The following is a 72,089-nucleotide window of genomic DNA, read 5'->3' as shown; positions in this document are numbered from 1 at the left end:
CCTAGCTTTCAGGAAACATTCCTCACACACAAAGAAAGATAATATGTTATGTGGTCATGGGTCCGCCAACGCTTACTTTCCATGTTAGAGCTCATTTTATTACTTCTCTTCAAATCACATTAATCATGGAATGGAAACACACAGCAACAGAACGTACCAGCGTGACTTCAAACATTTTGTTGCAGGAAATGTTCCAAATGCCCTCCGTTAGCGAGGATACATGCATCCACCATCCGTCGCATGGAATCCCTGATGCGCTGATGCAGCCCTGGAGAATGGCGAATTGTATCACAGCCGTCCACAATACGAGCACGAAGAGTCTCTACATTTGGTACCGGGGTTGCGTAGACAAGAGCTTTCAAATGCCCCCATAAATGAAAGTCAAGAGTGTTGAGGTCAGGAGAGCGTGGAGTCCATGGAATTGGTTCGCCTCTACCAATCCATCGGTCACCGAATCTGTTGTTGAGAAGCGTACGAACACTTCGACTGAAATGTGCAGGAGCTCCATCGTGCATGAACCACATGTTGTGTCGTACTTGTAAAGGCACATGTTCTAGCAGCACAGGTAGAGTATCCCGTATGAAATCATAATGACGTGCTCCATTGAGCTTAGGTGGAAGAACATGGGGCCCAATCAAGACATCACCAACAATACCTGTCCAAACGTTCTCAGAAAATATGTGTTTATGACGTGATTGCACAATTGCGTGCGGATTCTCGTCAGCCCACACATGTTGACTGTGAAAATTTACAATTTGACCAAGTTGGAATAAAGCCTCATCCTTAAAGAGAACATTTGCACTGAAATGAGGATTGACACGTTGTTGGATGAACCATTCGCTGAAGTGTACCCGTGGAGACCAATCAGCTGCTGATAGTACCTGCAGACGCTGTACATGGTACGGAAACAACTGGTTCACCCGTATCACTCTCCATACAGTGACGTGGTCAACGTTACCTTGTACAGCAGCAACTTCTCTGACGCTGACATTAGGGTTATCGTCAACTGCACGAAGAATTGCCTCGTCCATTGCAGGTGTCCTCGTCGTTCTATGTCTTCCCCAGTCGAGAGTCATAAGCTGGAATGTTCCGCGCTCCCTGAGACACCGATCAATTGCTTCGAACGTCTTCCTGTGGGGACACCTTCGTTCTGGAAATCTGTCTCGATACAAACGTACCGCGCCACGGCTATTGCCCCGTGCTAATCCATACAGCAAATGGGCATCTGCCAACTCCGCATTTGTAAACATTGCACTGACTACAAAACCACGTTCGTGATGAACACTAACCCGTTGATGCTACGTAGTGATGTGCTGGATGCTAGTACTGTAGAGCAATGAGTCGCATGCCAACACAAGCACCGAAGTCGACATTACCTTCCTTCAATTTGGCCAACTGGCGGTGAATCGAGGAAGTACAGTACATACTGACGAAACTAAAATGAGCTCTAACATGGAAATTAAGCGTTTCCGGACATATGTCCACATAACATCTTTTCTTTATTTGTGTGTGAGGAATGTTTCCTGAAAGTTTGGCCGTACCTTTTTGTAACACCCTGTATAACAGCGTAGAAAGTAGATATTATGTTGTGAGCCTGCTGATATATGAAATAACAGCAGTTCAAGCATGACACTTATAGAACTGTCCTTTAGTTGGACAGAGTTTTACCTCAAAACTTGCTATAGACAGTTGCAAGTCTGACTGTGCTATATTGAGCTATGTGCACATAGGTGTTATACTACAACACAGAAAAATTTACAACTGTGTGAGACAGAGCAATTGTCTCATTGATAGGAATATTTTACGAAAAACAACAAAAATGTGTACTACATATTATTTATGTTATGCTGGGAGCAACATGGGTGCTTTTTCTTCTTTTTCTTTTCTTATGGCTAGAATACACATGATCGAAAATATTACTACGAATAAAGGTCTCAGCGAAGCGACGCCTTGTTGTGAAAATCATTTCTGCATTGGGTAACTGTAGGAGAGCTGTTAAAGGTCTAACCTAGAAGTATCAACATTTTTGTGTAAAAATTCTCAGACATTAAAAAACATAAAGAGTACAATCATTTATGACAGAAAGTGGCACGAAAATTTTTCACTGAGTGACATGTGAATTAGTCGGTATATCAGAATGCCTATAATAATATTATGGATACGACTGGGTGGAGTATACTGTAACATGCTGATACGGCATGTCTGCCCGTATACAAACTGTATTTTTAACATAGCGTTTGACAGTCACAAATACAAAATAATGTGATAACAAGGCTATAGCCCTATCTTAGATTGGAGATCTATATTAATTATTTATCATACTGAAAGACTAGTAATGACTGGCTGAAAAAGAGAACTACCAGGGTAGGTTGTCATGAAGTCAGCAACAATAAGCACAGCTGTTAAACATGTGGTACTGTAGAAAGAAAGGAAACAGAGCTGCTAAAGTGAAACACAAAACATGCTAAAATAGTATAAACCTATGCACTTAGAACCATAGGTCACATTTGGAGGTATTTGTGACAAAATAACACAATTACAAATTGTCCTTTCCTTGGACACAGTTAGAACTCATAGCAATTTCTTTAGGTAGGTGCATCTAATATTCTGCTATGGAAGGTTGTACATTCGTAGGTGAGACCCTACGTTTTTCTACGCTTTGCCTACAACATCACAAACCTGGAGTACATATTATTTATGCCAAGTAGGCAGCAACAGGCCTACTTTTTAAAATAATCCTATAGAATAGTGAGAACTTTTTTAGGAATAAAATTCTCAGCAATGTGACTTAGAATGCCAAATTTTTGTGCAGTAGGTATTTTTTCATGTTGTAGTACAACACCTCTGTACACACGCCCCACATTGCAGAGTATGACTTGCGCCTGCCACCGAGCAAGAAGGCGCAGTGGTTAACACACTGGACTCGCATTAGGTAGGACGACGGTTCAATTACGCGCTCGGCCATCCTGATTTAGGTTTTGCGTGATTTCCTTACATCGATTCAGGTAAATGCCAGGATGGTTCCTTTGAATGGGCTCAGCCGACTTCCCTAATCCAATGAGGCCGATGACCTCGCTGTTTTGTCTCTCTCACCAAATCAACGGAACCCAACTTGCGCCTGTCTAGAACAAGTTTCCGATTAATTATAACCCGAAGCCCTCTTCCCCCTCTCTAGAAAAATGTAACTGTGAGCAGAGTAAATACCTTCATTTTCCTATCATTCATGCAGTAATAAGAACGTATAAAGAGGATTGTGAGAATAAAAAGCAGAGTAAATACCTTCATTTTCCTATCATTCATGCAGTAATAAGAACGTATAAAGAGGATTGTGAGAATGAAAAATGCGTTTCAGTTCTAAGTAAAGTACGGTTCTGTAATTGTTACTGTCCTTAAAGGCAACTCATTAAAGTAGTTAATTTTAAATGTGAAAAAAGAGTTATTTACGGTGTGTTACATGGCCCCGATGTAAGAGCCATCTAGTGGCTATTATACCCTAAACAAATGTTATCTCTGCAACACTAGGTGTAATTTGCATCGTCCGCTTACTTCGCTCAGTGTTACAGTGTTTGCTTTCCCTGCAGCGGGTTAGCGTTCAAATGCTGGCGGGGTTAAGGACTCTTTTAGCTCGTGGATTGGGCGTTGTGTGGTCTCTATCACCCATTCTACATCACCAACATGTAGGCCGCGCATTGTGGCGGCAGGTGAAATGACTTGCCAGCCAGCGGTCGAAGTTTCCCAGGTGGGGTCTCCTAGCGATCAATGCCACACGATCATTTCTCTTCATTTGTCAGTCGCACGTTATACGCCGTTTTAAGTAGATTTTCACTGTTACGTCCAGCTTCTGTAAATAGTTGCGGCACTGTGGACTGTTGTTTTGTGATGTAACGGGCACCGGTGAGCGAAATATATATACATACATGGAGATGGCATTTTGCACATGATACAATTGTTTTTAAATGTCTTAGCTATGACAAACTTTTATAATATGCTGGTTTTTATCCTCTTGACAACTTGTCGTGAGGTTCACTGTAAAATGAAAGCCTTTTACAACGAAGAGATTTTTAAGGTGTGTAAATGTACAGTTTGCGTTTCCGGTTTTTGTATTGCCAAATTAAAACTTCTATCTGAAATAATACGTTTTAACTTAAGTTATGAGATATATTCCATTCTTATAAATTTTTTTACAGTCCAGAAGATGACAGCAAAGTCTGTCGAAACCGGTTGCCTTAAATAAAGAAAAATTTAGTGCGATTTAGGCAGTGGAATGTTTTTAACAACTGTAGGAGTGGGGTACCTATTTGAGATGATACTCATCTTTCCTTTGAAACTTTTAGCAGCTGTATTACACTGTGAGGTACAACCTATACTCGCATTACCCCACAGAAACAATCAGCTTAAGTTTCTCAAAAAGATTAAGTACTTATTGCAGCAATAAACATGCCACAACCACCCGAATTTTCTTTATCCTTACTGTGCATCATTACGTTATTTGTAGAAATTTCAGCTGAACGTATCTCCAGTTTAGCTATCCATTAGTACGGATAAGGAGTCAGTGCTCTGTATGAGCGGGGGCTCTGTTTCTTTCCCAAAACAGCTATGACAATTTAGTACTGTGATGTTTCCTGTGTTTCAGCTGCACCATTTCAGACTGTACCCGGTTTTATCCCTTCCCTATACCTTTTACTTTAAAAATAAAGTCTCAAGATCCATTATGTTTTGGTTTCAGGTAATGCTAGGATGCCTGTGCTGTTGCCACTTTTGTGACCTTTTTGTCGTGGAATAGAATTTCCATAGTGTGCACAGACTGAAATCCGCCTTCTGACGCAATAACGGAGTATGCTTCTCTACACAAAGTCCTGTTCAGTGGACCGTCTGAAACAATGTTACATTACTAGCCGTTAGCTCGCCTGAAAGTATATTAACGCTAGGTTTTATTTTGCGTGGTTGGTTTCCGCTGCACTGTGAGACGGCAGTAGCTTGCAGGGAGGAGCGAAAGCAGCTGTGTGGAGATGGCTCAGGCAAGAAGCAGAGGTCAGCGTGATTTTCCCGTAGCGATGGAGCTGCAAGCAGCGTATTTGCCGAGTGAGCTACACGACCTACAGTGGTGGCTCCGGTAAATTTCAGTGTGGATACAAATGAGTAATATTTACTGAAAATAGAAAATACGACGAAAGAGAAATTTCTGCATTTACTTCAGCACATGTTAAATATGCCGAAGCAAAATCCAATGCAGTACGACTGGAAATGCCACAAAGGCTGTAATTACAATTGTGAAATAAATAATTTATGCAGTCAAAGGCGAATATGATATCCTTAAACAACTTCTACATAATTTGGGAGACAATCTGAGCAGCCGTCTTCGGTTGTTTGTAGACGGCGGTGTCGTTTGTCGACTAATAAAGTCATCAGAAGACCAAAACAAACTGCTAAACGATTTAGAAAAAATATGTGAATGCTGTGAATAGCGGCAGTTGACCCTAAATAACAATAAGCGTGAGGTCATCCGCATAAGTGGTAAAAGGGACTCGTTAAACTTCGGTTACACGACAAATCAATCTTATCTAAATGCCGTAAATTCAATTAATACCTAATAAATTACGAGCAACTTAAATTGGAAGGAACACATAGAAAATGTTGTGGGGAAGGCTAACCAAAGGCTGCGTTTTATTGGCAGGACACTCAGATAATGTAACAGACGCACTAAGGAGACTGCCCACACTACTCTTGTCCGTCCTCTTTTAGAATACTGCTGGGCGATGTGGGATTCTTACCAGATTGGACTGATGGAGTACATCGAAAATGTTCAAAGAAAGGCAGCACGTTTTGAAATATCACGAAATATAAGAGAGAGTGCCACAGGAATGATACAGGATTTGGGCTGGAAATCATTAAAAGAAAAGAGTTTTTCGTTGCAACGGAATCTTATCACGAAATTCCAAACACCAACTTTCTCCTCCGAATGCGAAAATATTTTGTTGACTCCGACCTACGTAGAGCGGAACGATCACCACTATAAAATAAGGGAAATCAGAGCTCGTAGGATAAGATACAGGTGTTCATTCTTTCCACGCGCTATACGAAATTGAAATAATAGGGAACTGTGAAGGTGGTTCGATTAACCCTTTGCCAGGCACTTAAATGTGATTTGCAGAGTATCCATTAGATGCAGACGTAGATTACAGTGAACCCCGAACATGAGCAGTTAAGCTTTCGCTTGACGCCACTAGATTTGTTTCAGTGCCGGACTGCAGCTCATGTCGAAATATCTCTTTTATCCTGCACACACTCGGCTCCAGGATCATGATTGGTTTTTATTGCTTGGGACATGTCCTAAAGAAATAACATCACACATTCAAATATATGCGCCTTGAGGACAAAATATCATAACTTCAAAGACAGATCAATGTGTCAACACAAGAGGACAGCATGAACACTGCTTCGTTATAGATGGCAAAAATGGCAACAATTAGTTGGATATTGTTCGAAAATTATGCCAGAAAATAAAAAATAAACCCAAAAATGTGTAAAGGACGATATAACGACAATTTACTGTTATAAATGGAACCAAACAGCCGCCAAAGAAAATATTATGAAGTAACAATTAGTGATGCAATAATGAAATCCACCACTTTATGTTTAAAAAATGGAACCGGATTCATAAAACCAAGAAGACTTTTACATGGTAAAAATAGCATATTTAACTTTGTCCTGTGCTGCATCAGACCAAAATGCAGATAAGAACAAGTCGCAAATCTTCTCACAAGAGCACAATTCTTCTCTAAGGTTTGCATGTACATGACCGGTTTATTTTCCAAATAAGTATACGCAACTTCCAACTCTTCATGAACAGGCCACGTTAGTGGGTGTGAGAAATCGAACTGTTATAAGTAGGCTTGAAAATGATTTGAAGCATTTCTGAACACTTGAAACTTTCTTACAGAGAAAAAACTATTACAGTCAGAACCAGACATGTTTGTAGTTTACATTCCCATAATTTAAATGATCACAATTGCAATGAGATCTCCTCTTTTTATAATGAGACAGGAGATCTGGCACATTTTCATCCATGAATCCACATCATCATCATCAGGAACATGACCTCCACTGCCACAATGACCTTCAGCAACATCTCGTAATATTTACTCAATCTTAGACACCGTCTCATTCATTTCCTATCCTAATTCCGTTATTCGCATATCAGTATCCATTTGACCTTCCTTAGATCTCAATAATGATCCCACTTCAATGATTCACCAACAGCCACATGTACAGTACCATTGGAAATCTCTTCTTCACAAACAAACAACTCTTCAACGTGAGAAGACATATCACCACACCTCTTAAAAGTTTCCTGAATTACTTCTAAATTTACTGTTACCTCTTTTTCTGATCTAATCGTCTATTTATAAAATTAATTTCCAATCTCTGTAGCAATCTAGTATGATTTTAAACTTGTCTTGCACTTCCGTAAGAACTTCCTGAATAAGCACCACCTCGCAGTTCTCTGTGAAATCAGTCTTACTCTTTTCACATTCTTACCATCAAGGTTGAAAATCATTTTGTAATTATCTATTAGATGCACTAACAACTTCCTGTAGGTTATTCTTACCTTTCTCGACAGTACCAAGTTTGTTTTAAACAGTGTATACTGTCTCATCAAACTTTGAATGAAAGTTCTCCTCTTTACTGCGTAGTAAGTCAAATTGCGCAATTAATTTCGGGTATTGAACTAACGTTCCGATGTTCAGTTTCGATAGAGCAAGCTGCAGAAATGTTTCCTGATATAACATGATTACTGACACAGTCAGGTGCCTGAACCACATGAAAGAATTTAGATCCTGGTTCGTGACAACACTAATGCCGCTAGATTTATATCGTTAACATCACTGCCTCCACTACTTCGTACCTGACTAGTCGATGTGCTGAATGAACCACTATTAGACACTCTCCCATCTCCTTGAATAGGAACATTGCACAAGATATCAGGCTCAGATGGTTCTATCAGCTGAGATTTCTTATTTCCCACTTGGCTCCCTCCCAAAGTACCATATGCCATGATCGCCAGAGATGAAAGAACAATATCAAGCTGAAACCTCAGTATACAAACCCTGCACTCCAATTGTAAGTCCTACTTCTATAAAAAAATTAGAAACCATGCAATAAATCTATATCAACTCTCTAAAAAGTACCTAATTATCAAGAAAAGGTTGACCACTGCTCACACTCCACAGAACAGCTCCAACATTGGGGATTCATACAAAGAAAACATAATATTCCACAGAACGACAGAAAGGAACATGATTGCTTTCAATGACTCATCAAATGCATCGTCTGAATGACCTCAAAAGCCCAGATAATATGATGAGTACTACAAGGTATCAGTCACACAAATATCTCTTCGTTTCAAGTAAACCTCTCTCATAGCCAAAGCGAAAATATAAACGAGGGGAAATACAGTTTCCTCAATCTCTTACCCCTTTTAATCATCCAAAGACGTTCCTCAACGAACCCTGTGACACTACTCCTTCACCAGGAAATATATGCAAAAAGGTGGGGTGAGGAGATTTTCTCAAATCTATATCTCAAGTTACCGAGACAGTTTTACCAAAACAATTTACACTGTTGGTTGTCTCATGCGATTCTGAACTTTGGAGAAGAACAAAAGAGTTCCTTTTATGCTTTCCCTTACTAGCATTTGATTCATGAAGATGCACAAAATAAATATGAATTTCACTAAAATACAGCTGTAATGGACCAACATTGACACATCAAAATACATATTGCATAGAGCATGGTACAGCAATGAAACTTATAAATAAACTTTTCAAGAGAAATCCAACTTTCAGACCACCAAAATGTTTTTACAGCACACTGCACCATATCTATCACTTTTTCATGATACGAAAATGGCGTAAATTCGTACTGTAATTATCTGACAGTCATCCCTGACTCATTAAATTTTCTATCCCCCACTCAGTATCAAAACAAGGTATGTTACCGCTGTAAATTTAAACTCGAACAAAAATATCTTAAATACACGAAAGTTCCAGAACTTTCCCCTGTGTCTCCATACTGTTGTGTTGTTGTGGTCTTCAGTCCTGAGATTGGTTTGATGCAGCTCTCCATGGCACTCTATCCTGTGGAAGCCTCTTCATCTCCCAGTATCTACTGCAACGTACATCCTTCTGAATCTGCTTAGTGTATTCGTCTCTTGGTCTCGCCCTACGATTTTTACCCTCCACACTGCCCTCCAATACTAAACTGGTGATCCCTTGATGCCTCAGAACTTTTTCTACCAACCGATCCCTTCTTCTAGTCAAGCTGTGCCACAAATTTCTCTTCTCCACAATCCTATTCAACACTTCCTCATTAGTTATGCGATCTACCCATCGAATCTTCAGCATTCTTCTGTAGCACCACATTTCGAAAGATTCTATTCTCCTCTTGTCCAAAATATTTATCGCCCATGTTTCACTTCCATACATGGCTACACTCCATACAAATACTTTCAGAAACGACTTCCTGACACTTAAATCTATACTCGATATTAACAAATTTCTCTTCTTCAGAAATGCTTTCCTTGCCATTGCCAGTCTACAATTTATATCCTACTTCGACTGTCATCAGTTATATTGCTCCCCAAATAGCAAAACTCCTTTCCTACCTTAAGTGTCTCATTTCCTAATCTAATACCCTCAAAATCACCCGACTTAATTCGACTACATTCCATTATCCTCGTTCTGCTTTTGCTGATGTTCATCTTATATCCTCCCTTCAAGACACCATCTATTCCGTTCAACTGCTCTTCCAAGTCCTTTGCTGTCTCTGACAGAATTATAATGTCATCGGCGAACCTCAAAGTTTTAATATCTTCTCCATGGATTTTAATACCTACTCCGAATTTTTCTTTTGTTTCCTTTACTGCTTGCTCAATATACAGATTGAATAACGTCGGGGAGAGGCTACAACCCTGTCTTACTCCCTTCCCAACCACTGCTTCCCTTTCATGTCCCTCGAGTCTTATAACTGACATCTGAATTCTGTACAAATTGTAAATAACATTTCGCTCCCTGTACTTTACCCCTGCCACCTTTAGGATTTGAAAGAGAGTATTCCAATCAACATTGTCAAAAGCTTTCTCTAAGTCTACAAATGCTAGAAACGTAGGTTTGCCTTTCCTTAATCTTTCTCCTAAGATAAGTCGTAAGGTCAGTATTGCCTCACGTGTTCCAGTATTTCTACGGAATCCAAACTGATCTTCCCCGAGATCGGCTTCTACTAGTTTTTCCATTCGTCTGTAAAGAATTCGTGTTAGTATTTTGCAGCTGTGGCTTATTAAACTGATTGTTCTGTAATTTTCACATCTGTCAACACCTGCTTTCTTTGGGATTGGAATTATTATATTCTTCTGGAAGTCCGAGGGTATTTCGCCTGTTTCATACATCTTGCTCATCAGATGGTAGAGTTTTGTCAGGACTGGCTCTCCCAAGGCCGTCAGTAGTTCCAATGGAATGTTGTCTACTCCGGGGGCCTTGTTTCGACTCAGGTCTTTCAGTGCTCTGTCAAACTCTTCACGCAATATCGTATCTCCCATTTCATCTTCATCTACATCCTCTTCCATTTCCATAATATTGTCCTCAAATACATCGCCCTTGTATAGACGCTCTATATACTTCTTCCACCTTTCTGCTTTCCCTTCTTTGCTTAGAACTGGGTTTCCATCTGAGCTCTTGATATTCATACAAGTGTTTCTCTTCTCTCCAAAGGTCTCTTTAATTTTCCTGTAGGCAGTATCTATCTTACCCCTAGTGAGATAAGCCTCTACTTCCTTACATTTGTCCTCTAGCCATCCCTGCTGAGCCATTTCGCACTTCCTGTCAATCTCATTTTTGAGACGTTTGTATTCCTTCTAGTCTGCTTCTTTTACTGCATTTTCATATTTTCTCCTTTCATCAATTAAATTCAATATTTCTTCTGTTACCCAAGGATTTCCACTAGCCCTCGTCTTTTTTCCTACTTGATCCTCTGCTGCCTTCAGTACTTCATCCCACAAAGCTACCCATTCTTCTTCTACTGTATGTCTTTCCCCCATTCCTGTCAATTGTTCCCTTATGCTCTCCCTGAAACTCTCTACAGCCTCTGGTTCTTTCAATTTATCCAGGTTCCATCTCCATAAATTCCCACCTTTTTGCAGTTTATTCAGTTTTAATCTACAGTTCATAACCAATAATAGATTGTGGTCAGAGTCCACATGTGCCTTGGAAATGTCTTACAATTTAAAACCTGATTCCTACATCTCTGTATTACCATTATATAATCTATCTGAAACCTGTCAGTATCTCCAGGCTTCTTCCAAGTATACAGTCTTCTTATACGATTCTTGAACCAAGTGTTAGCTATGATTAAGTTGTGCTCTGCGCAAAATTTTACCAGGCCGCCTCTTCTTTCGTTTCTTACCCCCAATCCATATTCACCTACTACGTTTTCGTCTCTCCCTTTTCCTATTGAGGAATTCTAGTCACCCATGACTATTAAATTTTCGTCTCCCTTCACTATCTGAATAATTTCCTTTATTTTATCATACATTTCTTTAATTTCTTCGTCATCTGCAGAGCTAGTTGGCATATAAACTTGTACTACTGTGGTAGGCGTGGGCTTCGTATCTATCTTGGCCACAATAATGCGTTCACTATGCTGTTTGTAGTAGCTTACCCGCATTCCTATTTTCCTATTCATTATTAAACCTACTCCTGCTTTACTCCTATTTGATTTAGTGTTGATAACCCTGTAGTCACCTGACCAGAAGTCTTCTTCCTCCTACCACCGAACTTCACTAATTCCCACAATATCTAACTTCAACCCATCCATTTCCCTTTTTAAATTTTCTAACCTACCTGCCCGATCAACGGATGTGACATTCCACGCTCCGATCCGTAGAATGCCAGTTTTCTTTCTCCTGATAACGACATCCTCTTGAGTAGTCCCCGCCCAGAGATCCGAATAGGGGAGTATTTTACCTCCGGAATATTTTACCCAAGAGGACGCCATCATCATTTAACCAAACAGTAAAGCTGCATGCCCTCGGGAAAAATTACGGCTGTAGTTTCCCCTTGCTTTCAGCCGTTCGCAGTACCAGCACAGCAAGGCCGTTTTGGTTAGTGTTACAAGACCAGATCAGTCAATCATCCAGACTGTTGCCCTTGCAACTACTGAAAAGACTGCTGCCCCTCTTCAGGAACCACACGTCTGTCTGGCCTCTCAACAGATACTCCTCCGTTGTGGTTGTACCTACGGTACGGCTATCTGTATTGCTGAGGCACGCAAGCCTCCCCACCAACGTCAAGGTCACTGGTTCATTGGGGGATCTCCATACTATACTGCTTCAATTCTCAGTATAATTTCTGATTTATATCACACATCAAATGAATTTTACCCCACAGCGCATCAGCAGAATAGCACCACCTAACCATAACCCCTAAAGTATACATGAAGTATCAGATAGTTACCCTCAATCAGTGTGACTGACTACGCTTCCCATAGCTTCATGCTAGATAAATCAAACCAATTACCACCTATAATATAATAAAAATATATAATAGTAACAAATGTTAAGATACATAGAAACAATGAGATTAATTTTTGGTGCTCGGACAAGCACAATAATGTGGGCTATGCCCGCAAATGGGTTCATATTAGTTCTGCATGGACGTAATTGTGTTTCTCTTGTTGTAGATACATGCTTACCAACTAATAATACTACGTCCGATCGCCGTATCCAGCTATTAGGCTAAATATTGCCCGTGTCCATGATATTGCAATCGGGTCTTCATTGCAATTCCAAAATACACAGGTTGTCTTCTTGGATATTAATGTATCACAAGACCACCTAGAATAATAACTCCTATAATGTTTGAGTTAGTAAAATAATACTGTATTCGTCCTTTGATGCAAATCAAAAATACAGACTTCTTACTCTCACAGCGAAAATGGCCGATTGCACTCTAAAATAAGGCGCGTCTACCTTCGTTCATTAACAGAGTGTGAGTCCTTCCTCTTACCGAGGAACAGGGAAAACATCTTATGTTTATAACATTTGAAAATCAAAAATACATGACGGTAGGTGTAGGCTCTAGGTTAGGCTATCGCTTCACCTTTTCTCTTTGCCTTTAAAGAAAATGAAAACATAAAAACCAGAAATGTAAAAGGTACGTCACACCACGAGGCATAGAAATACACTCCTGGAAATTGAAATAAGAACACCGTGAATTCATTGTCCCAGGAAGGGGAAACTTTATTGACACATTCCTGGGGTCAGATACATCACATGATCACACTGATAGAACCACAGGCACATAGACACAGGCAACAGAGCATGCACAATGTCGGCACTAGTACAGTGTATATCCACCTTTTGCAGCAATGCAGGCTGCTATTCTCCCGTGGAGACGATCGTAGAGATGCTGGATGTAGTCCTGTGGAACGGCTTGCCATGCCATTTCCACCTGGCGCCTCAGTTGGACCAGCGTCCGTGCTGGACGTGCAGACCGCGTGAGACGACGCTTCATCCAGTCCCAAACATGCTCAATGGGGGACAGATCCGGAGATCTTGCTGGCCAGGGTAGTTGACTTACACCTTCTAGAGCACGTTGGGTGGCACGGGATACATGCGGACGTGCATTGTCCTGTTGGAACAGCAAGTTCCCTTGCCGGTCTAGGAATGGTAGAACGATGGGTTCGATGACGGTTTGGATGTACCGTGCACTATTCAGTGTCCCCTCGACGATCACCAGTGGTGTACGGCCAGTGTAGGAGATCGCTCCCCACGCCATGATGCCGGGTGTTGGCCCTGTGTGCCTCGGTCGTATGCAGTCCTGATTGTGGCGCTCACCTGCACGGCGCCAAACACGCATACGACCATCATTGGCACCAAGGCAGATGTGACTCTCATCGCTGAAGACGACACGTCTCCATTCGTCCCTCCATTCACGCCTGTCGCGACACCACTGGAGGCGGGCTGCACGATGTTGGGGCGTGAGCGGAAGACGGCCTAACGGTGTGCGGGACCGTAGCCCAGCTTCATGGAGACGGTTGCGAATGGTCCTCGCCGATACCCCAGGAGCAACAGTGTCCCTAATTTGCTGGGAAGTGGCGGTGCGGTCCCCTACGGCACTGCGTAGGATCCTACGGTCTTGGCGTGCATCCGTGCGTCGCTGCGGTCCGGTCCCAGGTCGACGGGCACGTGCACCTTCCGCCGACCACTGGCGACAACATCGATGTACTGTGGAGACCTCACGCCCCACGTGTTGAGCAATTCGGCGGTACGTCCACCCGGCCTCCCGCATGCCCACTATACGCCCTCGCTCAAAGTCCGTCAACTGCACATACGGTTCACGTCCACGCTGTCGCGGCATGCTACCAGTGTTAAAGACTGCGATGGAGCTCCGTATGCCACCGCAAACTGGCTGACACTGACGGCGGCGGTGCACAAATGCTGCGCAGCTTGCGCCATTCGACGGCCAACACCGCGGTTCCTGGTGTGTCCGCTGTGCCGTGCGTGTGATCATTGCTTGTACAGCCCTCTCGCAGTGTCCGGAGCAAGTATGGTGGGTCTGACACACCGGTGTCAATGTGTTCTTTTTTCCATTTCCAGGAGTGTATATCTTCAGAAACATAATCACCGTAAGTAGATTTAAATATATGGCTTTCAATTCGTATTAAGTACACAGGTAATTATTGATCAGTATGTAGCAAAATATGAAAGTAAAAGTACAGTTACGTGTTCACATCTCAAGTAATGACATCACTTCAAAGATCAGTATCTGAAAAGAAATAAGGAGACGACAAGAACGAAATAATTATGTGAAAGTAATCCCAAATTGTAAGATTTATCTAAGAGGATTAAACATGAAAAATTCGAAGAGTCCAGTAAAGCTTGTTACCACCGGCTAATTTCATAAAATGTCTTGGCAGTGACATACGCCACTGCTGTCGTTTTGTTGACGCTGACCAGACGAAAGTTTAACTGTAAGAAATTGTAGTTAATTACTGGCAATGAAATTCATTGAAAAGAAAATGTTATAGGGGTTGTCCAATATAATAAGGTGTGTGTGGTAGTCTAACATTTACATCGATTAGAAGTAGGTTTATATTATAGAACTGTGTTTCTGTAATTAGGAAGTGTATATTCTTTGTTGATTAAGGTCATTGATGTGTTAGAGGAAATTTAAAGTATTGTAATGTGTATATGGAAGAAGATAAATAATGTATAAAATAATGAAGTTTTATAATATGTGTATATTTAGAAGAAAAACATCGTGTATTGTAAACTGGTTCATGCTGAGGGCACTTGTATTGTAAACTGGAATATATAACTATGGAAGTTCCTCCATAACGGAAGTGGCTCGGCGCGATGTAAAAGGTGGTTTTGGTCGTCGAACTTGGTGGCTACTTGGTGGGAACGGTATGCAGTCAGTGACTAACTGTTGCACGGTACACATCAACAGTGCCGAGGGAGGCAATTGGAAGCTGCATGGCAAGAAGTTTTGTGTCGGATGTGGATTTGGCTGTTGCATGGTACTCTCGGCAGTAAGGAATGGCTCCAACACATTAAAAATCCGTCGCCAAGAACAGATTGTATAGAGCATTCAATCATCAAGAGCCGTGAGTACAGTTAGCCCCCACGTCGCTTGCCACCATTACTTCACCACTGCTCCAACAACGTCATGCATACAGATATATATCAGAGCATGGGCCAGGTAGTTTGTGTGAGTGATCTTAATAACAATCCAAGTGCAATAAACCTGTGTTTAAAACCGTATCATCCATCCTGATCATGAACCTATGCAGGGTCCTCTCCTAAGTGTTAATAAAATCGAGTGACATGTTTCAAAAGAAATAGTGATTTAGTCGTGTTTGTCAAATGAGCAAGGGTTAGAAAAAATTGAAGTCAGTAAGAATTTTACTAAAGTACTATCAATTTATTGCAAAGTATCGCTTTGCAAAACGTCAGTGCCGCCTGTGTAAATGTTACTGTCTAAAACACCTGCTTCGAAGATGATGAAAAAGGCACATAAGTTAAAATTATTTGAAACATAATTTAGCCTTGATTACTATCATGACCGATTTATTTGGAGTTGATTGAGCTCAGTGTTGAGCAGTTTGCCTTGAAAAGTAAAAACATGAACAATTACAAGTGAAGCTAAGAATTAACTTCAGTTCAGCTAAATTGTACTGCTGAAATAATCACAGTAATTGAATAGTGATACTACACAAGTTTATGGTTCCCACTATATTCTTCACATATTAGAGAGATAATTTGAATGTTATTGCTACTAAGGAAATCTGATATATTTCTTTAAATGGGAGAGCAAACAGTGTAATTGAGATACTACTTGCTTTATGTTTTATTTTTATTACTGGTTGCTACATGTCAGTTAAATTAGAAGCCCCTCCAATTCCAACTTTAATTTGGTGCTTCCTGCGGTAACATCTCAGTACTGAGTCACGTAATTATCGTGATTGTAGCTATTATTATTACGAGTTGGGTACAATTTAGCTTTGTATGATTACTGGTTTGTGCATTTTTGGTAACTACTGCTACCCACAGCTCAGAGTGCGCTGTGTACGTTTGTATCCTGTATGCTATTCAAAGTAACTTCTGTAACTGATAGTAAATTTTCTGAAACTTATATTTCCCATTTAATGTACCTAATTTGGTTGGCTACCGTTCATTATTCATTCGTATATGAATTTTACTAATTTTCATTAAACCCCAAAGTTAAAGCCTGTTTAGATTTTTCCGTTAATTGTAATATATTCAAAACACCTTCATCCATTAGATTCACGCACGGTCAAATTTCCCTAATAATCTCGGAGGATAACACTAACTCGTGCACGGGAGGCTGGTGTTATAGTAATAATTAAGACCTCAGCTTTCACGCCATGCGGTAAGATTTCATCGAGAAAGTGAATAAGAATTGAATAAATGTTTTTTTTTCGGCTTATAGTGCCCAGCAGTGCTCATGAAGTTATTTTCTCAGTTTTGTGGCCTCTGAATTTATCAAAGTTGAGAAACCTATGAGTGTCCATTTTGCCGTTCGCAAGAATATTGTGGAATTCCTTAACGCACAATAAACTGTACAGAAATTTATCAAGTAGTCAAGAAGTAATTTAACCACTTCACCTAGCGTCTATACCACATATAACTGAAATGATCTCACCTAACTCTTTCATAGCCGTAGAACTGCACATCAGCACAGGTTGCGACCAGAGAAAGTGAGTCCTATTCTCAAGTCGGAGCACAAAATATCACTCATTCAAGTACGGCACCCAGAATGGAATGGTGAGAGCCATATCTAACCAAGACGGCCTCAGAGCCTGTAACTCTCGACCGCATCCCATTGGTTAAAGGACAAACTTTCCTGGCAAAGATACGAATGTTGTTCAGTGTCCATGCAAAGAGTTTGTAGAGAGAGCTTATTTCGATATGTCGGAACGGAGTTTAAGACAAACACGCAGAATGTTACAAAGCAAATGTCGCTGTCTTCGTAAAGCAAAATGTAGTGGGTAAAAATAAACTGCAGAACAGGCTATCTTCAGCAGTAGGTAGCTGCGTAATACCTCGAAGAGTCTTGCTCCTTTTTTGTAATTGTAGTAATCTTAATAGTAAGCATATCACTTACTTTACCAAGGAATACAAGGGTCTTGAAATTAGGCAACGCTTCCTGCAGATAAAGACTGTTAGCAGCAATTGATTTCGAACCAGGGGTGCAAACGACCTCATTTCTCTGTCATTTTATTCATAATCAGTTTCCATCTGTCAGATGTTAAACACGAAAAGGTTTTGTTTTCTTAGTGTTATTGGTAAAATGCAGTGATAAACATTGTTTCTTCAGGAGTTTCAATTCGGAAAGAATGACGTTTTGATTGTAGGAGAGATATCAGCGATTGTCCATTTTGTGGCACAGTCTCATAAAATATCAATCAGAATTTTTCATCTTACAAGACGGATCCGGTAGTTCACTCCAACCACTGAGAGAATGGTGCAAGAAAAAGGATGTTGGTGGATCTCCTAAATTCATATGATCTGATGCAGACTGTGCTTTTTTCCAACTAGGATGCAAGGGAACAGTAGCACAGCCTTAGACAATATATTTGTTCATTCTTCAGTACTAGATGGGCATTCTGTTAGTAAAAGCGTGAATGGCCTTTCAGACCACGATGCACAAATTTTACCACTAAAAGACATTTGTACTCAAAAAATGTCATATTTAAATACAAAATATGTAGGAAAGTTACTTCAAAAGGTACAGAGAGTTTTTTAAACCTTGCAAAGAAGCTAGAGTGGTAGGATGTTTGTAGTGCCGTCAACATAGATGATAAATACAGGGCTTTTCTTAACGCATTTCTCATGCTCTTTGAGAGTTGCTTTTCATTAGAATGTTCTAAACAGGGTACTAGCAGTAATAGGTAGCACGGGTGGCTGACTAGTGGGATAAGGATATCTTGTAGAACAAAGCAGGAGTTATATCAAAATGTTAGAAGTAGTCACAATCAAGCTACAGTAGCCCATTACAGATAGAATTGTAAGGTGCTTAAAATGTTATTAGGAAGGCAAAGAGTGTGTAGTATGCAAATAGAATAGCTAATTCACAGGATAAAATTAAAATCATATGGTCAGTTCTGAAGGAAGTGTCTGGTCAGCAGCACAAGGTCGACGATATAAATTCAGTTCGTAGTAAAAATATTTCTGTGACTGATAAATCAGATATATGTACACTATTTAACAATCATTTTCTGAGCATTGCTGGTGAATTAAATAAAAATTTAGTTTCTACAGGGAATCATATAACTTTCTTGGTAAATGCCTTTCCGAGATTGATGTCTGAAATACTCCTCTATGATAGAGACAAGAGGGAAATTGAGTCAATATTTAAATCACTGAAGACTAGGAACTCTCATGGTTATGATGGAGTGTCTAGCAGAATATTAAAGTACTGTGCTGCACATGTTAGCCCTGTATTTAGCCATATTTGTAATTTTTCCTTTAGGAATTGTCAGTCTCCTGAGAGATTTATGTACTCAGTAGTAAAGTCGGTCTATGAAAAGGGAGAAAGGGATAATGTAGATAATTTTAGACCTATTTCTATGCCATCAGTGTTTGCAAAAGTTGCTGAAAAGACTGTGTATGTAAGGATAATTAATTACTTTATTTCACACGATTTGCTATCAAATGTACAATTCGGCTTTTGCAGTCGTTTAACAACTGAAAATGCTATATTCTTTTTTCTCTGTGAGGCACTGGATGGGTTCAACAAAAGGTTTCGAGAGCTTGGCATATTTTTTGATTCAACTAAGGCATCTCATTGTGTTGATCACAAAATATTGCTTCAGAAGTCGGACCATTATGGAATATGGGGATTAGCTCACAACTGGTTCACCTCTTACTTTAGCATACAGGCAGCAAAAGGTCATTATTCACAATGTTGATAACGGCTGTGACATGGGGTCTGAGTGGGGTACTGTCAAGTGGGGGGTACCCCAGGGTTCAGTGTGGGGGCCACTCCTATTCCTTGTTTATATACATGCCCTCTAGTATTACTGGTAACTGTAAAATATTTTTGTTTGCTGATGACACTAGCATGTTAGTAAAGGATGTTGGGTGCAACATTGGCTCTGTTTCAAATAGTGCAGTACATGACCTAAGTTCATTGCTTGTAGAAAATAAACTAATGCAAAATCACAGAATGACTCAGTTTTTACAGTTTCTAACATACAATTCAACAAAACCTGTCGTTTTAATTCCACAGAACGGGCATGTGATTAGTGAAACTGATCAGTTAAAATTTCTAGGTGTTCAGATAGATAGTAAGCTGTTGTCGAAAGCCTACGTTCAGGATCTTGTTCAAAGACTTATTACTGACATTTTTACTATTCAAATGGTATCTGAAGTGAGTGACCGTTCGACACTAAAATTAGTCTACTTCGCTTATTTTCATTCATATGTCGTATCGTATTATATTTTGGGGTAATTCTTCCCATTCTAAAACGATATGTTTGTCTCAGAAACAGGTGGTTCGGGCAATAAGTGGTGCAAGATCACGAAACTCTTGTCGACCTCTGTTCACGAGTCTTGATATTTTGACATTGGCTTCTCAATATATATATATCCCTTACTGTCATTACTTGTTAACAATATTAGCTTATTCCTAAGAATAAACAGCTTTCATTCGGTTAACACTCGGCAGAAATCAAACCGGCATTGGGATCGGACTTCCGCAACTCTTGTGCAGGAAGGTGTGAAGTATACTGCTGCATCCATTTTCATTAAGCTAAAACTCGAATTCAAAAATATCAACAGTAACCCTCGCGCTTTCAAATCGAAACTGAAGAGTCGCCTCATGGGCCACTCCTTCTATTCTGTCGAGAAGTTCCTTGAAAAATTAAACTGATTCTTATTGTATAGTTGATCGTGTTTACTTAATCCTATGGACTGACTTTTTTGGGTTCATAAATATTTATTTTTATCTGTTATTAGTTTTACGTTGTAATTTCATGTACTGCTACGTTCCATGACCTTGGAGATTGGTTCGTCAATTTGGTCCTACGGAACTCAACGTGTAAATTACATTGGTAAGAAAGCAAAATACTGCGGATATTCCGAGCTGTGGCTGGCGTACCATAGACACAAAAGCGAAACTAATTTTACACGAGATAAACACAGAGACTACAGTAGATCGTTGTTTACAATTAGAAAATTAATGTTACCTTACAGATGCTCCGTGATTTGAAAATATGTTTAGTACACAGTTTACTTAGTCGTAAAGAATACCTGACGTTGCAAATTCATATTTATGAATTGGGATTTGACAAATTCATTTATTTCATTTGGAAATGATAGAATCGGTAGGAAAAGAAGAGAAACATCAGCAACAAATAACACGAAAATTATGAAAAGAAATGTCAACAATAAATAGCATCATGTATTTATAGAGCGTCATTGCGCTATTTGTATGTATATTAACATCTTGTAAGCCGGTATTACGTAGAGCCTAACTGGTATCACTTCTTTGTATTCGCATAACAAGATTAAACAGTGCACTAACTAATCACCGTTACACTGTATGTAGAAGGCGTAGTTACTATGTGTTCATTCTATCAATTACTGCAACTAATTAGTGCTACATCAACTCAACAGATTATCGGAAATAGCGTCTTGTTGCTCAGATCTATCAAAGTCTTAATCTATGTCCTATGATCACCTCCGAAAAATCACCTTTTTGTGGCAGATTATCGCAGTGTTTCATAGGGGAATGTCGACGTGGTATTACCAGAATCGTACAGAGAGGTGAACGACGGTGGAGCTACTTAACTACAGTGATGAAGCGTGGATAGAGGCACTGGAAGCGTTGCTTGGCCAAGTATTTCAGAAGAAGAAGAAAAACGAAATTCCTCAAGAAAAAATATTTCATTTGCTCTGGATACATTTTCAAAATTTAATCGCAGACATTGGCCACGCTGCAGACAGTCGGACACCTACCGAATCTCCAGTGGCCAGGGCCACTAGCTTATTCAGTACTAAACAATACTGAACATTTTCGCATTCACACATTCGTATACCTCGTAGGTTTGCGGAACCGGGATACGCGCTGAAGCTTTACATGGACAGACCAACCTAATCTTATGTAAATGTAGCTTCGCAAAAACGACGTAAAGGAAAACAATGCACACTAACCTAGTTTTTACTGTAAATAACTTCATACCTAAATAACCTATGTACATTAATTTTGTAAAATGTTATTATGATATCATAAATAACATTTCTGAGATATAGTGACAGTCAGCCTGTGGCTGATGTTACCGGTTATAATAGTTTTCTGTTTTTGCCATAGAAAGTAAGTGAAGAGCGTTCCTTCTCCGATGTCTCTCTATATCTTTTCTGTTAGCCTTTAGACTGACAGGCCGCACTATAGATGCATTCCTTGAGCGTCAGTAACTAATCTTTCATTTGTGTAGACAAATTTGGTGCCAGTGTGAAGTGTCAGCCTTCGAACCTATTGTAATTAAATTAATGTAAATCAGTTACATCTTGTGAGTTCTCTCTTTAACATGAAATGTTTTCTTGCTACAGCCAACGACCAATACGAGCTTAACGTATCGTTCCGTGGAGACGCAATGGCCGAGTACAATTAGTATTCTGCCATTCATTCATTTGCAATCTGCTACTGCGTCCCTGAGATTAACTGCCGATCATCGCGAAGCGTTTTGCAAATTTGAATTCAAGCTTACAACCTTAAACGATCTGGCCACAGCCTCCAAGCTACGAGTCCGTTAAGCACGTAAATAACGGATACCGGCAACGTAAAACTGCTGGTGGTATTAAAAGATTTAATCTTGTCTGAATTGTATAGCATTTTCCTAAAAGCTAATTTGGCCACTCCCAAAGATACACCCACCATCAACAATCGCCGTCTGCTCCATCTAATTTTAACAACTTTTTTTTACAGTGATTAATTTCCATTTCTACTTAAAATCAAATCTTGCATGTGCAGACGCGTCAGCTCACAACTGTTAAGAAGCGTGGAAGGACATAGTCACGTGAGATTTCTGTGGTCTGAGAAATAAAAGTTTTTGTTTTATTCATGTGGTGGTTTTAAACATAACTGTAAGTACGTTTCAATTCTAATAATTTGCGTATTTTCCATAAATCGACATTTTGCTGTAATAAATAGCGATTTCTTTTTGAAATTTTACGTTATTAGCAGAATCGTGTGAATTTCATACTTTATCCACTTTAGGCTGCATTTCACGCATTGTTGGCCACCTCTTAAAACTATTGGAAGCGTCTCAGTGGAGTGGATTGTAATATGTATGCTCACAGTGTAAACAATGAGTATCTGCGTAGATTGACAATGGAAAGATCACTTAAGAGCAGGTTTAGCTCTTTCAGTTATGAGGAAAAATTAAATACATTACTAATTATAACTGAAAAGCAGAAAAAACTTGATAATAATGACATCAGCATGCAAAACAAATGTGTTAAAACGTTTAAGGGCTTTTAAATAAAAAAAAGTACAATTCCACGGCTATGTGACTGTCATAGGTTTCGAAAATTGTTTCGTTGACCGTGCTTGTTCTTTCACAAGAAAAAAGCCCTTTTTGTTATGCAGGTTTTGACGGCTTGGGTAATTTCCATGAAGCTTAGGAAAGGCATCAAGGAATGCAAAATCACATTATTTGTATCAAACAGTTTACGCAGTTAGGAAAGACACGGACTGCATCTTGTTTAAGTGGGAAGTTCCGCCTCGCAATGAGGAATTACAGTGAAAACGTAAAAAGAAAATGGAGAATCTTTCTCAAATGGTAAAGGTAGGGTGCTTTTTTACAACAAAATCACTATTATCTATCACACTTATTTAGGTATGTGACAAAAACTGGAAGTAATTAAGAAAAATATTTGTTTTTCAGAGATGTCATTGCTGACAGAGCAGCAAGTCCTTTAGTACATTATGTGTTGGGTATCTTGAAGGAATGTAATTGTGAAAAAAAATGCTGCCGCACATATAAGTTGGTTCAGCTGTGATGTCAGGAGAACACAAGTGGTCTTCAGATGACAACAAGAGTAAAATACCCACAAGTTCTGTTTCCGCATTGTAATGCACGAACACTGAATTTAGTTTTGTTGCAAGTTGGGAGCGTTATTGATCAGAGTAAAGTATTATCTACGTCTCAGTTTGGTTGTAGTATTTTCTTCGCTAAATGTGCAAAGAGAGTGACTACTCTCCACTGTGAGAACAAGAAGTTTACAGATCGCATTATGCTAAAAGGTATTACAAACTGGGTACGATTACAAACAGGTATAGAAAACTTGTTAAACTCAGTGGTCAAAAATGTGATCTAGATATAATATATGGTGCTCTTGGTCTTCTCTCAACATTGCGTATGTTTGATTTCAACAGTTTCCTTAATATAGTATGCTGTATATTTCCTCAGAGTGACGTATGGTTTCAACTATTGCAAAAACAAGGTTTTTGATATTGAGTTCTCCGGTAAACCAGTGGAAAAATTGTCCGTGCATCTCATGAAACTCAGAGATGATTTTGAATCTATCTGGCATAAAATATTTGAGGTCTGAGGTAGTCCTGGCCCTAATAAAAGACTTAGATAGATACTATACCAGGGGAAAATATATCAACTGCCTATAAGAGATTGTTCTGGAAAAATATTGACTTCATGAAGAACAATATTGGTTCCAGATTTACTGACTTAGAAAATTTCTAATTTCTAATATTTTAAAACAAGATTTTGCAAAACGGTTTACAGAAGAATCAATTTCAGTTTTAAGCAGATCTTTGGAACATTCTTTGATTTTACAATCCTGAGAAGTGAATTGTGTGTGTTATTTAGAGACCATTAAATGCACAAGACATTGTTGTGAAGTTGCGCCAGTACTTGGCAGAAGCGGGATTAGTGCCTGTGTTTCCAGGAGTTCTTAAACTTGTCCTAGTAGTTTCCATAGCAACATCCAGTTCGTGTGAGTGGCCATTCTCAGTAATGAGGGTGATTGAATCCTATCTTAGAAATACCTCGCACTCAAGGTTAGGAAAGCCTTCTCTACTGGGTCTTCTCAGAAGCTCCCAACTCGCAGATTTTGTGTCAAATGCAATCCTTCTACCGTGATGTAACTGATTTCTTCGGGAGGAAAACCAGAAGGATTGATTCGATGTACAAAAAAATAAGTTATGAAATTGAATTTAGTCTTATTTATAAAAATATATTATTCGTTGTTTTCCCGTTAGAATTTAAATCTAGTTACTGGTTTCTGTTAAAGAGATTAACAAAAACTTATAGATACGACATTTGTTTAGTGAAAATTATTACTTGGAGCTCCCACCAAATTGAAAGCTACTCTTCGCCACTGATTAATTTTGTCTTCTAAAGTGGACGGAAGAAATAATAATGTTACATGCATTTCTCCTGCAATGAGGGAAGTTATTGTCATGGTCAGAAACGTGAAGGTTTCTCTAAATTTTCTATTTCACCGTTCATCAGGCAACGATACGGCCAAATGGAGATATTTTTTAATGGAAATCATAGAGCATTTTTTTTTTAAATTTGTTTGTCTTGGTTGCAGTAATTCAAGATCAGTCACTTGTTCCGTCGTCAAAATCGGAGTTTATCATTTGATCTTCGGCTTATTCCAACATCAGCGCGCCGAGACAAAAACTGCGTCTTAGAAAATGTAAACTTAATTTATTCACGCTTAGGATGATATTTTGAAGTGCAGTCTTGTTAATGAGCTGTTTTATTTCATCACCCGTTGTAGAGTGCAGAGAGAAGCTTTCATAGTGAAAAACATGCCAGACATTACTATGAATGAAGAGATGCTATTGACTGTGACTATCGAGTATTTTAGTGTTTAGCTGCAGCGTTAAAGTTACACATAATTTATATAATATTTGAATAAAATTAGAGGTATTAGTATTACTGCTATTTAAATACATTAATTTCTCCGAATTTTCCTTTTTTAACCTTACAGTAGCGGTAATAGTAAATATTATTTGTCAGGAACAGTAATGACAGTCCAGAAAGTCTCTAAACTTTTATGACACCTGACGTCGAGTGGTATGGAGTGCCGCGTAATGCAGAAAAGAAGAGTATTTGTTACCGCGTGCGGCAGAAATGGCTTTGGCCCAGTTCTGCCAGCGGCAGTATTTCGGTGTCGACTTGTTCACCCAATCTAACTTTGCACCGTGTTTCCCTTGGCGGCCCCAGGGAGGCGAAGTATCACAGCAGCAGTGTCGGCTCAATCAGAGGTCAGCACCGAAGCATTCGGCTCATGCCCGTAGAGCCCCCGTGGGGCCCCAACCGCGCCTCTCCTCTGCATGCCGCTGCGGTCCCTCAGAGCGGGGCTCTTGCAAAACAGCCGACTGCTGCGTGCGCCAGGGCGGAGGATGGGCTCTCAACGATCGTCCCACTACCTGCTGCACTTTTTACGATGTAAAAAGATACGATATTTTGCACATATGTGTAAACTACAGGGGAACACTTATATACACAGAATGAAACTAAAAGTGTTACACAAGAAAGCGTCTGTCCAGTATTAATCTAACTTTGTGGGTATGTTCATAACATAACTGGTACTATATATTTTTATACATCCAGTCCATCACATATATCAGTATGAGGTGTTACCCTTATGGACCTTACGACATTTTTTAACATAATAGTTTATTTAACGGACACCCACAGCGAAAATACTTCAAGTTAAATAACTTCACTGTGTTTAGACCTTTCGATTACGTTGCGGGGAGGGGGGGGGGTTCTTTTACATTTGGTATTCATCGGAAACCTGCCAAGGCAGACTTAATGATACATAGCCCATCCAAGCAAACCCTCCGTTACAGACAGACTGATTTCCGGCTAGTCTCTAGAGGTTATGTGTTTAACACTTCTTAGTCGGTGGAAGCACTGAACCGGGAATACATAGTTATCCAGACTGTGGCATTTACTAATGGATATCACAGTGACTTTGAACGGAATATTAACAGAAGCATAGTCTCCAATGAAAAACAGCCCACAGATGCACTAATTATGTTCATTGTAAACCTTGACCATGGTTTCTGCTATGGTAATATAGACCTCTTCATGAGTCCTAAGAAGTGATCAAATTAACATCTAGACCCGTAATACAATCTATACACCAAATTCTAAAATTACGTATGTGATAACATATTACTTACGTGTTTTTGTTGTTGTGGTCTTCAGTCCTGACACTGGTTTGATGCAGCTCTCCATGCTACTCTATCCTGTGCAAGCTTCTTCATCTCCCAGTAACTACTGCAACCTACATCCTTCTGAATCTCCTTAGTGTACTCATCTCTTGGTCTCCCTCTACGATTTTTACCCTCCACGCTGCCCTCCAATACTAAATTGGTGATCCCTTGATGCCTCAGAACATGTCCTACCGACCGATCCCTTCTTCTAGTCAAGTTCTGCCAAAAATTTCTCTTCTCGCCAATCCAATTCAATACCTCCTCATTAGTTATGTGATCTGCCCGTCTAATCTTCAGCATTCATCAGTAGCACCACATTTCAAAAGCTTCTATTCTCTTCTTGTCAAAACTGTTTATCGTCCACGTTCACTTCCATACATGGCTACACTCCCTACAAATACTTTCAGAAACGACTTCCTGACACTTAAGTCTATACTCGAAGTTCACAAACTTCTCTTCTTCATAAACGCTTTCCTTTCCACTTCCAGTCTATATTTTATATCCTCTCTGATTCGACCTTCCTCAGTTATTTTTCTTCCCAAATAGCAAAACTCACTTACAACTTTAAGCGTCTCATTTCCTAATCTAATTCCCTCAGCATCACCCAACTTAATTTGACTACATTCCATTATCCTCGTTTTGCTTTTGTTGATGTTCATCTTATACCCTCCTTTCAAGACACTATCCATTCCGTTCAACTGCTCTTTCAAGACCTTTGCTGTCTCTGACAGAATTACAATGTCATCGGCGAACCTCAAAGTTTTTATTTCTGCTCCATGGATTTTAGTACCTACTCCGAATTTTTCTTTTGTTTCCTTCACTACTTGCTCAATACACAGATTGAATAACATCGGGGAGAGGCTACAACCCAGTCTCACTCCCTTCCCAACCACTGCTTTCCTTTCGTGTCCCTCGACTCTTATACCTGCCATCTGGTTTCTGTACAAATTGTAAATAGCCTTTCGCTCCCTCTATTTTACCCCTGCTTCCTTCAGAATTTGAAACATAAGCTTTTAAAAATGAAAAAATGTCCTAACCCAGCTGCTGCGTCAAGATCAGTAAAATAAAAAACTTGAACAGACATAAGCCTGTTTCGATCATAAGTAAAACTACATATGGCACCGTATGTCCTCCGCCACTACATCTGTTATACTAGGAGCCCGGACGTTAAATGTGCTACATCCTGCGCGCCATAGGTGGTGCTCCCCACATTGAGCTACATAGAGCCGTTTATCAGGAAACTAGTTGATATCTACGACAAAATATTAATAACAAGCCTACAAGTGCGACTGAAGGACCATGTACTTATTACTACGACTGTCCAACTTTTAAATTGCTGTAGCATACGATCATTAAAGTGGTCAAACATTAACAAATTCATATGACAAAGTTTGCATCATTATTTAAAGCCACATTCACAAACGGGGCTATTATATGTAAGTATAACTCCAACTTACATTATACGCTATAACAGCTTACAAAGGTAATTCTACCAGCCGACCATTATCGTTGTACACAGGCACGCTACTAATGAATGACGATAGTTCTACGAATAGCAGTCTAGTGCTTTAGTGCGGTAACATGGCGCAAGTCAATGAAAGGCACATTAACATAACTGTCTCAACACAAACTACTGTTAACATAGTAACAGCTCACGGCTCTTTACGACAATTTCCTACAGGAGCATTGTCCTAAAACAGTAGTTTATCTCAAATAATCATATAATAATATGGTACAATCGAGTCACCACTAGTGCCTATCTGCTATGCCCAATACGGGCTGAAAACCTTCAAGGAAGCTGGAACTTTTCAAATAATACTGATCATTCAGCGAATTCCTATTGTCACACATTTTGTGCCTTACATCTTGCTCGGTACTCCCATCACTAAGCACACCAGGCTCATCTCTTTGATTGTAATGCCATGTTGTTTATGTAGTTCAAAATCATTGATTACCTTCTTCCATGTTCAAGATAGCAGTAACTTGAAACTGAGTCAACTGCCAGACTGTGAATTCCAAAAGTATTCTACCATAACTGCATCGCATAGTATATAACATTTGACTTCAAGGAACAAGTTTTGCATAAAATCAAATGAAATACAGTAAATAAACTCTTGTTCTGGACTCGACGACGGTTCAGTCCCGCATCTGGCCATCCTGATTTAGGTTTTCCGTGATTTCCGTAAATCTCTCCAGGCAAATGCCGAGATGTTGCCTCTGAAAGAGCACGGTCAACTTCCTTCCCCGTCCTTACCTAATCCGATGAGACAGACCGATGACCTCGCTGTCTGGTCTCCTCCCCCTCCCCCCCCCCCCCCAACAACCCAACCCAACCCAAACTCTTGTTTTGCTTTTAGAATATAGTTTCGTTCTATGCTTACAGAAACTTCTATCCTCTTCAAGTACAAGTATAATGATTTTTGCACTTCTGATTGACTCCTCTCAAAACCTCTTCACCCAGCTTTAACTTCACTGTCCATTGAATCACGTACAGTACATATATGAGACCTAGTGTATTATCAACTGTCCAGTAACTTTTACAAGTAAGACTTTCATGGTATTTATGAAAAAATTGCATCTGCGTATCGCTTGTAGTCAAACCTTCTGATATCTATTTTTTATTTGATTTATTACGCAGAGACTAGTGTGACTACCTTGCTTTGAAGGACTTTATTTGACATTCAGTCAACTGAACAATCGGCTCTAGTTTCTCGTTTCGTCTTGTTTTTGTGAAAAGCTCATTTATATTCTGGAGATTGCCCATACGTTACGGTAGCATTGTGAACTCTGTGCCGATCTGACGAAAGCTATTTTACAAATTGGAACATCCTTACCTTTAGAGCTCAACTTTTAGGAAAATGCAGCTGCATGATAACGATCTCCTTTGTCTGCAATCCTGGAACGCTTCTTCTGAATGTGTTGCTTAGTAATCAGTCCAGAAAGATGAGAATAGGAAACTTCTTGACTCGTCAGGCCTTTGTAGACTTAACAAGAGACTGTCCTTTCCGTAGAAGGGCAAGATTTTCAAATGGATTTTTGTTAAGAGCTGTATGGCTTTTGCCGAAACAAATTCCGACTTGAAATAGACGTGGTGACAGGGAAGAGCAAGGCAGTACTAGCTCAAAAAGTATGTTTTTGCACTGGCCCGATTTTTGTAATAATCCCCTTCCTTATACATTCCGTCCGTAAATTATGCTTCTACGGATTTCATACTTAACGGTCAATAGTAGCATACTTTGATATTGTAGGACCACGTAAGTTCTGCTCTAACTCACGCGTATGTATACTGTGCTCGCGCAAACAGCTTAAAATTTCATAAAATAAAAGTCTGATACATGACAGTGACTCAACCTGTCTGCCGTGATCGATAAACCACTATATAGGTCACGCAAGTTCACAGCTCTTCAACATTGTAAAAAAACGCATGAGTTTTCAGAAGTAAATTCTAGCGTTCCTTCTCCATGTAGATCGATAGCGCTAAACATATGGGCGTCGATAGCAATATGAAATGGGTCTCACTCGGTCACCATATTACTCTCAATATACTCTACGAAGCTACATAGACTTTCCAATCAAGCCGGCCGGTGTGGCCGAGAGGTTCTTGGCGCTTCAGTCTGGAATCGCGCGACCGCTACGGTGAGAGGCTCGAATCCTGCCTCGGGCATGGATGTGTGTGATGTCCTTAGGTTATTTACGTTTAAGTAGTTTTAAGTTCTAGGGGACTGATAACCTCAGATGATAAGTCCCATAGTGCTCATAGCCATTTGAACCAGTTTTTTCAATCAAACACGTTGAACATTCTCAGTTTCAATTATTATACCCATGTCACTATTCGGTGGTAAGGCTAACTTTACACATTTCGATAGGCCTGTGAAAACAGAATTATCCGTCTTCACCTACGAAAATGGCATGGTGCACGAATGGATAGCGCAAAGTAAAAGAAGGTTTACTGTTTCTGAATTCTGTCTGCTGGGTTAATACGAAAGCCGTATCTAGATTACTCTTAACATACAAGTAATTCATGAGTTTTAATTACAACTGAAGCATGTTAAAATGTTTGTGAAAATTTTGTTTTGCATAATAAACTAAAAGAAGTGTAAAAAAGAGTATACACAACTTTCCATCTGCAATGACGAAAAATCTGTCAGAATAATTTTCAATAATAATGAACAGACACGCGAAACAGTCATAGCCACGAAGAAGTTATCTCTTTTTATATTTATTTTCACGATTATTTTATTTTTAATTCTGTTGATTAAACAACGAATTCTTTTCCTGTTACTGTATTGATAGCCGGCCGGAGTGGCGGTGCGGTTCTAGGCGCTTCAGTTTGGAACCGCGTAACCGCTACGGTCGCAGGTTCGAATCCTGCCTCGGGCATGGATGTGTGTTATGTCCTTAAGTTAGTTATGTTTAAATAGTTCTACGTTCTAGGGGACTGATGACCTCAGATGATAAGTCCCATAGTGCTCAGAGCCATTTGAACCATTTTTTTTATTGTATTGATTGTGTTTCAGAAGAAAGAGTGTTCGCTGGTGAAGCTATGCAGACACACATGGATGTGTGTTATGTCCTTAAGTTAGTTAGGTTTAAATAGTTCTACGTTCTAGGGGACTGATGACATCAGATGTTAAGTCCCATAGTGCTCAGAGCCATTTGAACCATTTTTTTTATTGTATTGATTGTGTTTCAGAAGAAAGAGTGTTCGCTGGTGAAGCTATGCAGACTTGGAGAACCATAAATGGAAGAGGACGTCAACTTACGACTCCAAGTGTGGCGGATTTTTGTCATTCAAGAAATACGTTTTGTCTGTGGCCTCCACCGCAGCAAGTATATTAAAAGACAGGGGAAATCTGTCGATTCACTTGCGTCTGTCGAGATAGATATGCAAATGAAAACTGCTTGCTATTCAACGAATATAAGAAGACCTCCGCGTCGGAGAACAGGCGACGGATTAGTGTCACGACGGATTAGTGCCCTGTGTGATTTACGACATGTACCGATGCTGATGAGACACTGACTAGGGAGACCGCGATCCATTTTAACTTGTCGCAGCAGGGGCCGTTCGGTGTCCGACATCTGTGCGCCACGGCCTACTTCTGCTACGCGGCGCAGTGAGTTTCCGTCCACTTTGCTGCACCAGCGGACTGCTCGTGCCGACGAACGCTGTGCAATTATCCTCCGCTGGCTGCGGCGCTAATATCAAGGGGACGGCAGCTGACCCGGAATTTCATACGGGCTCCGGTACCGCGCGTAATGAGACGGCTGTGGCGGACGGTGACGTCGTGGGAGGCCATCCCTCGGACGCGACACGCGCGCCGCGCCACAGTCACCACCAGAAGCAGCAGCCGCCGCCGCCTCCCCCACCACCGGACGAACGTGTGTGTCACCGCGCTGCCCCGCTGATGAGCTTCCGGGAACCGCTCTGCGCCGCGCTACCTGAGTACCGCCCCGTGATGAGCGGCCAGGTGGAGGCGCTGCTCTGCTATATTCGCCGCTCCAATCTTCGTACGTTAACGGACTGAATTTCCCTACCCGGCAGAGGAATGAGATCTGACGCAAATGAGACCCGCTTTACGACTCCCTACCAGTCGTATTTTGGAACAAGGTAACACTGTTTGGAAAAGTTTCTGCAATTACCTCTCCCCTTCCACGAGATAAAGCAAAAGATATCAACATGTCACAGAGGTGGCACTGACGTCAACAAAATCTTCAACAAATAAGGCATACCAGCAGTCGCACTTTTTTCTAAAACACAGAGGGGTCCGAAAAAACGTATCCACTGTTTAAAAGTCCACAACTTGCAAACTAATTGACGGAGTTGTCTCATTTGTGGTGAAAGTTAGCTTAAAGTCCAACTGTAGGTGTTCGAAATGGTCACCATCAACATTCACACACAAACGATGCCACCGAACTGCAGCACGAATTATTGACTGCAAGGTGTTCAGTCGGATAATTGCACATAAATGTATGATGGATTCTCGAAGTTCATCCAATGTACGTTCTTCTGTCGATAAACGACGTCCTTCAAAGTTCCCCACAGGTAAAAGTCCAGAGGAGTTAGGTCTGGGGAATGTGGTGGATACTCCACAGCACCTCTGCGGCCTATCCATCTTCCTGTAGATTTTCGTCGAGATACGCACTAACGGAATGGACAGTGTCTTGAAAGGAGGTTATAAGATGAACATCAACAAAAGCAAAACTAGGATAATGGAATGTAGTCGAATTAAGTCGGGCGATGCTGAGGCAATTGGATTAGGAAATGAGACACTTAAAGTAGTAAAGGAGTTTTGCTATTTAGGGAGCAAAATAACTGATGATGGTCGAAGTAGAGAGGATATAAAATGTAGACTGGCAATGGCAAGGAAAGCGTTTCTGAAGAAGAGAAATTTGTTAACATCGAGTATAGATTTAAGTGTCATGAAGTCGTTTCCGAAAGTATTTGTATGGAGTGTAGCCATGTATGAAAGAGAAACATGGATGTTAAATAGTTTGGCGAAGAGGAGAATAGAAGCTTTTGAAATGTGATGCTACAGAAGAATGCTGAAGATTAGATGGGTAGATCACATAACTAATGAGGAGGTTTTGAATACAATTGGGAAAAAGAGGAGTTTGTGGTACAACTTGACAAGAAGAAGGGACGGGTTGGTAGGACGTGTTCTGAGGCATGAAGGGATCACAAATTTAGCATTGGAGGGCAGCGTGCAGGGTAAAAATAGTAAAAGGAGACCAAGAGATGAATACACTAAGCAGATTCAGAAGGATGTAGGTTGCAGTAAGTTCTGGGATATGAAGAAGCTTGCACAGGACAGAGTAGCATGGAGAGCTGCAGCAAACCAGTCTCAGGACTGAAGACAACAACAACGCACTAACACGATTTTGGTAGTGGGCTGGGGCACCATATTGTTGAAAGTACACTCTTCCGTCCCCATACTAGTCTCGGATGGCAGGTAAAATGGATGTCCGAAGCTTCTGAAGGTACACGTCACCGGTAACTGTGCCGTAAAAGAAGAATGGCCCAATCAAGCCCCGGTAAGACAACCCACACCGCACATTTACTCCTGACAAATTCACGGCTTTGTCTACATGGACGTTTGGATTTTCGGCGGCACAGTGGATGCAGTTATGGCGATTTACTGTACCATTGAGTTTGAACTGTGCCTCATCAGACCACACAATCATCTCTGCAAACTCTTCATCGTTGCGCACCATGTTAGTAAACTACTCCCAGTACGCCATTCTACTATCTGGGTCGTCCTCGTTCATTGCGTGTAACAGTCGTGGGATGTAGTACTTCCACTATGGTGTCTTCAAAATTCGCTCAGCACTTGAGCGACTCACTCTAGTTTCAATGGCACACTGCCTCACAGACTCTGTGGTGAGCAAGTGAATTGTTGTAACATACGACGGGAGTTAGATGGACTTGTTACTGTTATAAGTCGTCCAGATCGCTGTTTGCGTACATCTTTAACACAGCCTTCGGCTTCAAATTTGTTTCGAATGCGACGAATCGTTAAACGTGTCGGTGGCTCTGTTTGATGCTCATTTCGCCGTTGCCGTTGAACCTCATTAATGTTTTCGCACTTAAAATACCACTTCAAAACTGACTTCCTTTCATCGAATGTAAGCCTTGCGCCAGCCACGTTTACTCGAGTAACTAGGTGCAGCTAAGAACCAAACACTCACTATCTGGCGACTGTCATCTGACAAAACAAAACAACGTAATAAAACGCTTTTGTGGCGATTGCCGGAACTACAAACTATTACACTACTAAAGATGAGACAACTACATCAAATAGTTTGCCATTTATGGCCTTTTAAACAGTGGATACATTTTTTTACCCCTTTGTATATTAATAACACGACCAGGTTCGAGAAGATACAAATCTCATCTTCTGCCCCCTTTGCAAAATAGAGTTCTGCATAGGAGCGTGAAGATGACACAAATGCACCGTCGAAACTGGTTGCGTAAATAATATATTTAATAAAAAGTACGACTGCTGGTATCCCTTATTTCTACAAGTTTATGACCAGCCGCGCGCCCACATTCACTTCAATGATGAGTCATGTAAAACTCAACAAATTCTGTTTTTCTCTCGTTGACACAGAGTGAGAACAAAGGGGGTCGGCCAAACTTCCTAATCATTTACAGCTATATCCATACGCTGCAAACCACTGTTGATGTTCAGAGCTGACGGTTGCTCCAACTGTACCAAGTACTAGAACTTCTTTCCGTTTCATTCACTTAAGGAGCATGGAGGTAAAAAGCTTACACTAATTACATTCTGTAATTAGTGTAAGCTTTTTACCTTCTACCCACTGGAGGGGTGGGAGTTACAATGTATTCCTAGATTCCTCACTGAGAACTTTACAAGGAGGCTCTTACAAGATACATTAAATGTTTCCCGAATGAGAAACATCCCCCAGGCTGTGGCTAAGCCATGTCTCCGCAATATCCTTTCTTTCAGGAGTGCTAGTCCTGAAATGTTCGCAGGAGAGCTTCTGTAACGTTTGGAAGGTAGGAGACGAGGTATTTCCGGAAGTAAAGCAGTGAGGACGGGGCGTGAGCCCTGCTTGGGTAGCTCAGTTGCTAGAGCACTTGCCCGCGAAAGGAAAAGGTCCCAATTTCGAGTCTCGGTCCGGCACACAGTTTTAATCTGCCAAGAAGTTTTATATTAAATGTATTCGCAATTACGAATAAGGACAACCATCAACTGTAGAGCGGTCGCCTTAGCAATTGGCTATCCGTGCACTACTCACTGCCAGACCCAAACTCCTATATGTCGCCGACTACGTGCCTACGAACTGTACACGTACATCCGTTATGTATATTCCCGCACGTTGTACATGAAAATTGCTTTCCCGGCATCGGAAGATACATACGATATTGCGGTGCCTGTGTTGCTCTAATTACGATGCAAGGTTCCTTTGGACATGCATACTTGTCCTTATTCGCAATTGCGAATAAATTTCATGTATTTCATAAAACTCTAATCGCTGCGGTGCCTGTCCCTTCGGGCTTGCATGCATGTCTAAAAGGCATCGTAATCAGAAATAACTCAGACAATGGAATATCGTATTTTACAAGATCGTTAGGATCTATCTTCAAACGTCCCAAGTGCCGAACAAACATGTAACTATTCGTGCTGTAATCTCACTTGTTAATCTCATCAGGTGCCATAACCTTGAATAATTTTCTAATGTCGAAAGCACCAGTATCTTTCAAGCAATCGTTTTTTCTAGATCAATTCCATTTTCCTAGTCACCTACTAAAGAACAATTGTCTGCCAACTGCTTCACCTACTACTGAACTTATGTGATTGCTCCATGTTACATCCCTACAAAATGCTACACTGAGGCTTTTGTATCAGTTGTCTGAACACAACACGTTTTTTCGATTCGTCAAGTGCGTAAGTTTACTTTTTTGTACATCTAAAGCGAGTTACCACCCTTCGCCCTACTCTGACATCTTATCAAGACTTGACAAAGTATTCGATTAAGTTTTCTGAGTCAGAACTTCATTATAAATACCTGCGTCATGTGTGAAAAATCCGATGAAGAAATAAGCTATCCTTAGTCACCCTGTTACAAAAGCACGATGGTCGCTTTGGAGTGCAGTTGATGGTGTAGAACTGGCTGTCAAAAGGCGCGTTTTTGTTATCAAGTAACGTCTTCATCAATTACTTTAGTTTCAATGTAATCTCCGAGTAATTGCTGATGTTTGATATTAACATGAAAAGGAATCCTTAGACAGGGAAAGAACCTCTTCTTGGGCAACTACTTCTATAATGACAAAAGGCATTAAAAGATCGTCAAGCACATGTGTTCCAGCAACGGTATGAAGAAAATGATAGTAACAATGACGGTAATAATCGAATTATCCGGTAACTTCACATTTCACAGTGGATTTTCTCGAACTAAGAAATTTGCTGAATAAGTGAATATTTCAAAATGGCTTTACATCGAGGCTATGATGCCTAGAAGAGTCTTTACATCCTGCTGACATGAGAATAGCATAATCTCCACGTCAGAAGATTGCTTCCACTTAACCATTTAATAGGCTCGCATTTTTTCCAGGGGGACTAATTTTGTAAGCTAAGCACATCATCCGTTACAGCACACTCTTGGGGCTGGGAAATGTGGCCACAATGGTCTGGTGGAACGAACTATCACTGGCGCAATGCGTGGGTTCAGGCATTTGCTTTTAAGAGGCACAAACAGATTTGCTTTACCTCTGGTAACCTCAAGAAAAAGACGTTATAATCCAGAATCCGCATTAAACATCACGTTACTTCATTACCAAATGGGCAAAGCAGATGGCGAAATATGTAGATCGTACACCATGGGTCTGCTCCTGATTTGAGTGTTTATTCCTGTCGGCTACTATAGAACAGATTCCGTAACGGACCAGAAGAAGTGAACCAATTCCTCGGTCTACACGCTGTCCTGACGAGACACTAATGGATTTTGAAAATATTTTTTGTTCCGTACAATAACACAAATTTCAGAGGGAGTGGTCAATATTTGCCGTCGTCGACCATCCTCGAAACATGAAACTCACTACGTCATTCTATCCCACCACTACGAAAACCACTTTGTCAAACTTAATTAGCCTAATTATTTTCAAACCGTCAATCACTGTGCATATCCAGTTCCACTGTATGGTCGTACTATTTTCTTTTTTTTTTCACTTTGGGGCGGGGGAGACATCAGAAAGCATTTGTGTATCGAATCATGACGCAACATGGAGTGCTATTTGTGCCTGTGGTCGCAAAGACTGTGCACACATTAATACAGATTGCTCCAGAGATACCAAAGCGTATTGGGGATTCAATGCGACGGCTTGTTCAACAATTATGAATACTAGCATAAAGCATTTTTGAAACTTAGTGTTAGAAAAAATTTCATGTTGTTCTCTGAGACATTCTGTTCCTGTCTGTTTCCATCATTAGTGTAATATTGTGAGCTGCAGAAAATGAGTGCTGATTTCTACGGGATTAAAATCAGGTGATTTAGCGGGGCAGTCAGAGTGCAGTAGGGTGTATGCGTATCTGTCGCATCAAAATTATATGTCTGCAGTCCCATGAACATAGCTGTTGCCATCTTGAAAGATGAAAGTGTCCACAACACACTGCTCACAAAGATGTAGCAGACAGGTCAACATATGTTTAACGAGAATATTGAAATGATGGTGGTTCGCGTTCATGGTGGCAGGAATTAGTAAACGCAAGGCATGGTAGTGCGAAATATGATAGAACCGTCTCTGGCCAGAACCATTCAGTCTATGCAGGGAGTGTTAAACATTTCAAACGTTTATTTAAGAATAAGCAAAATTCTGACTCATCGGAATAGACTTCAGACCTCTAGTCAGTTAATGTCCAGTTTCTGTGTCGTTTGACACAGACACTGGGCATTATTACGATGATTAGTTTTACGTGCCGTTGTGAGCAACGACCTGCTGCGATTAGAAATATCAGTTGCATCAAGTTCAGTTCGAAACGTCTGCTATCAAACTGTTAGAGACTATTTTGCATTCACTATATCTACATCTACATCTACACATACTCCGCAAGCCACCTGACCGTGTGTGGCGGAGGGTACTTTGAGTACTTCTATCGTTTGTCCCTTCTATTCCAATCTCGAATTGTTCGTGGAAAGAAAGATTGTCAGTATGCCTCTGTGTGGGCTCTAATCTCTCTGATTTTATCCTCATGGTCTCTTCGCGAGATATACGTAGGGGGGAGCAATATACTGCTTGACTCCTCGGCGAAGGTAAGTTCTCGAAACTTGAACAAAAGCCCGTACCGAGCTACTGAGCGTCTCTCCTGCAAAGTCTTCCACTGGAGTTTATCATCTCCGTACCGCTTTCGCGATTACTAAATGATCCTGTAACAAAGCGCACTGCTCTCCGTCTGATCTTCTCTATCTCTTCTATCAACCATATCTGGTACGGATCCCACACTGGTGAGCAATATTCAAGCAGTGGGCGAACGAGTGTAGTGTAACCTACTTCCTTTGTTTTCGGATTGCATTTCCTTAGGATTCTTCCAATGAATCACAGTCTGGCATCTGCTTTAGCGACCATCAACTTTATATGATAATTTCATTTTAAATCACTACTAATGCCTACTCCCAGATAATTTATGGAATTAACTGCTTCCAGATGCTGACCTGCTATACTGTAGCAAAATGATAAAGGATCTTTCTATCTATGTATTCGCAGCACATTACACTGTCTACATTGAGATTCTATTGCCATTCTCTACACCATGCGTTAATTCGTTGCAGATCCTCCTGCATTTCAGTACAATTTTCGATTGTTACAACTCTCGAAATACCACAGCATCATCAGCAAAAAGCCTCAGTGAAATTCCGATGTTAGCCACAAGGTCATTTATGTATATTGTGAATAGCAACGGTCCTACGACACTCCCCCGCCGCACACCTGAAATCACTCTTACTTCGGAAGTCTTCTCTCCATTGAGAATGACAGGAGCGAATTATATAGTTTCATTTTTGTGATTTGTTTGTTTACTTTTTGAATTTCTGAGCATTTATTTAATCAATATACATATTATAAAATCAAGCGTACGATGTGCGTGCCGCTAAAAATATAAACCGAGTGCCCATACGACAAAGGGAGTTTGTTATATGTTGTGGTAGCCCTCTATCCGCCATCCGTGAAAGACGTTCCTATTTTTACCTGAAGGCAATGCTTTTGAAAACATAAAGGATGGGAAGTTTCGCCCTCCAGAAATTTCCAGAGCATTCGAGAGTATTGACAACATCCTAGAACATTCCACAGATTCCACAACATCCAGAATGTTCTGGAATGTTCCGCGAGGATCCGGGATATCTGGAATGTTCGGGAATAGTTTGGAACATTACACTTGTCTACATTGAGACTCTATTGCCATTCTCTGCACCATGCGTTAATTCGTTGCAGATCCTCCTGCATTTCAGTACAATTTTCGATTGTTACAACTCTCGATATACTGCAGCATCATCCGCAAAAAGCCTCAGTGTGAAACGTCCCCTTTGAACAACTTATACACGACTGTGCTGATAAACCTCTTACACTATTTGCTTTTCAAACAGCTGAGCAAAACTGAACGTACTCAAACATTCACTAAAGTGATACACAATATTTTTTGCGCAACGCAATCTGACTTTCAATAATCCCTACAAAACAATGGCCCTGACTAACTTTAACCTATACCTTTCACAAATCACTTACCTCGCAAAATTCTTCGTTACTGGAACTACTGCAATACAACGAGCGCCACTACTGCCAGCTAAATAAAAGATTCAAACTACTGAAGGCACTAACTACTGATAGGGAGAGTTATCAAATGAAAGATTTTAATAGAGAACAAACAATGTATTTACCTTAATAGTCATAATATATGTAGCAGTTCATGACAAATTACAAAACTCCGCCATCTCGCTCCCCACATCCACCACTGCTGGCGGCTCACCTCCAACTGTGCAACGCTACGCGCTGTCCACATCCAGCTGCCGCTGCCTAACACTACAATGGCAGACAACAATGCAAACTAGCCACAGGCTGCACATAGCACAGCCAGTGATTTTCATACAGAGCGCTAAGTGGCATTACCAATATAAAAATCTAAACAGCCTACCTACAAGTGAACTTCCGATATTATCCACAAGGTCATTTATGTATATTGTGAATAGTAACGGTCCTACGACACTCCACTGCGGCACACCAGAAATCAGGCGCTGCAGTCTGCAGCCGAGCGACCGCTACGTTCGCAGGTTCGAATCCTACCTCGGGCATGGATGTGTGTGATGTTATTAGGTTAGTTAGGTTTAATTAGTTTTAAGTTCTAGGCGACTGATGACCTCAGAAGTTAAGTCGCATAGTGCTCAGAGTCATTTGAGAATGACATGCTCCATTCTGTTATATAGGAACTCTTGAATCCAATCACACAATCGGTCTGATAGTCCATACGCTCTTACTTCGTTCATTAAACGCCTGTGGGGAATTGTACAGTCGTGCTCAAAAGTATCCGAACGACCTGAGTTGCATTTCGCCTGATTCGAATGCAACCCACATAGCGCTGCTGTCTAGCAGGTCCTCTAACCGCCCCTCGGTACAGTCGTTTGAATATTGAAAATGGTTCCAACAAGTCACCACTAGAAAACATTGCTCTGTATCGCAATAACTCAAGATGTAAAGTGATACCAAGGTGCTACAAATATCAGGGAACATCTTCTCACAGATAAGACGGTTCCTCAGGCTTGTAAGCTCAAATTTATTACAATAAATGACATACATGATATGTTATCACTCTCATTATTACGTCAGATAGGTAATTCACGTATTAAGATCGTCGTATTCATGATTTACTCTTCAAAATAATATACCGTACTTATTATATAACACAAAATGACATTAAAATTTAAGTTTTTCACGAGCAGCTAGTTGAGAATATGTATGAACTTCAAATGACACGACGAACCGTCTCGTTCTGCGTATTGGTTCAAATCCAGGTCTTGCAGACTAAGCAAAGACTTCGTGACTGACGGAAACTAACAGTCAATCCGGACTAGGCATACAGAGAGTGATATACCTCGATTTTAGACAGTATCAGTTAGCAAATATCAACTTTAAATTACATAACATAAACATTGTTAACGGACGCGAATTCCTACCCAGCATCTATTGTCCTGGTTAACGAACTACGAGAGATGTTAAATATTGCTTCGTCACAAGTAACTTACTTGAAATGCCGTGAGGTAAAGCTTTGTGTTGGACAGGGATTCGAACCCAGAACCTAATTGGATTGTCATGGAACCACAATCAATTGTGACATACCGGATTTCTCGGCAGTAGCTAGATGTTTTAACTGAAATGACGAGACGAAACATTAACTTTTTTCCTACCCAGGACTCCAGCCTGACACCTATCGCCGGCCGGAGTGGCCGTGCGGTTCTAGGCGCTGCAGTCTGCAGCCGAGCGACCGCTACGTTCGCAGGTTCGAATCCTGCCTCGGGCATGGATGTGTGTGATGTTCTTAGGTTAGTTAGGTTTAATTAGTTCTAAGTTCTAGGCGATTGATGACCTCAGAAGTTAATTCGCATAGTGCTCAGAGTCATTTGAACCATTTTTTTGGCACTTATCGCTGTTATATTCTAGAGAAAACGAACGTTAAAAATGGGTTTTTTACACCAGCAACGGCATGAGAGCATGTTTGAACTAGAGATAATATGACGAAGAGTTCAGTGCTGACTGGGAATCGAGCCCCACACATATCGTTGTTGACTGCACACAAAGGGGGGACGTCAGCTACCGAGTTTTTCTCCACCAGCAGCTCGGAATAACATCCTTTAATTTACAATGATTTCGCAAACAGTTCTGTGTCTCACTGGGACTCAAAAACGTCAGATACCGTTAGTGTTGACAACGAATGAAAATACATTAAAAATCAAAATTATTACCCACCAGCAGATAGGTGTTCTCATGCTAGAGCTTGATAATACATAATGAAAGCTTTAGTGTCGGGCCAGGATTCGAACCCTTTCACGCGCAATATGTGGAGATGTTGAGGAATCTGCAATTTTGAACAAACAACAAATTGCAGTCGAGTTGTATTGTCACGAAGGGATGAAATTCCGCGTTAAGGGCGGTCTGAGTGGCATTCCCAGATCAGAACCAATTTTATCGACATACAGAAGCTCAAATAAAAGATGGAATAAGTGTCCTGTGACGTTACATAGTGTTTGTTTCGTCACTAGAAATAAATAAGTAGTATAAGAAAGGTTACTGTTGATAGAGTTTCCACGTGTCGTGACTCCTGACTTTATTGTGGTTCAACCTAACGTCTACTTGGTACAGAAGGAATTTCATGATTAACATGAATGTCAGACCACAATGCCATTATACCTTCTTCACTTGGCGTAGCCAGAAGAGAACAGAGTCTGTCTCTCCTTATCAAAAATCATCAGCAGAAGTTGGAATCGAACCCAGACCATAGGTATAACAACCTACCATCCGTCCAACAGACCACGAAATCCTCTTCTCTGCGAGTCATTTTTCTATCGTAACGCAGTTGCGCCACACTGGATGAGAATTCTGACACACAGGCTCCCTGCAGTAATTTGCAGCATGTTCAGTATATTCATTTACTTGGTTGACCGAATCGCCATGAACTAGCTGCCTCGGCTACCCAGTGCATACATTCGACTCTATTTTGTAATCACTGAAATAAAATCACGTAACTGACACCTACACAGAACTGCAAACAGTGTAGGATGCAGAAATTTAAACAGGAAGTGTTCCTTTCGACTTGAGCTACTCTAATGCGCTATCTGTTTGTTAAAAACGTCGCGCAGCGAAAAAGAAAAGCTGTAACTGTCTGTCTCTCAGAAGTCTGATCCGACCATATGCATTATCTCACAGCACTGTGCAATGAGCAAGGTCTGGAGGAATTGTTGTTGAATTATGGAGGTGTTGTAGCTATGTGTCAGCTAGTAGCGTAACGGTAAGCGTCGCGCACTGTTGATAAGACGTCGCGAGTTTGGGTACATTCACTGCTACTTTTTTTAAAACGCCATACTGTTGTCTGCTGAAGTTATCGATCTAATGGAACTTTGAACATAATTCCCTTCACTTCTCAACCCAAAATAGTCGCATGTGGAAAAAGGGCTACCTTCTGCGACATTTTGTTCTTTACAGGTTTAATAGATGGACAGGCAGCATATGCATCTCGAAACTTTTATATTAAGTATGGGGAGAGCACATCGTGCCAAAATACGTCAGAAAATTATTTTCTACATTAGCTGTCGTGTGGCAATGGCATTTTATTCTTCATAAAACCTTGTTTGACAGCTTTAACTCTGAACAAGTTTTCTACATGCATGTAATCAATACACTGCATGTGCATTGTCAGACTGTTATAGATAACATCAGAGAATTCTCATATATCGTTGATGATTAATTTCTCTCTCATGTTAACTAATGTTTTAACAACACTAAAAGAAACCGTACGAAAATTGTACACTGTATTATAAGAAATGAAATAAAACTACCCACGATAACCTGTTTCAATAAAACTGAGTATCTGTACACAAGTGTTCCTCTAGCAGCACGAATTAGTAAAATACTAATCACTTAGTTTTCGATTGGGTCTGTGTTTGATTGGTATGCTGTGTCATTCTCAAGTGATAGACAAATGTGGCATTTCATAAATAAAGTTATGTATTCCTAGAGACCCAAAATTTGTTTGTCAGCAGCGGATAGGGGCGTTACCTGTTGTAAAGCATTGTAAGTTTTTCACCATTGTACTATGAGCCGAAAGTATTTTCTTGCGATTTCCATATCGATGTGTGATCTGACTGTTTGTAGCTCTTTCACAGAAGGGATAAAAACGTTACAGTCAGCAACACTGGAACCGCAAACCATAACTGACGCTTTCTCTCAGGTTAGCACGTTTCCACAGAGCTAGGGAAGATGCACGCGTAAAGGTCTCCTCTTTCAAGACGAGTAGTGGCTAGAACTCGTAAACCGCAATTTAAAGGACGAGATTAGATGCAATTTTCACATGCAACGACTTTCCTGGGCTGAAATCCGTAAATTTACAATCTTTTATTACAGCTCAAGCGATAATAATAACTCAGATTATTTAATGGAAATGACAGGAAACATCAGGTAAACTTTGAGGCTTAATTCCGTGCACACCAGGAAGTAACTCGTCGATCATAGAGTTGCAAAATATACCTTGCTTGTTGCCAAATCTTAGTTACATTACCAGCAGGAAGAAGACGAACCGATGTGATCCTACAGTGGGCTGGGAAGTGACCATAGCTGACGTCTCAAAGACAAGGCTGCTACGGCCTGGAATTCATAATGTCTGATTCACATTTCTATAAATGGGTTTAGGGACTGGAGCGTAGTTACTAATAATACTCAGAACTGACTGCAAACTAAGCTTCATAAACCAGTAACTCTCATAGTTGTTTTTATATATCTTTCGTAAGTGTACTCAAAACTAAGACAATCATTGATGAACGTTTTCGTGCCCCGCCGATAGTCGAGCACAACAAACAAATAAAAAGAAAAAAAAAGACAGTGAGCGTGTGTGTGTATGTGTGTGTGTGTGTGTGTGTGTGTGTGTGTGTGTCAGAGAGGGAGAGAGAGAGAGAGAGAGAGAGAGAGAGAGAGAGAGAGAGAGAAGAGAGAGAGAGAGAGAGAGAAAGAGAAGAGAGAGATAAGAAAAGAATTAGAGAGAGAGAGAGAGAGAGTAAAAATTGTTGCAAAGAAACTGAATCACGGTATGTAAGGAAATCTTTCATTAAAATGACACGTTCTACATCATTACGAAATGTGGTACTCATGATCTATGGAACAAGTATTAATCTAATCTAATCTAATCATATCATATTGCTGACTAGTTATGAAGAGGCACGAATTACAGAAATTTTTGCCAATATCAGTAACCAAATCTGAACTTGAAAAAAAAGACGACAGTGTTTGTGATAAACCAGGACTCCTTTAATGACCCTTTCGTCCCTGTTAACTAACCACGAAAGATGTGTGATATACCTCCATTCAGAAGGAACAAAGTGTTCATGCATTTAAAGATGAAGCGCATGATGTGAAGTTCTGTGACGTAGATACGAACCCAGGAAGCCATCGGATTGTTAACTAAGTAAAATCAAATGTTACGTATCGGTTTTTCTTACAAGCTGCTAGATGTTTGAATCTAAAATAAGGATAAAAATTTTTGTGTCTGAGCGACAATTGAACCGCACACCTACCGTCCTTCTTTATCATCCACGAACATAGCTTAAGTAACACTTGCTTACTCACCAACAGTAAGATGTGTGCGTGTTTGACCAGAAATAACGACACCTATTGCGATTGTTGGCAACACATGAACAGACATTAAAAATGCACGTTAATTTTCACTAGCAGACTGGTATGCACGTGACAGGGCTTGAAATGAAATTATGAATATTTTTTTACTGGATCAGGATTCAGACCCACGAACTTACCTTTGGAGGAGACCTAGAGAAGATTGCAGTCTTCGGAAAAGGAACGAAATGATTGAACTATACTGCTCCGAGAGATTCAGATCCTCGAAAGATGAGATACGAATTCGAATCACAGTCCAGTGCCAAATTATTCAACGTCTCTAGTTCAGTCAAGTACAAGAAAAATAAGAGCCCTGTTCCTTTAAATGGCTATCGTTTCATCAAATAAAATAAAATTTTTCTGTTTACCGTGACTTCCGCCTATGTCATTTCCCAATTTCTTCTATCAACCCTATCTGGTACGGATCCGACACTGGTGAGCAATATTCAAGCAGTGGGCGAACGAGTGTACTGTAACCTACTTACTTTGTTTTCGGATTGCATTTCCTTAGGATTCTTCCAATGAATCTCAGTCTCGCATCTGCTTTACCGACGATCAACTTTATATGATTTCATTTTAAATCACTCCTAATGCCTACTCCCAGGTAATTTATGGAGTTAACTGCTTCCAGATGCTGACCTGCTATGTTGTAGCAAAGTGATAAAGGATCTTTCTACCTACGTATTCGCAGCATATTACACTTGTCTACATTGAGATTTCGCCGGCCGGAGTGGCCGAGCGTTTAAAGGCGCTACAGTCTGGAACCGCACGACCGCTACGGTCGCAGGTTCGAATCCTGCCTCGGGCATGGATGTGTGTGATGTCCTTAGGTTAGTTAGGTTTAAGTTGTTCTAAGTTCTAGGGGACTTACGACCACAGCAGTTGAGTCCCATAGTGCTCAGAGCCATTTGAACCATTTTTTACATTGAGATTCTATTGCCATTCTCTGCACCATGCGTTAATTCGTTGCAGATCCTCCTGCATTTGAGCACAATTTTCGATTGTTACAACTCTCGATATACCACAGCATCATCAGCAAAAAGCCTCAGTGAACTTTCGATGTTATCCACAATGTCATTTATGTATATTGTGAAAAACAACGGTCCTACGACACTCCCCTGCCGCACACCTGAAATCACTCTTACTTCGGAAGACTTCTCTCCATTGAGAATGACAGGAGGTAATTATATAGTTTCATTTTTGTGATTTGTTTGTTTAGTTTTTGAATATCTGGGCGTTAATTTAATCCATGTACATATAATAAAATCAAGCGTACGCTGTGCGTGCCGCTAAAAATATAAAACTAGTGCCCATACGACAAAGGGTGTTAGTAATATGGTGTGGTAGCCCTCTATCCGCTTCAGTGAAAGACGTTCCCATTTTTACCTGAAGGGAATGCTTTTGAAAACATAAAGGATGGGAAGTTTCGCCCTCTAGAAATTTCCAGAGCATTCGAGAGTATTGAGAACATCCTAGAACATTCCACAGTTTCCACAACATCCAGAATGTTCCGGAATGTTTCGCGATGATCCGGGATATCTGGAATGTTCGGGAATAGTTTGGAACATTAGGGAATATTCCGGAATGTTCGGGAACACCCCGGAACATCCCAGATAATTTTGAAACGTACCAGAACGCTCTCTAATGTTGTGGAATGTTCTGGAAGGTTGTGGACCATTCGAAGCCTTTTTGATATGTTATGGAATTTGTCACTGGTGGGACTTCATAACGCAAGGTCCGTCGTGAGTTCGAACATCAATCAGTGACGAAGAGAGGAACCGAAAAAGAGTGCAGTGAATGAATAAAAAGAAACAGTGAGTTATGTGTAGTTGAAGCGATACTGCGTCTCAATACAAATCAAAAAGAAAGTGTGAAAAGTGTGCAAAGTGTACTTAGTGTATTTGTTAGTTAAATGGTGAGTTGATTCACATTTTAGACAACGTCAGAATACAATAATTGAGGGGATCTTGTCAGTTCTGAAGCAAAATGGTGAAAGAAAGGATACAGCGAAAAACTGAAACATGAGAAGAGCGCGAAACGGGTTTAAGTTCCCAATGAACGAGAATATGCACTGTGAGAAGAAGAGAAACCGAAGACCAATGCACGGATTGAAGGATCAAGGACTGCGAAAACGTGCTGCAGTGAGTGAATAAAAACTCTGAAGGGAGATTTCCGACAAGCACTTCCAGTTATCCCCAAACCAACACTAGCAGACGAGACCAATGTATGCCTTAAAAAATCACATCTCTTGGCACCCATCCAAATACTGCTACTGACAAAAAATATGAGAATTGAACGACGAAACAACAGCACATTTTGCTCAATAACTTTTACAAATAGGCGAAGGCACATATCGTACTTACCAGACGATCGGCCTCAATGAACTCAGCAGTGATTCTGAAACATAGCCTCTGCTGAAAACGAAGTCATCGACCAAATTTATACAAATATTGTTCACAACTACACCCGTCAGAACTGGCTTGTCAAAGGGCAATTTTGGCAACAACAAAAATTATCGACGATCAACCTTAACATATAAAGAAAAATTCCCGGTGAAGAGACAATACACTAAACTATCAACACCATGATGAACGTTGGAGAAAGTGTAGAATTCCCTACAGAATTTCTAAACTTTCTGCGAGTACCCGTCACGCCATTATATTGCTTTAGAATTAAAATTGAATCTCCGACCATACTACACAGAAATCCCAACTCACCAAAGCTATGTTATTGAACTAGGACGAACGTTAAACAGCTATCAAATAACATAATCAAAACTGAACTTCTGACTGGAAAGTACAAGACATACATATTTCGGCATCAGCCTAAAGACTTCACCTCCTCTCATGGTAGCTTGTTCTTGAATAGGAAATTCGAAAAAATTATACATATATACCTGGATAAGAAAACGAAAAATGTTGTTCATGAACAAGTATTGTAAGTAGTTAGATCATGTTTCCAATACAGTTTTTGCTCTTATGGTTCGAAGTTTATCCTCTTATTCCAACTACCACACAATCTTATATCGACTCCATGAGCATAGCCAGGTACCCCAGCAAATATTTAATAGACACAGTTCTCACATTTTCGTTAGTGTTGGAAAATAAACTGATTTTGAGGCAAATTACAAGTTCCTAATCTGGAGCGGATTATCTTGTCTCACCTGGGCTCTTCGGTAATTTAGTTACTGAGTTTCTGCATGCTAATCTAATTTAATAGGCACAATTCATGTAGTTTCATCAATGTCTACAGCAAATTGCTGCAACATGTGTCGATAGTCCTGTGTTTGACTGTGTAGTGTAATTTTTCACCGTCTAAAGAAGGGTAGGGGACTGTCTGCAGATGCGAGCTGACTTGGTGTCACTTTGCTCTCTACTCCAGGCTGTGTTGGCTTCAGTTATACAGCTTCAGGTTGCAGTGGATGGGCATCACTATTGTGGCCAGTCCAGCTGTGAGGATCCTACAGTCGAGTGGCAGGATGCCTCGGGGCATGGCAGGCTGTGAGAGACTTTCCAGAGGGCCGAACCTAGGGCAACACCTGTTAGTCTGGCATACAGGTTCTAGGAACTGTGTGTGGCTGACACTATCCCTCAGACAGCTGCAGTCACTCGTCCTGTTTCAGAGGGAACCTCTCAGCCTGTCAGATGTGGGCAGTCACAGAGGGTGGGATCATTGGTAATTGGGAACTCATGTGTTATGTGAGTCATGGGCCACTTAGGGACATGACCGCCAGGGAAGGGAAGAAAGCCAGTGGGTCATCTGTGTGCATACCGGATGGAGTCATTCCACAAGTAGATCGCATCCTTCCGGATGCCATGCAAAGCACTGCACATGGTTCCTCACATCGCTACCAGTACTTTGGATCGAAAGAGATTGTCTGTGTTTTTGAGCGGTTATCAGAAATGGTAAAGGCTGCCGGTGTTGTATGCGAGATGATAACTGAGCGCTCCATTTGCCTCCTAGTCACAGGACTGATTGCGGACCTCTGGTTCAGATCCGAGTCTCAGATGGTTCTGCAACCATGTAGGGCGCATTTTACTTGAATTGCGCCAAAGGCCAGTAGAGGTTTCAGGTTTCGTTAAGAAGGTCAGGAGTCCATTACGTGTAGAAGGTGGCTACATGGGTTTCGGGTGCTGTTGTGGCGTGGACTGGGCGGTTTTAAGCTTGGAGGGTCTCGGGGAAACAGAAGAAGTGCTTCAATCTCAGGGAGTGCAGGTCGAACACAGGAAGAACGCAAATGTAGGAACCATTGGTATAACAGTCGTAAACTGTCGTAGCTGTGGTGGGTAAGTGCCACAGCTACAAATACTAATAGAAAGCACTGATTCTTACATCGTAACATGCACTGAAAGCTGGCTAAAGTGAGAGAGAAGTGCAGCCGAAATTTTTGCGAGGGTTCTAAAGGTGTTCAGAATGGACAGGCTAAATGCTGTTTGTGGAGGCGTGTTTGTTGCTCTTAGAAGTAGTTTATGTTATATTGAATCTGAAGTAGATAGTTCCTGTGAGTTATTATGAGTAGAGGTCATTCCTGGCAAGTGGAATAAAATAATAATTGGATCCTCTTACTGATGCCCGAACTCAGATTCTAACACGTGGCCGGCCGGGGTGGCCGAGCGGTTCTAGGCGCTATTGTCTGGAACCGCGTGACCGCTACGGTCGCAAGTTCGAATCCTGCCTCGGGCATGGATGTGTGTGATGTCCTTAGGTTAGTTAGGTTTAAGTAGTTATAAGTTCTAGGGGACTGGTGACCTCAGATGTTAAGTCTCATAGTGCTCAGAGGCATTTGAACCATTTTCTAACACGTGTATGGCTGGTTCTGATCTACCTTCCTACCATAGTTGCGCAAGGAGACTCTGTGAGTGTTTCAGGAATATTGTGTTGAACCTATGGCCTGCAAGGTTGGAAGACACCATCTTACACATACAGAGTTCAGAAGAGTGAAGCAGTACAGACAGTGTTGTAATCAGACAATGATGTCAATGTCGGTTTCATTACACTTCTTGTGAAGGAGACGTTATCGCTGACAGCAATTAGTGTACGGGTTCAGGCGTAACTATATGTTAGCAAAAAACGAAAATCTTCGTTATTAACGAAAATTTTCGTTATCAAGGTGTATTTTTACTCTATGTATGACCTCATGCCATAGCGATGTTAACAAAATTACGTACAGGATTGTAACATGTTGATAATTGGTGTTCACAATTGTGAAACGAAAATCCAAACTATTACTAAGTTCGTGAATGGTAAGATGGTTTATAACCATAAATGGGGTCTATAAAAATACAAAGAAAGTAAATAAACCTGGGGCCAGAGATATTAATTACGCTAAAATGCACAATGGAAATACCCAAAACTGAATGGGGTTCGGTAAAGAGCAATCAAAAAGAAGTACACAATTAAGACAATTCATAACTCTACAGTGGGTGATCAGTCGTTTTCGTCAATTCGGACATCACGCGTTTCAGCTTCAATTACGCCCGACAATCGTGAATATGTTTAATTAGAGGTCATGGTTGAAAAAAGAAATAAAATAAAAAAATAGGGGAGGTGGAGACGACCGCAGTTCTGAGTGTCAATTGAATATCACATGCTGGCGTAGCGCGGGCGCGCGTGTGTTTACCTTGCATCGGCGGAAGCAGTGGTGGCTGTCGGCGCGAACTGTGAACCTGAGAATCTATTCTAAATCTCTCTCGACTGTTAAACACCAGTCGGATACATTTCCTGTTTTCGGTGAAGCCGTGACTCCTATTTATTCCCTAGCTAATTGACATGGTACACGCTATTTGGCTGGAATAACGCATACGTCGTTGCCCCCAAATCACTCGCAAGCTTTAAGTGTCAGTGCTCGGTGCGATTCTTCATACTAGGAGACTTTGCAGTTTATCTCCTTCCGAGTTAAGACAACCCTGTGAACAAGCGTTCACATAATGACGCTCGCAATCTTCTCAGTGCGGGGGAGCTGGTGGCCACAGGTTTTCTTTCTGTCAAATCAGAGCAATTGTACTTTGTTGTAACTCCATCCACTAGAGTTTTTGTAGCCTATCACAGGCGTCGTTTCTTTCGTAGGGCAGGGTTTAACTTTTGCTATGTAATACCGAGATAAACAGCTTTTTATTTCATGCGAGTTTTTAATGCAGGTGGCTACAATGACTCACCTATGCTTTGTTTTGGGTTCCTCCGAACGTCTTATGTCCACACGTTCTGTCTGGCATCTCCCGGCGTGTTCCTGTAGAACGGCTTTCCGAAGAGTCGTCGTTAAAAGCAGGGACAGGGGGCACTTTTTGGCAGCTGCCTACGCAGTAGCTTCGGGGGTCTCACTGTGCCGCTAGATCCCCGCTTTCCCTCAGAACTGCGTCTCGTAGATTAGGTCGGGGAAATTACTTTCGTGCAGTTACAAGTTTGAGTGTTAGGGGTTTATATTCACGAAATAATAGCTTATTTAATACATAAGCATTTTAATAACTCTGGAAATCGCATTCGGGAGGACGACATTTTAAACCCGTCTCCCGCCATCCTGATTTAGGTTTTCCGTGATTTCCCTAAATCGTTTCAGGTAAATAACGGGATGATTCCTTTGAAAGGGCACGGCCGATTTCCTTACCCATTCTATCCCAATCCGACCTTGTGCTCCATCTCTAGTTGTCGATGGGAAGTTAAACGCTTATCTCCTCCTCAGCCATTTTAATAACATTCGTTCAGTTTCACATAACTATGTCGTGTGACATATCGAATTAACCGGAATTGTTTCAGGATTTCAGTGTGAGATGTGAGCCGCGCACGACTCATGTTTATCCCATTTATTGTTTGTCTTCTTTTATTACGGTACTGCCGCCTCGTTTTCTTATTCCATTTACTGGCAACAGTAACTTACTGCCTTACTTTCCCGTGAGGGGCAGCAGAAGCAGGTATCGATAAGTGCACTGTGGTACCATCTCTGGATCGACCGATAATATTTCCTGGTCTTCTTGTGCCTACCAGTCAGTTGGAGATGGACCAGCAGTGCAGTCGGGACGTAGCAGCAGTGAAGTCGGGGACGGACCGCCGGTGACGCGCCGACAGCTAGTGCTCGCCGACCGCTGGCGAGACACGTGAACTGTCCGATGCAGGGAGAGTGGTGCGGGACGACTGTTGGTTGGTCGTTCGGTTGGTCGTCTCATCGGCCAACGTATATTTGGTCCTTTCATCGTTCCGTGCCTGGCAGTCGGTCGTTTGGCGTGGAGCTGTGACGAATTCGCCGCAGGACTTAGTTTGGCTGGGGCCACTGGAAGTCCTTACGCGGTGTCAGAGTGTGTGGTGCTGTTCCCATTGCTACGAGGTCTGTGGCTCACCGACCCTGGATGCAAATGTTGACTTTTGATTTAAACTACCAGCAAGTCAAGACTGTTCACTTTGTATCGTTTGGAGTTCGTTGTCGGCTGTTGGGATATTCACGCGAACAACAACATAGTTTCAAGCTGGAAAATTCTAGCCAGCCTCCGGTGGAGTTTCACTGAATTTGGTTATTTGAGTTGAAGTGCAGCAGCGGAATCTTCTGCCTTGTGGCCGTTAACGTTCCGGTTACGTGCCCTGGCCGTTGACGTAATTTTCAGGCTAGTGTAGTTTCCTCATCGTGATGTTGTCCAGCACGGTGTGCAGTTTCACAGCTCCATATATGATTGGTTGTGGGTGCCAATATCTTCTACGTCGTTCCGCTGAACTTCCTGTTATGCCCTTGGTTGGGTGAAGTGGAAGTTATCTTGTCGGTGGGTCCGCTGACTGTCGGTCGGTTGGGTTGTCGTCAGATCGTGAATGGTTGGCCCGTTGTCTCACCTAAGCGAGCGTTAGTGTTTGAATTCCCGGGTGACCCGTGAACATCTGAACGCCCTTTTGTGTACTGCCTTTTTTTTATTGGTTCTTGTTGTTTGTACTTGTATAGCTTCTAGCTAATTGCTTTTTCAATTAAGGTTGTTTTGACCCTAAAGAGTAAGATTCTTTAGGCCATCGGCCTCATTTAAAGAACTTTTTCACGTAAGACCTTTGGCATATTAAATGTTTCAATGTTGTGGAATTTTAAGTGTTGGGCCTTCAACCGATTTTGAGTTTGAGTTGTTTTGCTCTTAAGGCCTTCAGCCTATTTCAAAGAACTGTTTCACGTAGGGCCTTTGGAATTAAAAAAAATTTTATGTTGTAGAATTTTAAGTGTTGGGCTTTCAGCCAGTTTTGAGGTTGGGTTGTTTTGCTCTTAAGGCCTTCAACCTAACTAAAGAACTGTTTTAAGATAAGGCTTTGCCTTTTAAATTTCTGTTTTGATTGAGTTTTGCCGAATTAAGAACTGTTTTATGTATGGCCTTTGTTTGTTTTTTTAATTATGTTGTTTAATCTGAAGTGTTGGGCTTTCAGTCGATTCTGAATTCAAATTGTTTGCTCTGAAAATATCAGATACTTTGGGCCTTCAGCCTAAATAAAGAACTGTTGTAAAATAAGGTTTGCCTTGTAAGTTTCTGATTATGCTTCCGTTTTAAGTTATTGGCCTTCAGCCGTTTTCAAATTAAAGTGGCTTTCAGCTGCTAATTAAGTCCCAAAGATTAAAGCTGTGTGTTAGAAAAAAATTTTTTGGGGCTCTTGTAATCTTTGATCAAATAATAAAGTTGTATGTTCGAGTGTAGCTGACAGCCACTTATTTTTGCTCTTTCCACAGTTTAAACTACCTGTACTGTCCAGCAGGTTAGGCTGGGCGTATCAAGATGTTTTATTTGTTTGACATCTTACATAATGATACAATTTCTGAAAGGGTTAAGGAAAACTTGAGTCTAATTTCAAACACTTACCGACTCATACAAGTTGGTAGTGACTTCAATTTACCTTAGATATGTTGGCGAAAATACGTGTTTAAATCCTGAGGTAAGCACAAAATATCCTAAGAAATTGTGCTAAACGATTTCTCTGTAAATAATTTCGAGCAATTACTTCATGATCCCACTTGAGAAAACATACTTTATCACTTAGTAACTAATTATCCTGAGCTACTAACAAGCATCAAACCGGACACGTGGATCAGAAAACACAGATTGGTTGTACGAAGACTGAATACCATAACCCTAAATACTCCAAAAATAAACCAAAAATTCTCAAATAAGCAGAGAAAAATTCGCTTGACGCCTTCCTGAGAGACTATCTCCGGTGTTTCCAAATGAACACTACAAGAGTAGGCCAGATGTGGCTTTGACTCAAGGAAATAGTAATGACAGCAATTGAGAGATTTATACCAAATAAATTAATAACGACCGAGCTGACCCACCAATGTACACTACAGAGCTCAGAACTCTGTTGCAGAAACAAAGAAAAGAGCATTCCAAATTTAATCGAACGAAAAATCTCCAGCACTGGGGATCTTTTACAGAGCTTGACGTTTTGGTCAGACTCCTATGCGAGATGCTTGTAATAGATTGCACAACTAAACTTCGTCTCGAACCCTGCCAGAAAATCCAAAGAGATTATACACTCCTGGAAATTGAAATAAGAACACCGTGAATTCATTGTCCCAGGAAGGGGAAACTTTATTGACACATTCCTGGGGTCAGATACATCACATGATCACACTGACAGAACCACAGGCACATAGACACAAGCAACAGAGCATGCACAATGTCGGCACTAGTACAGTGTATATCCACCTCTCGCAGCAATGCAGGCTGCTATTCCCCATGGAGACGATCGTAGAGATGCTGGATGTAGTCCTGTGGAACGGCTTGCCATGCCATTTCCACCTGGCGCCTCAGTTGGACCAGCGTTCGTGCTGGACGTGCAGACCGCGTGAGACGACGCTTCATCCAGTCCCAAACATGCTCAATGGGGGACAGATCCGGAGATCTTGCTGGCCAGGGTAGCTGACTTACACCTTCTAGAGCACGTTGGGTGGCACGGGATACATGCGGACGTGCATTGTCCTGTTGGAACAGCAAGTTCCCTTGCCGGTCTAGGAATGGTAGAACGATGGGTTCGATGACGGTTTGGATGTACCGTGCACTATTCAGTGTCCCCTCGACGATCACCAGTGGTGTACGGCCAGTGTAGGAGATCGCTCCCCACACCATGATGCTGGGTGTTGGCCCTGTGTGCCTCGGTCGTATGCAGTCCTGATTGTGGCGCTCACCTGCACGGCGCCAAACACGCATACGACCATCATTGGCACCAAGGCAGAAGCGACTCTCATCGCTGAAGACGACACGTCTCCATTCGTCCCTCCATTCACGCCTGTCGCGACACCACTGGAGGCGGGCTGCACGATGTTGGGGCGTGAGCGGAAGACGGCCTAACGGTGTGCGGGACCGTAGCCCAGCTTCATGGAGACGGTTGCGAATGGTCCTCGCCGATACCCCAGGAGCAACAGTGTCCCTAATTTGCTGGGAAGTGGCGGTGAGGTCCCCTACGGCACTGCGTAGGATCCTACGGTCTTGGCGTGCATCCGTGCGTCGCTGCGGTCCGGTCCCAGGTCGACGGGCACGTGCACCTTCCGCCGACCACTGGCGACAACATCGATGTACTGTGGAGACCTCACGCCCCACGTGTTGAGCAATTCGGCGGTACGTCCACCCGGCCTCTCGCATGCCCACTATACGCCCTCGCTCAAAGTCCGTCAACTGCACATACGGTTCACGTCCACGCTATCGCGGCATGCTACCAGTGTTAAAGACTGCGATGGAGCTCCGTATGCCACGGCAAACTGGCTGACACTGACGGCGGCGGTGCACAAATGCTGCGCAGCTAGCGCCATTCGACGGCCAACACCGCGGTTCCTGGTGTGTCCGCTGTGCCGTGCGTGTGATCATTGCTTGTACAGCCCTCTCGCAGTGTCCGGAGCAAGTATGGTGGGTCTGACACACCGGTGTCAATGTGTTCTTTTTTCCATTTCCAGGAGTGTAGTTATCTGGTAAAGATTCTAGTGTCAAGACACAATCAATGCCTCCTCTGCGCGATAACAGACAGGAGTAACGTAGTACATCGAGGAAGTTCAAGGAAGGGCAGCACGTTTTGTATTATCGATGAATTGGGGAGAGAAACAGGATTTGGCGTGGACGCCATTAAAACAAAGGCAATATGTACTCATGAAATTTCAATCAGCAACTTTCTCCTCCGAATGGAAAAATATTTTCTTGGTGCCTACCTACATAGGGAAAAACGATCATCCTAATAAAATGAGGGAAATCAAAGCTCACACGGAAAGATATAGGCATTCATTTTCTTCCGCGCGCTGTTTGTGAGTAGAACAACAGAGAATTATTGCGAAGGTGGTTCGATGAACACTATGCCAGGCATTTAAGTATGATTTTCAGATGTCGATGTAGATGTAATTGTAGATGTACAGATGGCTAAGTTCCAGCTCTTCGAGAGTCTATAATAATCTACCATTAAATATTTCTGCAAATCTGAATACATCTGTGATCCCAGAAAAAGAAGGTGCAGTGGCACAACAATAATTTGAGTATTTTTAGAAGTACAGAAGTTGATGTTTGACAGTCAATAAAAACCTTAACAAGGAACCTCTTAATTAACAACTTTTAATCTCTACTTGCGGTTTCAGGGAATGGTATCTCAGGTGATAACATTGCATTAAAGCCATCATCTCTCAAAGCTACATATTTCTTGATTAATTACGTATTTTATACCTCTTTTATTTCGCAGATGATTGTCAGAACATTGTCTTCTTCACATTTACACAGAAAATGAACACGGCATCAGTAACTCACGTTTTGTCATACTTGTGTGTTTAATTTTTTTTTATATTAACTTTATTCAGATGTTGATTGAAAGTGCTATTAAAAGACTCTAGTAATTTAAAAGCGATGAATCCCAATTGTTAGCGGACAACGCAATATGGGAATGATAACCAGAAGACCTTCCTGCCAAGAACACATAGGTAATTGTTAAAATAATATTCGACGACACTTGGTTGTGATTTGACTGCTTTTGCCCAAGAATACTAGCTTATCAGTTTATGTAATTATTGTAAATGATCTGCGACCGAATGTTTATAACATTTTTATTTGAATAGTGTTGCACATAATTACTTTAAAAAGGGAAGTAGTCGTGAAGTGTCAAATAATGAACTAGATCGTAAGAACGATTTACGATTATGGCCGCTATCCCACTATAATTTCTGCAGGGACTTTATACACAGAGGCGCCTAAGGAACTGGTGTAGGCATGCGTATTCAAATAGAGAGATATGTGAACAGTTAGAGTACGGCGCCGCTGTCACTAACGTCTATATATGACAACAAGTGTCTGGCGGAGTTGTTAGATCGGTTACTGCTGCTACAATGGCAGTTTATCAAGATTTAAGTGAGTTTGAATGTGGTGTTATAGTCGCCGCACGACCAATGGGACACAGCATTTCAGAGGCAACGATGAAGTGGGGATTTTCTCGTACGACCATTTCACGAGTGTACCGTGAATATAAGGATTACGGTAAAACATCAAATTTTCGACATCGCTGATGCTGGAAAAAGATCCTGCAAGAACGGGACCGACGACGACTAAAGACAATCTTTTAATGTGACATAAGTGCAACCCTTCCGCAAATTGCTGCAGATTTCAATTCTGGGCCCTCAACAAGTGTCAGCGTGCGAACCATCCAGTGAAACATCACCTATATGTGCTTTCGGAGCCGAAGGCCCACTTGTGTGTCTTTGATGACCCCGTGACACAAAGCTTTACGCCTTGCCTGGGCCCGTCAATACCGACATTGGATTGTCGATTACTGGAAACATGTTGCCTGGTCGGACGAGTCTTGTTTGAAATTGTATCGAGCGGATGGACGTGTGTGGGTATGGAGACAACCTCAGATGGTAGAGGCTCTGCAATGATGTGAGGCACGTGCAGCTGGAGTGATATGGGGTCCCTGATACGTCTAGATACGACTCTCACAGGTGACACGTACGTTAGCGTCCTGTCTGATCAATTGCATCCATTTACGTCCATTGTGCACTCTGACGAACTTGGGCAATTCCAGCAGGACAATGCGACACCCCACAAGTCCAGGATTGCTGCAGAGTGTTTCTAGGGACACTCATCTGATTTTAAACACTTCCGCGGCCACCAAACTCCCAAGACATAAACATTATTGAGCATATGTGTAATGCCTTGGAACGTGCTGTGTTCCACCGCCTAGTGCTCTTGCGGATCTATGGACAGCCCTGCAGAATTCAATAGTGTCAGTTCCCTCCAGCACTACTTCTTACATTAGTCGAGCCCATGCCACGTCGTGTTGCAGCACTTCTACGTGCTTGCGGGGCCCTACGCTATATTAGCCTTCTAGACCTATGAAAGTGCTCCAGAGTAGGATCTATCTATCTCTTGATGGAAGGGGTGGAGAATAGAAAGAGTACGTTTTACAGTTCTTTGTATCTCATGTGATGTTAATTTGTGAAACTTCTTGTTGAACTCTCAACTGTTTTGACCTGAAGAATGTTTCGTATATTGTGATCGAGAAATGGACTTATTTTCGCTTGTCTTTGATCATAATTTAGTTTGGGGATTTTGTGATCGTTCCCATAACGCTGTCAGCGTAACTTTACTGCATCTTATAAGGGTATTTTTGTTTTTGCTTTAACTGAATATCCTATTACCACTGCCCTTTTAGTTGAGTTAGCCTGTCTTGAAGCTAATTTATTAAATATAATTATCTGACGTCTGCATCAATTAGAGACACTAAAATAGAATCCTTGTTAGTATTAATTCATTTAACTTTTATTTTGTATTTCTGTGATTTTATGGAGTCTCAATTCTTGGCAATGCACATTCAGTGTGACTGCAGCAAATTAGCTGCGGGGCATGAAAGTAGATGAGTTCGACTTGAACCTGTGACTACATAGTGCTATTCTTTCTTAAACAGTGTCATGCATAGACCAACTACCTAAAGTACAAGTAACCACTGGTAAATAAACAACTGGTTTCTCGCATCGGATGCTGTTTGGAAGAGCAAATAGTCAAGACGCTGCCGCTAGGTATCATCGCAAGTGGGGTTTTCTCTTTCAGGATATAAGTCTAATCTCTTCAGACTTCCAATTGTAACTCTAGAACTTTACAGTAATCCGTAATCCACATCCCAAATGTACTGCACAATAGACAGTTTTCTTGGAGTTTTGGGCACAAGATTTTGCAGCAGATGAATGCATTAGGATCATTAGCATAACTTAGGTGTGAGGAAGTTGCGGATGGGGAAGTTAACTGCGGAACTTCAAGAAAGAAGAAGAAGAAGGCAGGGCGGCGGCGTTTTGAGTTCGAATCTGCACGGCCAGCTACAGCGGAGACCTTGACGATGGCACAGGGCAGCTGTTACCATGCCAATGCGGAGCACGAGTAACGACTTCGAGATCGTAGGCATTTGCAGCATCCATAGTTTCGACAGCAGCAGTGCAGCAGAAGCACCCAGTGTGACCGCAAGTTGAGTACTTGCGCCGATATGTGAACCCACAGGGTCATCGTCAGGAGCTTCGAGTGATTAAGCAATCACCCAGTGTGGGTGGTTCAGATTATATGAGTGGGCCAGTTTGTCCAAAATCTGAAACTGGTATTGTTGATAGAGACTATACAAGCGGAGCATCAAAGAACGCAGATGTAATTGCGGATGATTCAATGGCATGGTTAAGAACATTTTTGACAAATTTCAAGTCTAAAGTGTGGGTATTGGGTACAGAAATGGGTTCAACAAAAACAGAAATATTTTCAGTAGGGACAAGTGTACCAGCAACAGTAAAAGTCGAGGAGAAGATAAATAAATCATATATCGAATGGATGTTTGAGTCAAAACTTGAGGCTATAAGATGAGATGCCGTCAAAATTGATGTGGAAGTTGGTATGGTTAACCCAGTAGTTGACATACAGGAGAAAACGTTTCGGGGACGAGTTCGGAAAGCTACAGGAAAAACTGGTCGATGAGGTAAACAATTGTGTGCTGAGGCAAAATGAAACTGAGGAAGTGGCTGCTAAGTCTATGAGCAATTTGCCTGGTAGAGATGCAGAACGTGAAAAAGAGGTAGCGAAAAAATAGACGGGTTGGAAACAAGGATTATTAACTTACTTTTGCAGTGGGAACAGCAAATTAACGAAGTACAGGCAGAATGAAACTATTTATCAGCGTTTCAGGCAACTACTGTGTTAATTAAGAAACGACAAGATGTTTTTCAGAGGACGAAAAATATCACCCGGTTAATTTTATTGCTGCATGTTGAGATGGTTTTGTGAAAGGAAATCCATAAGAGGCAGAAGTTAAGCTCGCTAAAAGATATCCTGAGAGCAATGCACGATCATGGACAAATGTAATGAGTGCTACATTTACCACCCATGAATTATTTGAGAGTTGTCTCCTGTACAAGTTCTGGAGACAAGTTAGCAACAATCACAACTTACGAATGAGTACCTAAATGGATCAAGTTCCAAACACAGACTTGGGTCAATGCGGAAATTTAGTCTGCATGATATGGCTAAGTTTTTGGGTGGTTTTCTGTTAAAGGGAGCTAAAGGTGACGTTTCAGGTGCAGATGTTGCGGAGCTTGAAGTTTCTGTTTTAGATATCTCGGAGGAAGGAGTCTGTGCGTTTATTTCAGTTGATGGAAGTGAACCGAGGGCTCTTGATGGAAGCATGAATTATGAGTAGATGTGGATGGATGAATTGAGAAAATTTGTTAAACGATGTGTTAAGACATAAAGTGGTGGAAGCGTCTTAGAGTTGAGAAAATGTAACGGAGACAGAGGTAGATCACAGTTTTACCAAATTAAAGTGTTCTGTGAGTTGTAATGTGGAGTGATGTAATAGTAGCAATTTACATGGTGTGACGGCGGAGATTAATACGAGTATAAAATACCGACTGACGTAATGGATGTTTTAAGTAATAAATCTTGTCGCCTATCGGTGGATATTAGGATAGCTAACTGTGATAAAGTTTCTAGCTATTCGGCGGAAATAAGGGAGATTTTGTGTAAGGGAGACGAAGTGATGTGGTTTTCTGTGAGAATGTTGTAGCTACTGATATCGTTAATTCGGAGGAAGCGAATAGTATATGTGATGCTTACGAGCATGATAAAACGACCGGTTTTGAGGGTGATTTAAATCTTGCAGATTAGTTGGAGGTAGATCAAGAGAATCTAGGAATGGATAATAAGATTGAGGGTTGTTCTCATATTGTAATGGGTTCCATAAATATGGAAGAAAAAAGGAAGGGACTTTTGAGAGAACAGTGTTTAGAGAGGGGTGAAATTAAAAATGCGCATCCCATGGGTGAATTTATCGATGTTAATGTTGAAAGAAAGTGTGCACACCTTGAAACTTAAAGTGGTGTTCCAGCGGTTGTCACAAATTTTACCTTTAATCGTAAGACTCCGTTCGTTGGTGAGCGAGGAAAGAGGGCTCGAATTCAAGCAGCTCAAAAAAATGCAAAATATGGGAATAAAAAGATACACCGGTGATATAATAATTATATCACCGGTGTATATAATTATAATAATTATAAGAGACCACAAGGGCAGTGATGCATCTTGCAAAAGAAGAAGATAGCATAGACATTAATAAAAATATGTATATAAGTGTATTTTCATGTGTAGTTTCAGGAATTTTGGGGGGTTATTTCTGTTTTGAGTAAGGGGTGATTTGGTGAATTTAAGGTATACGTAAGAAGTATGGAGGCCCAAGTTACTGCAAGGAGAATGTCGACAGCTGGTTGCACGACTTATGGTGTGCGAAAATATGCACGAAGTAATTCATGTCGTTATTTGCGAAAGGGAGGAATAAATTGTAATGTGCATAAGATTTGGGGAAAAATTTCATGGGGTTATTAAAATGTGTTACTTTAGTATTTTGGATGGGTTGGTAATGTAATATTTAACGTTTATTTGTGCTTATTGTTAGTCCAAAATTTCTTGCGCGGAGGTGTTTGTCGGAGTAAGACATGTAGTTACGTGCAAAGTTTAAGCTAAGTTTTTGGTTGTATATTAGTGGGATAATTCTGTGATATATGTTATTTTCGAAGGGTTTTGAATAGATTTGTGTATCAAATTTTGGGGACAATTTCGTAATATGTTTCAGAGAATAATTGTCGGGATGAGTGTTTTCTAGTCCAAACACGATAATCAGGATTTTCGAATGCAGTTATCTACTGAGTTGAAAGGTGAATGAAGTGTTTTGCCTATGCAGTAATTCAGCTTTAGCTTGAGGTCCTGATTGTGAAATGCGTTCAGTGCCTCGTCTATAAGGATTTTGGAAGTCATATGGTTATTGGTTACTACACCACAGTGGTATTTCGAGAACTGTCGTCCTTCAGCACTGGCGGTGACTGCGGATTGACGCATGTTAGGGCGCAGTAGGAGGCCAACTGCGTCATGAATTTCGGTAGATGCAGCTGGACTGCGAACCCTCTGAACCTTGACGCACAACACCGTATGAGGTTATTTTGCGGTATTTTATAATTGGTGTAGCATTCATAATATTTATGATGATAATGCGACATACGCTAGGAGGTACATGCTGTTTCATACACCATCCCAAAAGTACTTAATCAGCTGTTCTGACGCGCAATTAGGTTATTCTGTGTGTTACGTTACATGTGTATATGTTATGTTATTAAGCGGAGGTGTGTAACGTTACGGGGAGGTAGACGAGTTCTCCGTCCACCTAGGGCTGGTACTGAGGAGAGCTGAATTCGCTTACTGGGCTGGCTACGAGTCGGCGGGACGTGGATACCTCACTACCGGCCAAGGCGAGCACAGTTGCGGAGACAAGGACCGTGTGGCCGGATGTGGGGAAAATACCAGAGCTGGGAATCTGGACGGTTGTTACTCGCTTGGTCACTGTATCGGATACGCTCCGAGAAATGGCCGAGCATAAAATATGGCTCAGTTATAATTCGTTGACAGTCTATAATAATTTACAACTATATATTAGTGCAAATCTGAATATAACGCTGACACCAGAAAAAGAGATGAATTTCAATACCTTTTACAGTGCAGAAGTTAATATTTTGCAATGGATAATCAATTTTACGATGAACCTTCATAGGATTTGCAAAGACGATATCTCAGTTGATATCCTTGCTCTACAGCTATCAGCTATGAAAGCTACATGTGTGTATCCGTTTTATTCGTTTATTCAAATGGCTCTAAGCACTATGGGTCTTAACATCTGAGGTCATCAGTCCCCTTATTTGTTTATTACTTACGACTATTATATCTATTTTACTACGCAGATGTTTGTCAGAACATCGTCTTCTCCGCATTTACACACCAAATAAACACAGCATAAATAACTCGTCTTTGGTCATATATTTCGCCAGCAACTTTATTGAAATATTAACTGAAGGTGCAGCACTGAAAGACCAAAGTCGAATCAAGGCCCCCGAAGCAGACAACATTCCATTAGAACTACTTACAGCCTTGGGAGAGCCAGGCCTAACAAAACATTACTATCTAGTGAGCAAGATGTGTGAGACAGGTGAAATACCCTCAGACTTCAAGAAGAATATAATAATTCGAAACCCAAAGAAAGCAAGTGTTGACAGATGTGAAAATTACCGAACTATCAGTTTAATAAGCCACGGCTGCAAAATACTAACACGAATTCTTTACAGACGAATGGAAAAACTGCTAGAAGCCGACCTCGGGGAAGATCAGCTTGGATTCCGTAGAGATGTTGGAACACGTGAAGCAATACTGACCCTATGACTTACCTTAGAAAATAGTATAAGGAAAGGCAAGCCTACGTTTCTAGCATTTGTAGACTTAGAGAAAGATTTTGACAATGTTGGCTGGAATACTCTCTTTCAAATTTTGAAGGTGGCAGGGGTAAAATACAGGGAGCGAAAGGCTATTTGCAATTTGTACAGAAACCAGATGGCAGTTATAAAAGTCGAGGGACATGAAGGGGAAGCAGTGGTTGGGAAGGGAGTGAGACAGGGTTGTAGCCTATCCCCGATGTTATTCAATCTGTATATTGAGCAAGCAGTAAAGGAAACAAATGAAAAATTCGGAGTAGGAAATAAAATCCATGGAGAAGAAATAAAAAATTTGAGGTTCGTCGATGACATCGTAAGTCTGTCAGAGTCAGCAAAGGCCCTGGAAAAGCAGTTGAACGAAATGGACAGTGTCTTCAAAGGAGGATATAAGATGAGCATCAACAAAGGCAAAACGAGTATAATGGAATGTTGTCGAATTAAATCTGGTGATGCGAAGGCGAATTAGATTAGGAAATGAGACGCTTAAAGTAGTAAATGAGTTTTGCCATCAGCGGAGCAAAATAACTGATGATGGTTGACGTAGAGTGGATACAAAATGTAGACTGGCAATGGCAAGGAAAACTTTTCTGAAGAAGAGAAGTTTGTTAACATCGAGTATAGATTTCAGTGTGAGGAAGTAGTTTCTGAAAGTATTTGTATCGAGTGTAGCCATGTATGGAAGTGAAACATGGACGATAAATAGTTTAGACAAGGAAAGAATAGAAGCTTTTGAAATATGGTAGTACAGAAGAATGGTGAAAATTAAATGGGTAGATCGCATAACTAATGAGGAGGTATTGAACAGAATTGGAGAGAAGACAAATTTGTGGCACAACTTCACTAGAAGAAGGGATCGGTTGGTAGGGCATATTCTGAGGCATCAAGGGATCACCAATTTAGTATTGGAGGGCAGCGTGGATGGTAAAAATCGTAGACGGAGACCAAGAGATGAATACACTAAACAGATTCAGAAGGATGTAGGTTGCCGTAGGTACCGGGAGATGACGAAGCTTGCACAGGATAGAGTAGCATGGATAGCTGCATCAAACCAGTCTCTCGACTGAAGACCACCACAGCAACAAGTGAAGGTGGTATTAAACAGCTGGGACAATATAAAAATGGTCAATGACACGTGTTAGCAGACACCACAATACTAAAAACGGAACCAAAAGATTCTTCAGTCAAGAAGGCATTGAAAGTGGTTTAGTTAATATTTCACTACAATTCTTTGTCATTTAATGTGAGTGCACTTGCACAATAATACTGTCTTATTTCTTTATGAACAACCCCTTATTTTAATTATTTTGAATGGTGTAAGTCTGATCAAACATTTATAACATTTCTTTATTTTAATATCCTTGTAACATATTAGTTTGGTCCAGGAAGTCGTCATGATGAGAGAAATTATGATTGTAGGGTGTGAGAACAATGTATTTCATATGAAGACTGCTTTCATCCAACAGAAAAGCAGACAATAACGGAACGCTATAGGAGTCAAGTGAAGACCGGCACTTTTCAAGTGAAGAGCGCAAGGAGGTGAATCTGGCACATCTGTGCGAGTTCAAGAAAAAGGCTGACGTCCCTACAATAAAGAGTGGTGTTCGATTGTAGATATGTTTGATTCCGGACTGTGAACGGGCGCAACCATATTTTAACTTCTAAAGAGACATTATATTTCGAGAGGGGGTTGCTGTTTGGAGCACCAAGACTCAAGTAGCAGCTGTTAGGTACATTCGCAGTGGAACTGACAGATACAGGTAATTGTGGGTGCGGCGGAAAAACACCTGCTCTCCTCGCAGTATGCAGTTTGGTTGGTTGGTTTGGGGGAGGAGACCAAACAGCGATATCACATCGGATTGGGGAAGTATGGGATGCCCTTATAAAGGAACCATACCGTCATTTACCTGGTGCTCTTTAGGGAAATCACGGAAATTCTAAATTAGGATGACCGGATGCAGGTTTGAACCATAGCTCCCCAAAGGCCAGTACTGAGTGCTAACTACTGCACCAGGGTGCTCGGTTGTTATATAGATAAATAATATTTCCATAGATATTTTGTCGCTCGACAGAGTTGCCTTGCAAAACATCGCAAGGTTTTATGCATTACTGCTCATGCACAAGATTCCACAGATATATGGCCACAGTATTCAAGCAGCTGCTGCAGACATACATGCTTGTAGGAGAGTTTCACACAGTTGCATGAGGGACAACCTGTTAAACGATTTCAGTCAGATCTAGGTTTACCAAATACAGAAAAACCAACAGGATTGGGCCCAAAGTCATAACGCCTATCCTCGTCACATATTGCACTTTTGCTTTCAATAGTACCCTTAAAGTGGCAATGGCAGCCGCTGACTGATATTCTAGGCAGTGACCATTATCTTATTAAAATCTCTATGTTGGCACATACATCCTGTCGACAAGAATATACATTGGATGAAGAGATTAATTGTAAGCGTATTAAGTGGCAAAGATATCAACAACATTAAATACAGTTTTAGTGCCTGTAAACCGAATTAGGTGGTTCAAGGTAAATATGCGTATTTCAAGAACACAATTTTAGCCTGCGCTTGAAAACGCACGTCTGAACATGACGGGTAATAAGAGATACCACAATCAAAGAACCATGGTGGACAGCAGATATTTCTCTTGATAGGTTCTCGGGAAATACGCCGGATAAAATTGTAGAAACCGCACAATATTTCAGCGAGACAACTGCCCGCCATCTTCAGGTTCTACTGTCGCATAGCTCAGAAGCTCGCCAATTTATGTGTTGACTTTCTAGAACAGCGCAGGCGCCAGGGGGGCATAGCGTCATCGAAGACCAATTGTAGACGGCGTCGAATACCAGAGACCTCTGCTGGAGACACGGGTCGTGGTTTGCAGAAGCGCGCCGCGGCTCGGGAAAACGCGGCCGGGAGCGACGGACCACGTTCGCGCGCGGGAGGTGTTGGCGCGCGATTTAAGGATCTGCGCCAAGGTTTCCCATCTGCGTTGACTCAGTGCAGTTGCTAATCTGCGGCTGACGATTCCTTGGTGCCGCCAAGGCTGGCTCCCAGGCTTTGCTCAGGTGGAACCCCGTGTCTCTGTTTATTAGTTCACTGCTTATACGTATTTCGACCGCCTCTTTGATGATGGAGTCCCAGTACGTGGAAGCATACGAGTGGATCTTGGTTTCTTCGTAGTTCATGCCGTGTCCCGTGTCAAGGCAGTGTTCAGAAACCGCAAATTTCTCTGGCTGACGCAACCTCGTGTGACGTTTATGTTCGTCGCATATGTCTTGAATCGTACGACACGTCTGACCAATATAAGACTTCTCACATTGACACGGGATTTTGTATATTCCTGGTCTCCTCAGGCCCAGCATTGATTGCACTCGTGCTGGAGGCCGGAAAACACATTTGATCCGGTATTTCTTGAAAATTCTGCCCATCTTAAAAGACACGCCACCGACATACGGTAGAAAAACCAACCTCGTGGTGTTCTCTGCTTCTTCAGGCTGTTATTGAGGTTTGGAACGTGCTGGTCGAAATGAATTCCGGATCTGCTTCTCGGAGTACCCATTCTGGGCAAACACAGAGCGGAGATGGCTAAGCTCTGCCCATAAGATGTCCTGATATGAGATGGCTCTAGCCCTATGCACTAGCGTCCGTAATACACCGCTGCGCTGTGAGGGATGATGACAGATCGTAGCTTGTAAATACAAATATGTGTGCGTAGGCTTCCGGAACACACTGTGACCCAAGGAGCCGTCTCCTTTTCTACGAACCAAAACATCCAGAAACGGTAACTCACCATCTTCCTCTACCTCCATGGTGAAACAGATGCTTGGATGGAGGGAGTTCAGATGTTCCAGAAAAGAAGGAACCGTTGGCGTCCCATTGCGGCCATATCGGGCCGTTGTCTCGCTGAAATATTGTGCGGTTTTTACAATATTATCCGGCGTAGTTCCCGGGAACCTATCAAGCAGATGCAGCGCCGGGAAAGCCTCAAACAGCACAGCAGAGATTTCTCTTGCGATCGGTAAAAGACGGTTTCCAACCAAGACATTTAAACTACATTCGGCATGTAATAATTGCACACACCGGAGGGGGAAAAACACTTCACGCGAAATGAATATATGCAGCGCAGAAAAAAAAAAAAAAAAAAAAAAAAAAAAACAGGATTAAATTTCGCTCCGAACGTGGGCCGGATATTTCAGCGCGAACAATCTATAGACGGGTAATCGTTTTTTTAAGGATCAGCTCTCACTAGTAGAATCGTCTACGCAAATAAGGACTACATATAGTCATTCATGGACTTGTCAGCTCCAGCCTATGTGCCATGAAGTACGCTTAAGCTGTCGACCTCCTAGCAGGGACATGAACCTAGCAACATATCACAAGTGGACACACCTATTAGTATAAAATAGTTGCAGCAGTCTCTGTGTAAGAAAGGCACGATGCCAAGACTTTTAATCTTCCCTGCAAAATTACGACCTTTTTCTCTATCTTATCAACTACTTCTTTCGAAGCACCTGTCACCGAAAAGTGGACTATAATCAGAAAGATACCAGTTCCCAAACTGAGTATACCACCGGAAATAGGTAACTGGTGCTTACTTTTAATATATCACTAGATACTACAATTATGTACGACGGACCGACAAATGACTTCCAGAACTGTCTATAAAGGCTTCTCACAAGGAGGTAAGTCTGTCACTTTTTTAACGTAAACGAGTATACCAATGTAATTGGCAAACGGTTACGTTACCCTGTCACCTTTTTGCAGTACGATTACGTTACCCTCTCACCTTTCTACAGTATGCAAACGATTTGTGATATATGCCAAGCACAAGGACCACAACCATGCCTCCGACTGCCTGCAACGAGGCGTTAGCAGTTGACAATTGGTTTACGCTAGACAGCAATGGATATGATGCTGAGAAAAGCAAACTGGATGTCTACACTTGACACAGGCTACACAAAGATACAATTTTCCTGCTAATTAAAAACCACACTATTTTAACAGCTAATCGTTAGAAATTTCTGGTTACGTGGCTAGACATTAGACTGACATGGCAAAAACACAACAACGAACACCAGCCTAAAGTACATATGAGGATAAACGTCCTTAAGGGTTTGTCTAGCACTGAATGAGGAGCAATATTATCACCCTCATACATTTGTACAAACTTATATTAAAAGATGAAGAAATTCCTCCAGCTGTATTTAAAGTGTCGATTTTATTTTGGCAACCAGTTTCAACTTTGTAACAGCGTCATCTTCAGGCCCATATACTTGCTCACATCAACTGCGTGTGGCTAATACAAGAAGTCAGTGGTGAGATATGGACCGAGCTCGTACATATCTCACCACTGACTTCTAGTATCAGCCACACGCAGCTGACGTCAGCAAGTCTATGGGCCTGAAGATGACGTTGGTACAACGTTGAAACTAGTTGTCAAAGTAAAACCGACAACTTAAATACAGCTGGTGGAATTTCTTAATTTTCAACATGAATTTATACCAGCTGACGTCCCACTGTCCTCCATTTCAACTATGGAAGTACGAATATTTGTACAAACAGTTAATTAGGAAATAAAGGGAATATGGTTGCATGTACGACTCGGCTCCTGCTTCACGATTGAAGTTTCTAGACCGTATACAGTCATCAGCTCTGCGTAACTGTCGAGACCATATTAAAACGTCGCCTATAACTGTCATGCAAGTGGAACTGGAAATTCATTCGCTCGCTACTTGACGAGAGACTCCATGTGGTCGACACGTGCTGATGGTCAGAAACTCCATAAGTCATCTGTTACAATGGAAACTACCTCGGTTTTCTGAGTCACACTGGTCTCAGAACCTAATCACCTGCTAACATCATATCGTGTGGTGGAACAGGGCATGTCGTATCAAACAAACGATATCTCTTCAAAAATTTCTTTTGCTGTGTTTGATGGACGTATATCTAAAATATCAGTACCCCCGAGTGAATTAAGAGCCTTTAAACTGTGAAAATAGAATAGTAACTGTCATGAGTCATACAAATTTACATATATGGTTCCCAAATGTACGTCTCTGCGGAAGTTGCTGTTTTGGTGATCAAACACGGTGTGGACAATCTGTCCTTCTGCCAACTGAAGCATCTGTATTATGTGCGGAGTTTAGTGTCATTCATCAACCTATTATATACATACTCAACTTACCAGCCGGCAAACTGCTAGTACGTACTGAGTCGGAGAGGGCCCTACAGTCTCTTGCGAGTGCAGATGAAGAAAAATCTGTAGAACCTTTTGCATACAAAAAACTGAAAAGTCTCTATTGAGAGAAGGAGCTGTGTCAACTGATTACAGTGGATACCGGGACGTGTCGGATTTAAGGGCAATGAATGTGCATACCTACTTGCGTCAAGTTTGCGTCCCACTTCTCAGTTACTGAGGAGTGTTTTCGCCAAGTCAGATCAGCGCTGCGATTTATATTTGTATAAATGATACGGTAGTAAACGTAAATGGTCCTTGTTTCAGTCCATTAATTAATATGTTTGATATGCATAGCAGTGCCTTGACGTCACACATTTTGGTGCCCAGAGTATATCATTGGTTATTAGCATGTCATTCCTGAATTTTTTTCAGTTTACTAACCCGGGGAATTGAATATTACGACTGATTGTTTATTTAGATTGATATCAGAATGGTTTAACTAACACCACACATTCCCCTAACCACACATCTCCAGTCACAGTCACGAAATTGAACCATTAACATTTCTTTCACTGTCATTTGCCGTTTGCCTAACTACTGTACTGATTTAGCACTATGAGTTTAACGAAGCTTCATTTCTTCAAAGGGTCCGACGTTTACAGACTTTTTCTTGAAGTTTCCAACACTGAAACTCCGATGCATGGATGTAGACAATTGTTTCGTTTATTTTATTCGCAATAAGACTTACGAAATCATTCGGCCATGGCCTTCTTAATGTCTATGGAATTTCTTCAGTCACGTAATTTCATTTATCTATTGCGAATAACGGACAATGCCTGTCATATGGATTGGCAATTTATTTATTTATTTTGTAATACACCAGTCACATTTTAATCTGGTAGCATTTACTATACTAAAAACTAGTTTTTCAGCCGCTGTAGCCTCATAGTACGCTCGAAGTGGTATATTAATCTCTGGGCAGTGTGTAGCTGGATCCTAGCGTCTTCGTGAATGCCATACCTCGTGGTATCAACGAGAAAGTAATTCCGATTTGGCCAGCCAAAAAATATACACTCCTGGAAATGGAAAAAAGGACACATTGACACCGGTGTGTCAGACCCACCATACTTGCTCCGGACACTGCGAGAGGGCTGTACAAGCAATGATCACACGCACGGCACAGCGTACACACCAGGAACCGCGGTGTTGGCCGTCGAATGGCGCTAGCTGCGCAGCATTTGTGCACCGCCGCCGTCAGTGTCAGCCAGTTTGCCGTGGCATACGGAGCTCCATCGCAGTCTTTAACACTGGTAGCATGCCGCGACAGCGTGGACGTGAACCGTATGTGCAGTTGACGGACTTTGAGCGAGGGCGTATAGTGGGCATGCGGGAGGCCGGGTGGACGTACCGCCGAATTGCTCAACACGTGGGGCGTGAGGTCTCCACAGTACATCGATGTTGTCGCCAGTGGTCGGCGGAAGGTGCACGTGCCCGTCGACCTGGGACCGGA

This window comes from Schistocerca cancellata, chromosome 6, assembly GCF_023864275.1.
Source record: "Schistocerca cancellata isolate TAMUIC-IGC-003103 chromosome 6, iqSchCanc2.1, whole genome shotgun sequence".
Lineage (NCBI taxonomy): Eukaryota > Metazoa > Arthropoda > Insecta > Orthoptera > Acrididae > Schistocerca > Schistocerca cancellata.
The sequence above is the reverse complement of the archived record's forward strand: the minus strand, read 5'-3'. Positions refer to the sequence as shown.